This window comes from Panthera onca, chromosome B2 (assembly GCF_046562875.1).
Source record: "Panthera onca isolate mPanOnc1 chromosome B2, mPanOnc1 haplotype 2, whole genome shotgun sequence".
Classification (NCBI taxonomy): domain Eukaryota; kingdom Metazoa; phylum Chordata; class Mammalia; order Carnivora; family Felidae; genus Panthera; species Panthera onca.
The window spans coordinates 64,144,735-64,216,823 of record NC_138343.1 but is presented as its reverse complement, the minus strand read 5'-3'; the positions used below and the strand labels follow the sequence as shown (position 1 = coordinate 64,216,823).

The 72,089-nt window shown below is 37.3% G+C and overlaps 1 protein-coding gene across 2 annotated transcripts; it reads right to left on the bottom strand.

Moving 5' to 3' along the window:
• Window positions 1-47,732: 47,732 nt before the first annotated feature.
• Window positions 47,733-68,997, bottom strand: OGFRL1 (opioid growth factor receptor like 1). Of its 2 annotated transcripts, none has more exons than XM_060615933.3 (7): window positions 68,623-68,997; window positions 64,451-64,537; window positions 64,219-64,300; window positions 60,801-60,879; window positions 60,638-60,704; window positions 60,386-60,531; window positions 47,733-56,314 (listed from the first exon to the last, which is right to left on the bottom strand). In XM_060615933.3, exons 1-7 carry the CDS (start codon window positions 68,854-68,856, stop codon window positions 55,654-55,656), a joined length of 1,356 nt encoding a protein of 451 aa, XP_060471916.1. In that variant the 5' UTR covers window positions 68,857-68,997; the 3' UTR covers window positions 47,733-55,653. The 2 variants fall into 2 exon arrangements, with proteins under 2 accessions (XP_060471916.1, XP_060471917.1); XM_060615934.3 differs by having other exon boundaries at window positions 64,219-64,297.
• Window positions 68,998-72,089: the final 3,092 nt, after the last annotated feature.

The following is a 72,089-nucleotide window of genomic DNA, read 5'->3' as shown; positions in this document are numbered from 1 at the left end:
AAAAGAAAAGTGCCAATACATGCTTACAAAGAGCTAATAGAAAGTGTGTGATGTTACCTACGCTGGTGATACCAAAAGAAACAATGGTAACTATTATAAAAAATAACATGTGTAAATTTTATTCTTTGATTAACCATACTAGGGTAGGGGGTAGAAAGACAGGGAATGAAGACTTTCTGAAAAAAAGTCTACTGAAAGAAATTACTTGACCCATTTATCTGAAATCAAAACTAAGAATCCTAAGTTTTACAAGATCATCAAATGTTCAGCTACATTTTAGGGTAGGTGTGTATTACTGTTTAACAGATAAAGAAGATGGGTTATAGTCTACCCATAACTTGTTACATACCTTAAAACATACCACTTTAAGAGTCATCAATTTAGAGGGAAGATTTGAATGGCATCAAGACTCTGTTTCAGTCCTGCCCTACACCACATCTTTAAGTTCACTAAGATAAAAATATTGTTGGACTTATGATTAATTTTTTAAAGAAAGCGAGAGGACAGAGTCTTACAGTACATGAATCAAGGCTCCAGTAAAATCTCAGTAAGCCTAGTAAGCCAAAAGGATGGGCAAGGCTGGATATAATGAAAATGAGTTGATATAAATGTAGAAGTCCAGCCTTGGGGATTAGACAGCTACCTGTACAAGGACCTCGTAGGGACCTGTGACTTGTCATCAGCAAATGTGGAAAAAGACTCGAGGCTTGTCCTAACCACTACCTTTGCAACTCACAGAGTGGCATGATGGTAAAACAAAACAAAACAAATCACTATATATACAATGACATTTTATTAATATATGATATGTCCAGAAGAGGAGAACACATTGTCCTATTTTATGTTGGTCAGACTTTCCAAATAGTTTTGTGTCTATTTCTATAGAGATATAAGTAAAGTAGGACATGTCTAAAACAATGTGGCCATTTGGTAAAGGAGATTCAAAGAGGTTTTGTTGAAGAGTAGGATGCATTTCTGACTTCCAACAATAAAGCACCAGAATTAAGATAGGGGTTTAGATTTGAACCTTGATGACCTCAAGGCATAACCTTAACCAAAGTTAAAGACACACAGAAGTAGAATTCAACACACACCACAAGAAAAAACTTTTTAGCCATTTTACAGAATCCAAATATTTGGAGGCAATGGGTTCATTATTGCTGGAGATACTCAAGAAGAAATTTCAGTAGCCACAATGGGTGTGTGTGTTATAGCAATGATCTAAGCAACAGAAATGTTACAATATCTTCAACCCTGAGAGTTTATTAAATGTGTATCAACAATTCCCAGGTGTACCACTTACCAATTTCTTGGCTATCACTTCTCTGGGCCTCAGTTTCCTCCTATTCAAAGGACAGAGAGGTGATAGTACTCACAGAGCTGTTAGAGAGATTAAATGAGGTTGAAGAACAATAGCAGTAACTTGATTCCAAATCTCCTCACGACATTCCCAAAATAACCTTACAATCAACAAGAAGAACAAATAAAACTACACAGGATCTATGACTTAAACATTGTTAGGGAACAGAAAACACTGCAACTTTCAAGTCACTTATGAGAAAAAAAAAATCTGACAAAGCTCCCAATACCTGCAAACCATCTCAGTGAACCTGTATGCATAGAGAGGTGGGGTGAGGGGCCAATAGGGGGAAGTGAGACCTACAATAAATTATCAAACACACATTGGGATTTGGTAATTCGCAGCCCTGGCTACAGGGAAGGGGCTTGAAAATGTTCAAGGCTTAAAGTAGCACCCTCAGAGAGGCAGTGATTCTTGGGGAGGATTATAGAGAGAGAAAAGAGATTGTACTCCTTGGATAAGAGGTGATGGAGGGAAAGAAAAGGAGAAAATTGAAGGTCTTGCTGGGTAAGATTTGTTGATTGTATCAGTGTCAATATTATGATTGTAATAATTGTGCTATAGGTTTCCAAGATGCTACCAGTAAGGAAAACTGCAGAAAGAATTAATGGGATCTCTTTGTATTATCTTTCACAATTTCATGTTACTCTTCAATTATCTCAAAATAAGTTTTATTTTAAAAACTTATTCTATTTTCATAAGGTAAAAAGTGGACAACATGAAACCATATTGTTTAGAAATTTATATTTAGGTGGTAAGACTAAAGAAAAGAAACTAATTGTTATAAGTGTCAGTAGAGTGGTTTCCTCTAAAATGGGAGAAAGAAGTTGTCACTGGAAAAAAGTTTGAGGTGGAGGTGTTTCCTAACTTCATGATTGTTACACTCTGCATATGCTTTAAAATACTCCATTAAGTTCTCCATTTATGTTTTTTAAAAAACTTACAAGAAAAGGTACAGACCACAGACCTCCAGGCCATATTTGTAAACCACACTGTTCTAGGACACAAAGAAAACTTTGATAGTTTCCATAACATGAAATACTAAAACTGATTTGACCACAATACATTAAAACTGGAAAATAAAACTAAACAAAAAATGAAAGACATCTCACTTGGAAATTAAAGATTTTTCATGAAGTAATTCTTGGGTGAAATGGGAATAAAACAAAATTAATGTATTTCTGAAAAAATAGCAATAATAAAAACACTATATACCAGAAATTATGGAATGCACTTAAAGCAATGTAAATAATTTGTAACCCTATATACCAAGATCAATAAAAATGAAAGAATAAAAATAATTAAATTCCCAACTCAAAACACTGAACAAGGAACAAAATAAGTAAATCAAATGAAATTAGAAGATGGGATTATTCGAGTTAAAATCAGAAATTAATGAAATAGAGAATGGAAAAACAGTAGGTCAAATTAATAAAAATCCTGGTTCATTAGAAAAATAAACAAAAATAGACAAACCACTAGCTAATTTAATCAATAAAAGAAGGAGAAATCACAAATATACAAAATGAGTAATTATAAATTGGGGATAATTATGATGCAAAAGAAAAAATTTTAAGTCATTTGCCCTTATGCAAATCAAGTCAAAAGCCTAGAGGAAATGGATAAATTTTTAAGCAAATATAGTGTACCAAAACTGATCCCAGTAAATGTAGAAAATTTAGACCAGTTTTCACAAAACTGGTACAAATTTCTAGCTACCCCACATGATAGCATCAAGCCCAGATGATCATACAGGAGAATTCTATCAAACCTTTAGAGACCAGACAATCCTAATGATACATAAATTGTCTCAGACAATAAGAAGTCAAGAATGACTTTTGACTTCTTTTTATGAAGCCACATAAAGCATGGGTATCTAAACCTGATAAACATAGTACAAAAACCTGTAGATCAATATAATTTATGAGACTGATATAAAAATTTTTAAATAAAGTACTACTGAACTGACTCTAACAACACATTAAAAAATACAACAGAATCAAATAAGGTTTATACTAAATGTAAAAATGCTTAATATTAGATGACAAATTAATTTACCATTGTAATGTCTATGGGTAAAAATGATATGAATTTCTTTATATGTGTTGAAGAATGACTTTAGCAAAATTAAGTATTCATTCCTCATAAAAACTATCAGGAAAATAGTAAGGAATGGCTATTTCCTTACTTAACAGGGAAACATTAGAGGGATTCCCACTGAGGTCAGTAACAAAGCTAGCAAGCCCACTATCTCCACTGGTATCTAGCATTGTCTGAAGGTAATAGTCAATACAATCAGATGGGAGAAAACAACCAGAGGTACAGAAGTAATAAATAAATCTACCTCTGTTTGCAGATTACATGATAGTATACATGGAAAATCCTAGAGAATCAAAGATAAAATGAATTCAAACAATAAAATAATAAGGTAGCATGATATAAACCTAACAGGTAAAAATCAGTAGCATTCATATGCACAAATAGTAACCAGCTAGAAAATATAATGAATGCACAAAACCATTTACAATGGCAACAAGAAATATAAAATAGGAACAAATTTCACAAGAAATGCTCAAAATCTGTATGAAAAAATCTATTAAAATACTTCTGTAAGACACAGAAACAGGCTTAAAAGAATGGAAAGACATCTCTTTTTTGTATGTTTTATTTTATTTTTTGAGAGACAGAGCACGAGCTGGGGAAGGGCAGAAAAAGAAAGAGACACAGAATCAGAAGCAGGCTCCAGGCTCTGAGCTGTCAGCACAGAGCCCAATGCGGGGTTTGAACCCACGAACGCAAGATCATGACCTGAGCAAAAGTCATACACTCAACTGACTGAGCCACCCAGGAGCCTGACATCTCTTATTCTTTATTAGCAAATCTCAACATCATCAAGATGTCAATTCTAAGTTAATTTTCAAATGTAATCTGATCCCAATAAAAATTCCAATGGGCTTTTTTATAGAGCTAGATAAGTTGGCCTTAAAATTCATATGCAAAATAAACACACAGGGTCAGAGAGGTGTGGAGAGATGGAGCAAAGGAGAAGTGAGGTAGAGGGGTAGTGTGAAAGATTCAAAACATGAGAATGGTTGACTAGCCATTGCTGTCCTTGAAGACAGAGAAAGGGGGTTGTTAGCCAAGGAATGGAGGCAGAGCTTAGAAGCTGAGAACAACCACCAGCCTACAGCCAGCAAGGAGATGAAAACATCATTTGCACAACCACATGCAACTAAATTCTGTTAACAAAATGAAAGATCTTGAAAGCTAATTCATCCTCAGAGCCTCCAAAAAAGAAGCAGACTTAAGGACACCATGATTTCAACTTTATGAAATCAGAGCAGAGAGCCAGCCAAGAGAACCCAACATATCACCTATAGAAACATACAAAGATTGAAATGAACAAAACAACAAAGTCTTCCAGGGAACATGAATAAATGTGGTGTGTTCTGGATAAAAAAAGAATTGTTAAGTTACATGGAAGTTCATCTATTTTTAAAACGTGAGAATAGTCAAGAAAATTTTTAAAGAGTATATTGAGAGAGACTTGCTTTGCCAAGATATTGAAAAATTTTCAAAGCTACAATAATTAAAATGGATAGTACTGTCTCTGGAATAGACAAATACATCACTGAAACAGAAAAGAAAGCCTACATACAAAATTATGTCTATGATAAAGATCACTATAAATGAATAAAGAATAAATTATTCTTTAATTAGTACTAGAACAACTGGTTAACAGAAAAAGAGTTAGATCTTCACCTCATACTGTACAGTAAAATAAATTGTAGCTGGATTAAAAAGTTAAACATTTTTTAGGTCAAATAGGTGAATATTTAAATAATCTGAAGATGAGAGAAAATCTTCTAAGCATTACAGGAATTTTCAAAATCCACAATACAAAGGACTGATATAAATAAAGATAATTAAAACCTTATGCATCAAAATACGCCAAACCAAATATGGAAACACATAATAGTTGGGAGGAAATATCTGCAAAATTTATGACAGTGAGAGGATTAATAGACATAATATGTGAGACACTCTTAAATAATTAAACAAAGACTTTAATAGAAAAAATGGGAAAATATATCAAATGAAAATTCACAAAAGACATTAAACTGACTGATAAAATGCTTAAAAGTTTCAACAGCAAGAATAATCACAAAGTTTTCTAAAATGAAAGTTCTTTAGCATTGAGGGGCAATCTCTTCTGATTGAAAAGTTAAGCCTTCATGAAATGGTCCATTGGCTTTTCATAGACACATAGAATTTAGTGTCTAATTTGGTGTGATACATTTTTTGAGCTGCATTCTCATTATTTTCTTTTACTTTTATTTTTTGAGTGCTTTTTTTTTAAAGCCTTAGACTGTGTCAATAGAGTGTAAAATTCTGTTGATCAACTAAAATATGTGGTGTGAGTTTGAGATTACAAAATATCTTCCACAATTAACGAGAGAATCATTCTCTTTTTGAAGGAACTTTATGGGGAATATAATTTTTTAAATGCTAATTTATGCCAGAAACAAAAGAAAATGTACTATGATGATAAACATAAATTCTATAGGATCCAAATTTTTTTTTTCTTAGGGAAAGCTTGCGTGCATGCATTGGGGGAGGGGCAGAGGGAGAAAGAGAATCTTAAGTGGCTCCATGCCCAGCACTGAGCCTGACACAGGGTTCAATCTCACCACCATGAAATCATGACCTGATTTGAAATCAAGAGTTAAACACTTAACTGATTGGGCCACCCAGGCGCCCCTTTTCTCTGCCTTTTTTAAAAATAGGATCTGAATTTTTAAGGCATAATAGATCTTCATGGAACGCTGGGGCCAACAGATATAATTTCTTGAATCACAGATTCGAAGCAGGTGAAAATTGATCATAGTTTTACTTACTCTAATTTAAAGTAGCATGCTTTACCACGATAAAACAGGGCTGGTTTAATCTTCTCTGGTTTCTTTTAGGGGGCATGTCAGTATAGAAATAATCCCAAGGCAGAAACAGTGGGCTACAATTGTCTTGAGTTAGTTTTGGAACCATAAATACATACAATAGAGGATTCTACTAATTCAAAGAGTGATGAGATAAAAGATTGTTTTCAACTGTAAAGTCCAGAAGAAGAAGCTACCAGAACACGATGATGGCATGGTTTTCTTTCCCCCTTGGTGGGATGGATTTTTGATGAGAGATGAAAAGTAAGAAGAATGAGAAGATACTACGAACCAGGCAATAAAATTAACTTCTTTTCAAGGCTGTATTAAACTAAAATATTTTTCTTATATACTCAACTCATAAAGAGAAGGAATAAAATGGCTATCATTCTTCCATTTACAAAAGCATTTCCCATAATCCAAGTTAAGTATGATTCATTAATAATAATATAGTGAAAGTGACCTTTGTGTTGATTAAAATTTTAGTTTTATTAAAAAATAAAAATGAAAAATAACACAAGGATGGCTAGGAAATTACTGAATAGGAAGATCTGTAGGGTGGCGGGTGGCAGTGGGGGTTGGGGGACAAGAGAAAGAACTGCAACCAGCTATAAAAATGTGCTACAGTTATTAAATGGTATGGTATTGGCACAAGAAGAAGCCATCAGACCAATCAAAAAGAATAAAACTCCCAGAAAGTGATCCAACTACATATACAAATCTAGTTTATGATAAAAGAGGTATCTCAAATCACTGGAGCAAAGATGCTCTGTTTAACATATAGCATAGGGATGACTGGATAGCCACTTGGAAGAAGGTAAAAGCAGATCCATTATTTTCATCACACCCAAGAATAAACTCCAAAGGGATCAGAGATATAAATATAAAAATAAAAGTATACAAGTACCAAAAGAAAACATAAGTGAATTCTTCTAAAGTGTGTGTATAAGGAAAAGCTTTCTAGCTATGATCTAAAGTCCCAGATACAGTAAAAGAGGACGTTAGTAAATTTGACTATTTACTAGTTAAAACTAATAAAATGTTTTGCATGGCAAAAACATTAACAAAGTCAAAGACATCTGACAAACTGGGAAAAAATATTCACAGCATGTCACAGATAAAGGGTTAAATGCCTAATTGATAAAGAATTTTTTTAATTGAGGAAAAAATCCAGTAGAAATCTATTTTCACCAGTCAGATTGACAAAATTCAAAAGTTTGACAATATACTCTGTTGATGAGGTGGTGGAAAAATAGGCACTGCCGTATATTGCTGATCAACATGAAAAATAGTGTGACCGCTAGGAAGGGGAATTTGATACCATCTAACCAACTCTATGCAACAAAACCAGTCCACAACACAGAATTCCCTCTATGAATATTTCCTGAACATCTACCTCCAACAATATGAAAAACACGAATGCACAAAGTTATTCACAGAGTATTATTTGTCATTGTCAAGCGTAGGAGATTGGTTGAATAAATGATGGTATGTACACACAATGGAGTACTATGCAACTATGAAACACAACACAATGGAGTACTATGCAACTGTGAAATACAATTAGGAGGAGATCTATGTGCTGGTATGGAATGATTTCCAGAAGATATTACTAGTGAAAAAAGAAAAATACATAAAAAAGTATCTAGTGAGCTAATTTTTGTGTAAAAATAAGGGGGAAACTTTCAAATTCACACAATGGCTTATCATTACAAAAAGGAACACAAGAAGCACAAACCTGAAGACAATGTAATTGGTTGTCTACAAGGGGTTGCAGAAACTGTGTAGAAGGAATACAAGAAGCAGTGAAGCATCTCAGATTATACCCTTTTGTATTGTTTGACTTTCAAAATCATATTATTATTCTACATATTCAAAAAATTAAATTAAGTCAAGAATACAAGGAAACTGTTAAAACTGAAAGCAAACTGAAACACACAAGCCTACTTGTATTTCACATGAATACTATAGCCACACTTAAGGAAGGGAGACAGGTAGGGAGGGAGGGAGAGGAACACAGTATTTGACCATATACCCTTATCTTGGGGTACATGGAGAGTGAGACTACGAATAAATCCCAAACTCTTCTTAGTATGTTGTTTATTCTAATGTCATGGGAAAAGCAATTCTGAAACTATTTTAGATGTACTAAATAAAGGATCGAACAAATGAGTAAGTGGCTTGATGTTGTTGGAAACTAGAATTCTCACTATGGAAGAAGGATATACAAATATGGAAGGCTGGAAGACAAGAAAGAACCCATTGGGAGTGTATTAGAACCGGAGGCATTGGTGTAAACTCATGATTTTAGGAAATATTTACATGAAGCTTATGTGCACATATATGTACATCCACATGTGTATATGTATGGGTGTCTGTATACTGGTATGCCGGCATATACATACATGTGCATATGCATCCTGGTTCTCTTCACTGTAAAGGGCCAAAGAGCAAAGGCCAGAGTAGCAACAAGCAAACCTAGCACCCAGACTTCGGTCCCACTAAATGAAACCAAGGCTTCTAGGAGAAATGGCTGATTCTAGGACTGGAACAGGGTAGCTTAATTCCTAAAAAGATAGGCTGCCTCTGGCATCCAGCACTTGTTCTCTTCTTCAAATCCTATGAATCTGTACACATGTTCTATCTACTGTTGACATGACTCTTAGTCAATCTTTCTTGACTGCCGTAAAGTTTATTATGTTCCTCAGGTCTTTAAAGAACTTCCACCAATTCCAAATTGTCACTTATTTTTATCTTGTGTTCCTGCAAACATTCCTTTAAAGGCCATATAAAACTCATTTTTAATTTGCATCATGATAAGCTTCTCTTATTTGCAACTGGTTCCACCTTTCTACTTCCATAAAGTTGTATGACATTATAAGTCTAAAAGGTTTGCCAAAACACAAATGTCAGAAAAATTGGGCACAACTAATTAAACAACACACATGGCAGAAGCCATGCGTTCAGTATAGCGTGTTAAAAATAAAAACAAACAGACAACAAACCTCATTGGCTGAGAGGATTTGCAGTGTGGACATGCTATAAAACTCGGCCAAGACTACCTACCCTACAGGCTCACTGGCTGACAATACAACTGTTCTCAGAACACAGGGGAAAATATGGCAGAGACCAACTGCATCATAATAAATCAGACCTTTATCATTTTCCAGGTGTCCACCTAACATTTTTATTACCAGTAGCATTCACTTGGAGACTACAGCTTATGTCAGTATGTCCATGATAGGGTTCCCTCGCCCGGGGGCTAACCTACCTGAGGAAGGGCCACTAGGCAAAGGAGGCCCTCTCACCTAGAACTGCTGATGCAGAGACCGGCCTTCCATCTACCTTGAGATGGTCTGAGCTCTGATCCAGACCTGCTGACCTTTCAGAAGCAGGGGCAGGACAGTCACCAAACAGGCAGGCCATGCCTCTTCCCTTGGAGTAAGAATCCGTGAGGGTGAGAAAGGGAAACAGAAAACTATTCTTCCCAGGGCTTCAGAAAAGGTGGGAGTGCCTAACTGACGAACCCAAGAAGAACCTGTGTGTTATGGCAAATTTCTAGTTCTGTAGTTTGTTAAGTGTGAGTTCACTATTCTTTTGCAGGCCCTGCTTGCTTCTGCTCCTCACTGCTAAGCCATTTCCCCTTTTTTTGTATGTGCTTTTTACAGCTGCTTCTGCTGACTAATTTTGGCACACAGGAGAGGCTCAAATGACTGTGTTATAAGTTTAAGGCTCATCCAATATTAATCTTAGTTATATGCACCGTATTGCCCCCAGTTTGATTGTTTGCTTAATTTGCTTTTCTCTGGATGAAAAGGGAAGGGAAACTCAAACATTACAGAGAGACAATAGATTTTCTTCTTTTCTCTGTCTATCCGTAAACTGGCTAATACAGTACTTTCAAGTGGATTATGGAAAGGATTAAAAGTGAAGGGTTAAAAGACAAATAGAAGTGGTTTCTATTGTCAGCCTCTGAAATTCAATGAACAGACTGAAAGTTCAGTTGAGGTCTATGAAAATATTAGCAGATGCCAAAAGGCCAGCAGCCAGGATTTGTGTCTTTGTGCAAGAACTGAATAGTTACCAACAGCTAGAAAATTTTAATAACCATGGAAGTGATGGAATAGTCGGTCTTATGAAAAAGAGAGTGAGAAAGAGAGAAATTTTCTGCAGTGATTAGATTTATGAACTCCTAAAAGAATGTTCTCTACAGATTCTAAGCCCCTGAGCATGTAGATAACTGAAATATTAAGACTTGGAGATAACATTTCTTTATTTTTTTAATTATGCTGTTAGTAATAGCAGTTGAAATGAATCTGACCTAACTTGAGATCTTGTAGTGAAGCGAACTAGTATACATAATTATTAGTCAAAATTTAAGTTTGCAACAAGCTTCAAAAGTTGTATTTTTAGGTTATTCAGAATATTAATCACACAACATCTTAACAAGATGGAGATTCTTTTCTCAGTGGTAAATTTAGTTAATTACATGAATAAAATCATGATTGGCCCTCCTTAATGATTTTGTGCTTCTGAACATTTAAATTGGAAACATATTTATTTGATTCATCTTTTTAAAAAAGATATTAGTCAACATAGTAAAAAATTTAGGCTACATAAATGTCAAAAGTTGAAAGTGTTCTCTATAAACAAGAATTTGCATTTCTAATATAAAACATAAGTGACAAAAACATGATTAAGACAAATATTTAAATATTTGGGATTTTACTTGCAGATCAAATTACAAAATGTGTAAATGTTTACTTAATGATAATTTCCTTTGTTATAATTAGAATCCATAGTTTTAATTTAGTTTTATCAGAATGAATTTATTGCTTTTATTTCTATAAGGACAACTTTTCTATTAAATCAAGTATCTTAACTGATATTTGACTGTAGTGACAGAAAAGAAACAGGAGAGGGCACTTTAGCTCTCTAACAAAATAAAACCATTCCTAAGCCCTTTTATAAATCAGTAAAACGATGAGAGGATTTGAAATATCTGGCAAAGGTTAAACAAAAATGTGAAGCAAGTTCCTCTGCTTCCCATAGCTTAATAAAATATATCTCAGGTAAATGGCAGTTTCTTTCTTTAATCATTCCATAAATCCACTGGGTAACATGAAAAACAAGTGTTCTCAGATCTGCAAATATGTGAATCCATCATTTCAAGAACACTTCATTTAAAAAAATCTCACGCTTATTTGGAAATTGCCTGATCTATTGAGTGTATTATATTTAAATAAGTAAATTTTCATAATCCAGGATTTTTGAGAAGATTGAGTTCTCTAACTATTAAGAAGTAGCGATATGAACACTGTATATGTCTTATATCTTGGTTTGATGCTTACTAATAATTAGCCTGTGCCATTAGTCATGTTTTTAGTCAGTTTCCTCAAAAATTATCTTTAGCAGCAGCAGCAGCACCTCAAGGAAAGGCTCTTGCTTTCAAGTAGCTTCCACTTTGTTGTGGTTGAAAAGGTAATATTAGTATATGAAATAACAAACAATAGAGAAGATAACACACAATGAAATCTAAATGGTGTTATTCGGTGTGTAAATAATGCCAGACAAGTTATTGTAATTCCCTGGGCCTCAGCTTTTACATTTTATGAGGTTCTGGACTTGATGAACTGACTAAAACATTGACTGACATCCATTCGTACTCTGTATATTATTCTATCAAATTTGATTATCTAGTGCCCAAGCCCTCAATACATTTACTGTGGTTCTTAACCATGAGATTATAAAGGCCCACTTGAAAATCTTACAGAAGATATGGAGCTTATCCTCCTGAAAAATGCTCTAATATATTTCTTACTCAAAATGAGTAAGATTCATTTCAAGAGGTTCAGGGGCCTTCAGAAATCAATCTACAGACTCCCTAGTGGGTTGTTTAGCCTAACAAATTCCTAACTGCAGCAAGAATCTCTGATAGAGGCACACATTATACAGTTCTTACATACATTGGGGGTTATTCCTAGAAATTGCATATGGTGGTGTTGAGTCAAGAGGGGTGATGAGGTTGCAGAGCAAGGTATGCCACGACAAGCAATTTGGAACTTTATCCCATAAGTAACAAGAGGCATACTAGAATGTTTAAACACACAAGTGGAAGGTATGCATTTTATATAGCAAAACCAGAGAATAAAATGTAAAATAAACAGAAGAAGAAAGACAGGAAGCAAGGAGATCGTTAGTTTGTAGCACAACAAACTGGGTGAGGCATAGTGAGAGCCTGTTTAAAAATCTTTACAAAATTAGGGATTTAGGGATGTTCCCTTTTCTAAGATAGGCCTACTTTGATTCTGTATAATAAAAAATGGGACAGAAGTTTTCAAACACCAAAGGACATTTTGAAACTGGACAAAGATTTGTTCTCCAGTTCCATTTATTTTCTACTCAGGACAAGTAGATACTAGCGGCCTTGTAGAATACCCTAGATGGAGTACTGCAAAAGTCCAAGCAGCCTAGGATCCACCAAGGAGGTATGGCATACTCCTCCTAAAAAGGCAGACCTGGAGGACTTTGCTTCCCATTCACATCAGGGGCAGTGGCAGGTGTTCTGTCCCTTTTCATTATATCCCTTAGGGCATAAGTGGCTGGCAGAAATCATGGGCTACTCATAATGTTATGTGAGGCTAGACCAATGAGGAACTATCTCTCCATTCCGTAGTAGCCAAAAACAATAAGCAATCAAAATTTCTAGATGGGGACATTTCTCAGACAACCATATTTTAATGAAAAAGTGTGTGTGTGTGTGTGTGTGTGTGTGTAGATTGTCTTCTAAGAAATTTGCACACAGATCCTGATATTGCCATATATTGCCAAATCCCATTTGTTTTCTATAAGAAAAGGAAAATGTAGTTAATTAAATGTTGAGGATTGGATACAGAAATGTTCTCATTCTTATAAAGGGGAATTTGGCCAAAAGCCCCCAAGAGTCAGGGCAGAAACAAAACAGAGTCAGTGGCATTGGAGAAAATAGATTAGATTCAAACATCAGTGTATTGATTGTATTCAGAATTCAGTATTTAGTTAGATGTGGGAAGTGAAAGCAATGGTTCCAAAGTCTCTATAGAACAAAACCCACACACCTCATTCAAGGCACTTCACAGTCCAGCCCAACTCACTGTCCAGTCTCCCCACTTAGTCTGCATTCAGTGACATCAGACTGCTAAACAAACCTCACACCTTGTTGTGTCTGTGAGTTTGTGCACATTGTTACCTTGGCCCAGAATGCCCTCTTCATGACTCTCTATCTGATGAAATCCTATCCCACAAATCTCAGCCCCAAAGCCACCTTCTGTGTTAAGCCCTTGTTAAGGTCCTCTGCCCACTTCCTGAAAAAAAAAATCACCCCTTTCTCTGGGCCACCTACACACCATCCATGTGTGCAATGATTTATGGGAGTATCTTTCACATCTTTCTTTTCCACTGCATTGTGAGCTCTTCAAAGAAGGAGCCTGGTCTAATTCCTTTTGTTTCCCAAGCTTCCAGCACGATGTCAGCACATGACACGGAGTTGATCAGTATTTCTTAAAGAAAGGGAGAGAGAAAAAGGAATTCCAGTTAAAAGGCTATTATAGTAATCCAGACAGCCTCTTATAAGCCTAATTATGAAAAATGGCATTGGGAATGGAAATTCATAATTATGAAAAAAAAATAGATTCAAGTAGCCAAGTGATTAAATGTAGAGAATGAGAGAGAAGAAGGATTCGAAGATGATTCTGACCAAGTTTTCTGGCCCAAGAGACGGAAAGAACAAAAAGAGATGATATTGAAAACATAGAGTAAGAAGGGGACAGAAAATGAATTACTGTTTCAGAACATGATATGCAGAGGAACATCCATTTTAAGATGCTCAGCAGGTAGTTGTATATTCCAATTCAGAGCTGATGCTTTAAGAAAAGTTTGGGGCTTAAAGCACAGCTGTGGAGGTTATGGTATGGATGATATTGAAGAGGAGAGGACCAATGCCTGGATTTGGGGATTCCGCCTCTATTTAAGAAAAGAGGAAAAGAATGGAGGCAGTGAAGAAATCTGAAATCTGCGAAAGGCCAAATGAAATGATCCAAGAAAACAGATGGTCACAGGAGCCAAGAAAAGAGCAATTTTAAAAGAGGGTGAGGCCAAAGGTACAGAGAGTGTTGAAGATGAGCCAGAGATGGACGGATGGAGCCTCTGTCACTGTAAAGGAGAGCAGCCTCACCAAACAGCAGAACAGAGCTGGAGCCAGTGAGGAAAGGGAGTAAAGACAGTGTGACCTGTTCTTGAAAATGTTCATAACAGGGATGAAGGATGTTTCCATACATTCTGTAAATTATTTCAGGTTGTGACCTACATTGTCTTTTAATTGAATGTTGGCTTTAATCAAGTTTCATTAAAGTGTCGACTGCCCATAGCTACTAAGATAATTTTTGCTTTTTTAATTTAAGAAGTTAGAAATAGAATCTATGTATAGGCCTGGAGTTGAGGTTGAGAAGCAGTTTGAGGATTCACTGATACTGTCTTTTAAAGTGTATCATTTAATTTTAAATAAGAATCAACTCAGTTTTGGTTTTTCCCTAAAGATGAACCCAGAAGACCTTTAGGACCTTAAATAGTCCCTTCCTCAAGGAAAAAAAGAAAGCAAGAAAGAGAAAAAGAAAAAAGAAAGAAAGTCTTCCATTAAATCCAGCTGAAATTGTGTATTATCAATTGATCTAGGGCTGGGCCCTGAAATAGGGTCAGGGTTTAACTGTGAGCCCTATACACTTGAAGTCATTATTTCTCACTTGGCTTTCTCCTCCTATCTCTCTAGATTGCAGGATGTATTATTTAATGTAGCAAAGGGAGAATCAAAATGTCTGCCTTCCTCGCAGCTGAGTACTTTTTATTATCTCTTTCCCTATTTATTACTGAGGAGATCTGTGGATTTCGGATCATAATCAGTGAGACTTGTGGCTGTCTTTATCCAGTACCATGCCTGTCCACTAGGTTAATGCCATCGATTTTAGAACTGAAAACCTGTGTGTTTTAATTTGGTTTTAGCCAATTATGTTTGAAATCTATTTTCTGAACTGGTTTTGGGAAATGTATTAAGATCTACTGAAAAAGCCAACTTGTCAGAGATCAAAAAATATTAACTAAATAATACAGGCAGGGTCATTTTACTCTGTCAGTGACTTTCTGGAAGTTATACTTGATGAATTTCTGCAAAGGAAGTATTCCCTTCCCTGGGGGAGAAACAGGAAGCCAAGATGAAAGAATCTAAAAGGGACAAAGAAAACAGAGGGAAGAGATTTCTCCTTCTGGGAATAGCAGATGAGGCAATTGCTGATGAAAAGCAATTTTAAGAAAAGCCGTGCTTACAGGAGTATATGTATTTAGATATAACTGAATTGTGCATTTTGTTCACATACATATCAATGTCTCCCTGCTAGAACATATGCTACAAAAGGGCAGGGATTTTTTTTTATTTTGTTCACTTATATGTCCTGAGCACCTAGCACAGGGTCTGGCATGGCATAGTAATTTTTTTTGATTTATCAAAAACCCCCAAGCCCTGGGAGCATTTCACTTTCCTACCACAGAGGAGCTCTCTTTGGCATTCCTCAGCCTGTCCCTGACTCCTTACCCTCCTCTCCCATCCAGCCCACTTCTAGTGCAGCTCACTCCCCTGGAGAACACAGCCCACAGGAGAGTAGCCCCTCTCTGCTCTATAGTTTAGGGAAGAGAATCCTCCATGTGTCTTTTGTAAAAGTGAAAGAAAGAGGCCCATAGGCCACATAGCTGGTGGGGGGGACAGAGATAAAAAAAACAAAAACAAACTGGACACCAAGCTTTGGACTTAATCCAAACAGAGACACTGGATATTAGCATGACTTCTGTCAGACTTTGGTAAGTATTGCGGGCTCTATACCTAAACCACAATTTTTTTTTACTTATTTATTTTTTAATCTACATCCAAGTTAGCATTTCATACTATGATTTCAGGAGTAGATTCCAGTGATTCATCCCCTACGTATTACACCCAGTGCTCATCCCAACAAGTTCCCTCCCTCTAATGCCCCTTACCGATTTAGCCTATCACCCCATCAACAACCCCTCCAGCAACCTTCTGTTTGTTCTCTGTATTTAAGAGTCTCTTTTGTCCCTCTCCCTGTTTTTATATTATTTTTGCTTCCCTTCCCTTATGTTCATCTGTTTTGTATATTAAATTCCTCATATGAGTGAAGTCATATGATGTTTGTCTTTCTCTGACTGGCTAATTTCACTTAGCATAATACCCTCTAGTCCAACCACATAGTTGCAAATGGAAAGATTTCATTCTTTTTGATTTCTGAGTAATACTCCATTGTATATATATACCACATCTTCTTTATCCATTCATCTGTCGATGGACATCTGGGCTCTTTCCATACTTTGGCTATTGTTGATAGTGCTGCTATAAACATGGGGGTGCATGTGCCCCTTTGAAACAGCACACCTTAAACAACAATTTTTAATTATGTGCCCTTTCCTGTTAAACAGGAATCTTGTTGTTTTGAGTGCCCCAGGACAAAAGGTAAAGGTTTTGGTAAAAAGCTGATGTATTTAACCTCTGTGGACAATGTTCACACCTCCCCAGCCCCTTACTGAACAATAAGAGTGGCTACAGTATTGTACGGAGGCAAGAAACTAAGACACAATTTTACTATATTCTATTACCTGTGCCTGTATACACTTTGGCTGGTAGAGTCACACTGGCCAAAGAGTAGCAGCTTTCAAAATGTAATGAAGTGGGAGAAAAAAGAACTTGTGTTTTCTGTACCTACAAAGACCCTCTTATCCCCGTGTAGTGGCCACGAAGACCACTGCTCAGATACCCTTTCCAGAGTCCCTAAACAGGGAACGTTTGCTGGGCAGCCTCCAGGGGCCACATCTCCGAATCTGCCACAGCATTCATGCCTGGAACAATGTTCCTCCCACCCTCAGCTTCTCCCAGGCAGAGCTGTGGCAGGCAGAGTCACTAGCTGCAGGCCATCCTGCCTTATGGGGAACTCTTCTAATGTGCAGCCTTTGCTCAAGGACTTTCAGTTGGCCTTCGGGAGACTTTTTAGAATAGCACTGTGGTCTGAGACTCTTCCTATCGAATCCTTCTGCTTTTCACAGGTGTCAGATCAGCTTCCAGGCTGAGAGGGTCACCTACCAGCTACTGCTCCCTCCTTTTTTATCCCTTGCTGGCATTTCCTCCCAGTGTATCTTTTGCACATCTAATCCTGCCTTGACACTAGCTTTTTGGAGGACTTGAACTAATACACCTCCAAGACCCAATAGATCCTGCTAATTCACAAAATTCTTGAGTATTAATATTACAGAAAGATACTAGGGGGGAAGATGTGATCTCTTAAAAGCCTTATGAGGGGGAGGGGGCGGTTCCTTGGTGGCTTAGTCGGTTAAACATTGGACTCTCGGTTTCAACTCAGGTCATGATCTTGCAATTTGTGATTTCAAGCCCTACATCAGGCTCTGTGCTGAGTGTGTAGCTTGCTTGGGATTCGGTCCCTCTCTCTCTCTTCCCCTCCCCTGCTCGCTCTCTATCTAAAAAAATAATAAATAAATAAACATTTAAAAAAATCCTTATTGGGGATAATGTACACCTGAATGTAGGTGGCAAATGCCATCTCTGATCATGTCAGTGTAGGAGGCTCTTGACCTCTGCTTCATAGGTGACTTTAGGAGTTCTTAAACCCTTTAAATTTGTGTGTATGATGTTGAGGGGGTGCGCAATTCTCCCTGAAGAAGATCTGCAGCTTTCCTCACATTGCTCTACAAAATTCTCACCAGTGGCAACTGTCAGTTAAGACAATCGTTCAACAGTCGTATTAACATGAAATCTGTATTACAGTGTAACTTATTTAATGCAACAACAATAATCATGCCTCTATTTTCTAGCCTTAAACTAAATGTCATCTTTAAGGCCCTGCAAACTAAGACTCTAGTACAAAGGTAATCAGTACTGTGCTCTTCTAATACCGAACTTGAAAAGAAGCCATGCTCTAATTTAGGTAGTTATTGGCATAAAAGAAATAAGTAATTGAAAAATCGATAGGTTGGTTTGTCCTATTAGAGGAGGGAAAATCAGTAGCAGATGCTTCAACTCTTAGCCCAGACAATGCTTGCAGTTAATCCGCTGGAAGATAGTGAAAAAAGGACCTCTAGCAGCTGTTCTCAAGGAGAAGGTTTATGTCAGCACCATTCACATCAACTATACGCAGAACATTTGTGTCAGCAGCATAAATGCTGACATGTCAGCAGCTCTGTTTTATACCCCACCCCCAAAATGTGTATAGTTTAATTAGACCAAAGACAGGGAATGGTTTGTTGATAGCTCAACCTGGAAGTAATGACTTCCTCAGAGAGATATTCCTGTCCCACCCTGGGGAATCGTCTAATATGTGTCACTGAAAAACCAGCCCCTCATGGCTGTTCTCTGCAGGAAACTATTCTCATAAAGTAATCACTTTACCCCTGAATCCAGTGGAATGCTTACTATAAATCAGGATAAATAATTTGTCTGGACACTCCCAGAACTCCATGCTCTGCTACTACCAACCTCAGCCAGGCACTCTGAACTTATCCCAGTGCAGGCCTATCTTATCTCTAGGCTCATTTTAAATATGACAAAGACAGCTTCTGCAGGGAGAACTAGCAGGTGAACAGAACAGCCCTACCATCCACTGGTAGGCTGGGATAAGCAAGTCCTTAAAGGGGAGAACAAGTTCCCCTGAAGGAAGGGTAGACCTATGAGCAGCAAAAGGCTTCAGAAGGGGGGGATACAGATCACTCGCCCTCTGCCCTTAAATGTTCTTTGGATGTATTTGGCCCTTGCCTTGGCAGAAAAGTTCTCACTCAGTACTCTTGATTTCTCAATTCCTGGTAGTATTGAATGATAATTTTAGGAAGCAACTAAAGTTCATTCTTGGAAAACCAAGATCAGAGATTTTGTGGGGGCAGGGAAGGGCAATGGATGTATAGGTTGCAATCTTTTTAGTCACCGAGGGGAAGAGGAGAATTAAATCCAGTAAGTTTTAGAAAATATTGAACCCTTTGAACCCCTCTCCATGAAGAGCCAGGTAGTGGGAATAAACATCAGAGAAGAATTAAAAACCATGCTCAGACTTTTGAAGAGAAACCAGAGATTTTCCTATGATGATGACAATCTGATAGTAACTTCTGACAAAACAGATTTATTACCTCCAGCTGAATTCCTTCCTGACCTCTGGCTGAGTTCATTACTTATATTTCTTCCTCTACTGGAACCTTTTCTTTTTTTAAAAAAAGTAGTCATCTACATTGTGAATTAAACATCTGTTTTGAAATACACACACCCACTTTTAAAGCATTATTCTTCATTGTAGAGATTTAATGGGGTAGTCAGCAAGTCTAATATAGTCATCATGATTTAGACCAAGTGTGGGCTCTTGTCTGGGTATCGTATATTTACTAAAAAATCTTTACACCAGGATCCTGACAGAGACCCAGAAAGGGTTTTGAATTCTCAGCTTGGGGCTGCCAGTGTCCTCAACCAGTAGCCCTTAATGCTCCCCAGAATGCCCATCGGCATAACACCATTGGTTCTAAATTGTTTTTTTTAAAAAGGAAAAGCATAAAAATCTTTGCTTTCAGTTTGACCAATGTCTGTTGCACATTTTAAAATATACTCTCATAGACATAATTCTGGAAAAGCCAGAGTTATGGACATGAAGATCAGAGTAAAATGTATTAGGTGTCATATGTTACTTTGTTAACACAGAGTAATAATTTTACTTGCACTGAATCTTTTTGAAGGATCACAAATTGGTTTACTGCTGTCACTACAGAACCGCTCTTCAATCTTTCTGAGAAATTATAAAGGATACACAAAACATGTACACAAAAGATGAAAGAAGGGAAATGTTTTCCTTATCTAATAAAAAGGAAAAGGGAGTGTCACAGGAAATTATAGACTGCTAAACTTATATGAATACCAGAGCAAAGATCAAATGAGTCATTATATATTGCATAAGATATATAGCAAGGAACATAACTTTTTGAAGAGCATCATCCTAACAAAAATTGTGTGGGGTGTTTTGGGGTGTTTTTTTTTTTTTTGGCTTTTTTGAAGAAATGATATGAACAAAGCAGTTTTAATACCTGTAAGGTTTCTAAGTCCACTGTGTTGAAAGAAATATAGTGCCATAGACTATGAGTAAGAAGACATGGATCTAGGGGTGCCTGGGTGGCTCAGTCGGTTAAGTGTCCGACTTTAGCTCAAGTCATGATCTCACGGTCTGTGGGTTCAAGCCCCATGTTGGGCTCTGTGCTGATAGCTCAGAGCCTGGAGCCTGTTTCAGATTTTGTGTCTCCCTCTCTCTCTGCCCCTCCCCCGCTTGTGCTCTCTCCATCCCTCCCTCTTTCTCTCTGTCAAAAATAAATAAACATTAAAAAAATTTAAAAAAAAGACATGGATCTAGCCTTGTCTCTTCCATGGAGTCTCCATGGAACTCCGAGTAAATCACTCATCCTTTATTTCTTGGATTCTCCTCCAGTAAAATCAGGTAGCAATTCCTACTGGTCAATGTCTCCTGGACTAGAACTGTTAAGAAGCTTAGAAGTGGGGTCCAAAATCCCAGGCATATTCATGTCTTAAATACATGATACCTAGGGTGACTGCTTGCTTCAGAGAATACCCACCTGCTGGAATTAGCCCCTTTAATGCAGAAAGTTTGGGATAGAAATTAATCATACCAGGACTACATCCTATTCTTTTTGTCTACAGCTAAATAATGAAGGCACAGACGTTTGATTCAAACTGAGCTGATCAAATTTTCTAAGAACACAAATGGAGAGCTAGAAAGGCAAAAAAAAAAAAAAATGGGAATGGTCAATCTAGAGGGTCATAAGGCATTTTGTAAATTGTGAAATAATAGAATAGATTATAGGACAGTAAGCTTGGCCTCATGCGTTGGAGTAGAATTACTCTTGATGGCTTGCACAGCATTTCTTTTGTGGAATTGTATGAGACTGGGCCAGGATGGTGCTGACGCACTGATCTGAGAACCCTACATATCACATTGGTCCCTTAAAGTGGTCAAAAAGCATTACTAGTAGGAAGAATAAAGTTTGTTTTGCGAGGCTTTTGTTTCATATGTACATTTATATAACTTATATAGATTCATAATATACATAACTAATATTTGTATAATAGCTAGAGATGTTTCTATAAATACTATGTTTATATTATACATTTATATTTATATATACTGATATATAATAAATTTCTTCTTATTGTAAATCAGTAAAAACATATTGCCCTTTGTGGGGCGCCTGGGTGTCTCAGTTCATTAAGCATCTGACTCTTGATTTCAGCGTAGGTTATGATCTCACAGTTCGTGGGTTCCAGCCTGCATCTGGCTGACAGCATGGACCCTGCTTGGGATTCTCTCTCTCTCTCTCTCTCTCTCTCTCTCTGTCTCTCTCTCTCTGTCTCTCTCTCTGCCTCTCCCTTGCATGCACATGTGCTTTCTCTTTCTCTCTCTCTCTCTCTCTCTCTCTCTCTCTATGTGTATATATATATATATATACACACACATATATATATACATACATATATATACATATATATATACATATATATATATATATATATATATATATAGGCAGAGCCAGAATCTCTTAAGTTCCAAATGGAACAAGTTGTAAATGGAGACAAGACACACAAACTTCAGCTCACAATTGCATCTCTTAAACAAGGCCAAACAAATGATCACCTCAGGGCCCATTCAGACATCTGAGTCTGATCATTAATGCAAAAATCCAAAAGTATGACCTTCACATTTCATTACCTCTACCCCATATTCCATTTTGCACTGGCTTTTAAAATTCTGTCATGTTATTGATCAATAATTGAATTATAACATTATAATCTAATAAATTAAACTAGATCTTTTAAATCCATATGGAAAATAAACTTCAAGATAAGTAAAAAATCAAAATTTCAAACAATTTTACATTTGCATGACTCCTAGAAATATCAAGTATATTTTTAAATCTTCCTTAATCCATTCAGTCAATCGTGTTGCGCGTCAACATGTTAGCCCTGTCAGTGCCTGGCCAAGCCTGAAAGAATCAAACTCTATGACTCAGGGCTAAAAGGATAGTTTTTAATGCTTGAAAAGCTGTCAACTACCTCGTGATTTCTTCTAGTTTACGGGTGCTCATTATAGTAGTATTCGTCGCTCTTAAAAATCCATCCATGACTTACTGTCAAATATACTTCCTTCAATTAAAAGGTATCCTCCCTGATAATGTTTCCAAAAGTATACTCCCTTTTTCTTTAAAAAGTGTGGAGTTATTAACAACTATGAGAAAATAGACTTGATCATCACATTCTTTGACAAATAGCATCACTCTGCCTACTCTTTTCTTTGAGACCCCCCACAACCTTTTTATGTTCATGCTGTCTGTGTGTGTTTATGACATCCATCACCATGAGCCATACCTGCTAGGGTAAAGATACAGCACCATAGGGAGAGACATTGCTGGCCAAATCCCTTGTAGATTATGTCAGAGTGAATGATGATGCTGGAAGCATGTAGAAGAACAGCAGAAACTGTGAGAGCCTGGGATACTTTATCTAGATCAGAATTTGTGCAAAGCTGCAGTGCTGAGTATTTCTGGAACATTTTTCATATTCAACCGAAGCCAAAATTTTATCTTTAAAGCCAAATCATTCCACATCCCAAGTTACTGAACTAACGGTATTTTTCAGTATTTGTTATCCAGTCTGATGGGCACACAATAATTCAATACTTCTAGGAGAGCATCACAGTATTATACGGAAATGATATAAAAAATGGGAAGATACAATATTGGCTTATGACTGCCAATAGCTTTTTTTCAGAGAGGGGAACTGTTGTGTTCTCTGTTACCTTTATTCCAATTTTTTTTTAGCATAGCTTCAAGGCCCTTAATAATTTCTTATCTTCCATTATTGCTTGGTTAATGTGGCTCTTTAAAACATACTGAACATCACATCCATTCGCAACCATTTTCAGTTTGCAATCACCTTAATATGCCATGATCCAGGTATATATGAACAAGTAGGCATGCATGGAGGAGAGCCATTTGGCTATGGTGGAACATTTATAACCACTTCAAAGTTAGGCTTTTGCATTATTCTCCAGATGATATTACACATACAGCCACATAAATACACTGACAGGATATTCATCAAATGTTTATCGTACGATTTTTAATATGTCCCATCTAGGCCTCAACTGCTTGGATGGCTTTTTAAAATAAATCCTGTGATTTCTTTTGAACAGCACTTTTTATGTGTGTTAATGGTTTTAATTGATTAAAGGTAAACATTTAAAATTACCACAATTTGCATAAATTTGTTTTGGCATTTCTTCAGTTTGAATAATCTGATACTCTCAGTAGTTAGACATGGCCACAAGCTCTGCGTGGTTCTTTCACACATCACTGCCTTGGAACTTGCCGTGTCCTTTCTCCCCTTTGCTATTCTTAAAGAAGCAGTTCCAAGCAGAAATAGTGATTCCCTCCTCTCTGCTCTCTTGGTACACATGTTCATTAGGTCCATCACATTCTACATTATATGTTTTTACAGGTGCATGTCTGTCCTCTGTGCACAGTGAAGATTCAAAGGCAGAGATATTATTACCTTTCTTAAACGCAAATCACCACAGCAACAGATGTTCTTCCTTCCCCTCCTAACAAGGCCAGCTGGTCCAGAGGGCCCACTAAACACTGGCTGGTTGGCATCTCTCAGAATGTCTGCATACCTCAGTTGTCCCTTTGGAGTTGTATGCTAATCAAGAGTCACTTGCATTTATTGCCACAACTGTATGCCACTTTTATTTATTTTGATTAATTAATTATTTTAATTTCTTTTTATTTATTATAAGTATGCAATTTCATTAGATATTAAACAAAAAAATGAGTACAGCAAAAATGAAAGTTTTCTTTTTGTGAAATGTGTCTTGAAAGTTTTTGGAAAAATGGAGAACAATTACACACACACACAATTATCAAATAAATTATGGCAAATACCATATACACAACTGGGGGGGATCTTAAACATTTAGGAAGATTATACATTCAGCTTGATTGCACATATCTTCAAGTCTTTGCTCCATTTTAAAAAAATCACAGTTGAAAACCTGCCTGAAGATCTGTTTTTTTTTTTTTTTCAAGAAGAGCAAGATAGAGCTCCAAACAATATTCCCAGAGTTAAATTAAAAAAAAAAAAAAAAAAAAAAAAAAAAAGTTTTGGCTTTACATCAAAAGATTGGCAAACTAATTTGTTAAAATAAAATGTTTAAGAAATATCCTTTTAAAGCTTTCCCTTCTTTAATCTACTTTTAAACAGGAACTAACTGGGGTGCCTGGGTGGCTCAGTTGTTTGAGTGTCTGGCTTTAGCTCAGGTCATGATCTCACAGTTCGTGAGTTCTAGCTTTGCGTCAGGCTCAGTACTGATAGCTCAGAGCCTGAGCCTAGTTTGGATTCTGTGTCTCCCCCTCTCTCTGCCCCTCCCCTGCTCACGCTCTGTCTTTCTGTCAAATATAAACAAACATGTAAAATAAATAAATAAACAGGAACTAACAAATCCATGATAAAAGACCTTTTCCTGAACTCTGCCCTACCCCTCACCTTTGCAATGAATATTGGGTAAAAAACTGGAGCCAGACAAACTGAAGAAGAAGGTATTTCCTCTCTGATGGTAAAACTGAAATGTGAACTGAGGTGCTACCTGTGGCCATGAGTCACCGCATAGAGGAAGCTGGAACAAATCAAGGATGACAGAAGGAGACAGAAAGCCTTTGATTTGGGTGTCTGAGTACTTCTTAGGACAGGCAGGCATCCACTTTCCATTTTAGGAAAAGCAACACTAAAACATCTTTTCTTTTTGCTTAAGTTCATGCAAGTTGGGTTTCAGTCACATGTGGACAAAAAGAGTCTGATAATACAAAAAATAAAAGACACCACTACTTTATATGTGGTCATTGTTGTGGAAGTTGTTAGTTGACTCAACAAATATTATTATGGACATCTCCTCTGTGCTAGACTGTGAGGATAGGAATAAACCAGACCGGAGGCCAGGCTCTCATAGAACTCACAGGCTAGTGCCCTAATGGCTGGAATGAATTGCAGATATATTTTATGCTTATGCCACACTAACATTTACATCATAGTATAGTTGGATTCATTATGCATTAATGGTTAATAGACCCAACATGGACATTAAAGAAAAGATATTTTTAAGGGAGTAGCCATAACCCTGTTGAACACCAGTGAGTATAACTATGCCCAATCATATCCCCATGCCATTGTCAAATTTAGAATATGGTGTTGGAAGAACTCTGACTTCCTATAAGTAGGGCAATTTCTTATGTTAGCATGATTTAAATATACAAAGAGCCCTCATTTGGCTTAGTTACTGTTATATGAGAGTGCTGGCAAAATTTTAGAGCGGGAACAGGCCTACTTGCAAGGAAAATAAAGCACAGAGGAATTAAGCAATTCACTCATGGTCAGCCAAACTGTGAGTACAGCAGATCTCAGCCAGGTGTCGAGAGACTTGGTAGGTCACAATCAGTTGGAAGTGTGTCACAGTACTTTGTTACTACTAATAAAATAGTGACATGTGGATAGTGGGAGAGAAGGGTGTCAGTCTGTTCCCTGGCAGTGATCCAGGAATTGCACACACCCAGGAACCCTCCTGGGGAGATCAATATTTTGCAGATCAATAATATGAGTGTTTTCTGTCACTGGGGACAAAAAAAAAAAAAAAAAAAAAAGCTGAAAATCATGTGAGCTGGTAGAAAATTCAGGACTAGAATCCTGAGTTTTTTCAGAGGGTTCTGTTTTTAAATCAACTTACATCAAGAAAGGAGAAAATTTAACATGTGGTTATTAATGGCCTGAGGGAAATAAATAAGCCTCCATCAAACAAAGCTCAGTCTGTGATATCTGTAGACCCCTTTCTTCCTCTGTTCCTCAAAGAGTAATTGCACTGATCTGGAGGGAATTTTATTTTTATCCTTTCTAACTTCTGCTGTTGTAGAGGAGGTTAATGTCTTGCCTAAGCCTGAGCTTCGTAAAGTGGTATTAGTACCCGCCAACTAATGTCTTATTCAAATACCTAAGATGAAACAAAACATCATTGACTTGGGCCTGCTCCTGTAAACCTCAATTTTCAAAAGCTTTCAGTGTCAATTACCTCTCACAACAAAGCAGTTCACAAGCCTCTTGATAATGCTCAGAATGTCATCTCATCGATCGCAGATCTGTTTACACTACACAGTAAAATCCAATTCCTTGTAGTTACCACTGAGAGTGAGGCTGCCTTAATCATGGAATTCCTAAAGAAAATGAGCATCTTAGAAGTAAACCTGAACTTATTAAAACCAGCTTCCAATCAAAATTTCCAGTAGCAATGGGGCTTCCTAATTAATTTCCTTCAATACAAGCTACTCAGCAGTTTCGGGGATATATTTTCCAGACTATGGTGAGATCTCTCCCCATTAGAGAAAAAAAAATGGAATAGAATGCAATTCATACAATATTAATAACTTGCTCTACTTTACAGCTTAGTAATAAAGTTATTTATGTTGCCAGAGGCGTTTCATGACATTAGCAGTGGAAAGATAGCTGTCGACAGGCCAGTCAACCCTGTGCCATTTACAAATGGCAGAACAGCAGCCCCTCCCTGCAAAGCTGCATAGCAGGGCTGTGGCCAAAGGAAATAACCCTGGGACGAAATCTTTGTACTATACACAGAAGAAGAGAGAGAGTGTCTAAATCAATTGCTGTCCCATCTTTTGGAACAAATGAATAGTAAAAAATTATAATTTAGATGAACATAGCCTGGACAAAGATCATTTGGTTGCCACACCACAAATCTCTTTCATGGATCAAACAGATTCTTCCAAGATTTAAATTGCACATTACACCTAGTTCCTCTTACATTAACACCAGTTATGCCCTCAACCATGCTACCGCCAGATAGATAGATGCACATTTCAATCTTTGAATATGCACTCTTTTATATTCTATTATTTTATTTTATATTATTTATTTTTTATTACATTTCCTATATTCAATTCTAAGCACCCAAAAAGCAATCATCACATCTTATCCAGTGCCTCTCTATCTCCCATAGCACCCGACACAGTAGTAAATTAAAGATCTATGCTGAAGAAGTATTTGTAAATAAAGAATATGATGCCAGAGTGTTGTCTGATAAATGGTTATAATATAGTCATTTTCCATGATTAGATCTAGGATGTACGAACAGAAGAAAGTGATGGCATAAAAAATTCAAAATAGATAATTGGAAAGTCATTTATATTTTACTTTGAAATGCATTAAGGCTGGCCACAATTTTATAGAATAGCCCACTCATAGACTGGCCAACGAATGGTGAGTGGTGTGCCATGGTAAGAGGAAAGATGGACTGGGCATGGGAAACATTTGCCCTACTTTGTCTACCCAACACGCATCCCCTTATTTTCTTATAGCATCCTAATATCCTCCTAGGTAATTATCTCCTTTATTATGTGCAATCCTGTTGGGAAACTGAATCCAGGCATCACTGGAGGCTCCTTCAAGTAATTTCCTTGTGAAAATTGCCTGGTGTAGCTAAGGGATGGTATATCACTTACACTCAGCCAGTCAGACCCTCTTTTCAAGGGCCTTGAATTTCAAGCCATGTTATACAAAGGCAGAAAAGAAAGAGAACGTTCCAGGGATGGCACATACATGGCTGTCCTTCAGAACCTGTTTATGAGACCTTCTGTACATACTTAGGTCCCATCCCAAACAGGGTTCTTGTGATCTATCCATAGTTTCTAAGGAATTCACTTTTATTAAGCACTTAATAGGATTATTTTCCAACACACTCTAAAAACGATGTTAGGCCAATGCTCCCCTGAGAAATGTAGAAAGAGCAAACCAGGACACGGGCACAGTGTACACAAGGGTAGAGTCTGAGTTAGAATACCATGAGTTAGAATAGAGAGGCCAGAGAAGAGACAAAGTGAGTGGAGGCTGTTATTATTCATTAGTCAAAGGTAAGAGAGAGTAAAGCTGGTTGGCTCACAGAGTAAGAAAAAGGACAGGAATCATAGGAAGAAGCAGATATTCCATGAAGGTACATGACTCTGAAACATCTGGGCTGGCCTCACTTCCAGTCCCCAACATATTTTCCAGGAGAGTCCACTGTATATTTCTGAGGAATTTCATCACTTTAATAAGACCCTCTGGATGAGTTTCAAAAACGAAGTACAGAGGTGAACATGTGAGCTCTAGGGTCTGATTTCCTACGTGAAAGCCCAGTTCCAGCCCTTATTATTTAAATTTTCCTTCTCTGTAAATTAAGGCATAAAACGACTACCTCATGGGTTTTGATGAAGTTTCAGTAAGATAATCCAAGCATAATGCTCAGCCCTACTGCCCTTCAGATATATCAGACACAAATCTTAGATACCTCTTCAAACTCTCCCTACCTCCCACCTCCCAGACAGCCCACATTGCTGAGAGTGCAAGGTCCCTCTGCTGAACACCCCAGGCGTCTCTGCCAAACTTCCTGAGCAGTCACTGAAGGTGCCTCACGATGCAAACTGTAAGTGGGAAGGAATCAGACACCCCCAGGAGTACACTGATCAATGGGAAAGGGATGAGAGGGAGTCAGGCAGATAACCCCCTCCTTTCCACATTCTTGGGCTGCTCTAAAGCACAGTTTCTCCATAAGACCTGTCTGGAGAAGTCCCTAGAAGACCTGCTGTGTCTCGTCACAGCTCCCACGAAGCAGAAGCTAAGGTGGTAATGCGTCACACCCCATGATTCATCTTTCTTTGCAGTTTCCCTTCTTCCTCTCTGGTTTCTCTGGCTTTGCCTTTCCTGAAACAACTTCGGGTTTTAAAATTCTGACTTGCTTCAGTCTTTACTTTCTAGAAAAGCCAGTCTAAGATAACTATTATTCATGTTAGTGTTATTCCTCGAACTAGCTTGACTGAGTGTCCATTACTTGAAACCACAGGATCCAGAATAAAACAGTGAGGCAGAGTACATATTATGTTCCACTGGACACTAAGAGATAGGTGAACTGCTCTACACCTCAAAGCTGAGACCTAAAGACTTTTTTTTTGAAATTTGAAGTTAATTCTGAAGAATAATACTAAACTAAATAATTCTTAAAGCAGTTCACAAATAATGTACAAAGAGATTTTTCTGTAAAAGTATAAATTTTTCATATATATATATATATATATATATATATATATACACACACACACACACACATACATCTGAGTGAAAATCTTAGGGAAATAATTATTTAATTAGAGAAATAAAACATTTATTCCTTCTTTTTTCTCTCCTTGAGGAAATTTTCTTAGGCTGCTTACCTGTTTCTTCCCCACACATTGATGTTCAAAGTCTTATTCTTTTGAAAGAAAACATTTGAAGGATGACGGTTTATATGGAAGATGAAGTTATGAAACATACTTCATAATACTTTAATATTATAATAGTTGATGGGAAAGATAATTCATAAAAATTATATGCTGCAGGGGTGCCTGGGTAGCTTAGTTGGTTAGGCGTTCAACTCTTGATTTCAGCTCAGGTCACCATCTCAGAGTTTGTGAGTTCAAGTCCCACCACGCTGACAGTGCAGAGCCTGCTTGGGATTCTCTCTTTCTGCCCCTCCCCACTCGCATTCTTTCTCTCTCTCAAAATAAATGAATAAATGTTAAAAAAATAAAATAAAATTATATGTCTCATATCTGTTTTAAAATATGAGAATTCATCTTAAGTCTGAAAAAAAAATGTTGACAATGATAGTCGTTGGCTGGTAACTAAAAGGTAATCTTAGAGTGGTGACTAGGGTATGAACTCTGAATTCAGGCAGAATGGGCTCAAATCCCTGCTCACTACTTTCTAATTGAATGTTCAGAGCCAAATTACCCCATAGCCCTGAGGTTTGATTTTCCTGTCTGTTGTAATAGATATAGGAACAATATAAGATAGATATAGGTGAGATACAGAAAGATATAGGATAGATATAAGGATCATATAGGATAGATGGAATAATAGAACCATCTCAAAGGGCCATTGCAAGAAATAAATAAGATCTTTCTCATTCTGGTAGATATTACATTACTCACCTAACTGCTCATTCTTGACTTCGCTGTTTCATAACTTTCCCTCGTCTCCTCCATCCTGTGCATCACAAATCCTATCAGCTCTCCCTCAAATGTATCCTGCATCCTTTCTCTTGTCACCTACCTCCACTAATAAAATCAAAGCCACCATCATCTCCTACCTGAAGTATACAAATAATCTCCTAATTGTTCCATTCTTCTCCCCATATAATCCATTATCTACACCACAACCAAGTGATCTTTTATAGCACAATTTGCATCATGTCACTCCCCACTTAAACTCTCCAAAGGCTTTCCATTGCACTTAGAGTAAGAACGATGCTAATTACCATCACCTACAAGTTCTCGTGACCTTCCTCTTGCCTACGTTTCTATCGCCTCTGCTAATCCTCATCCCCAATTCACATCATTGAACTCTAGCACATACACAGTTCTTTCTGTTCTTCAAATACATCAAGTCCAATCCTGCCCCAGGATCTTGGTGCCTGTTCTTCCCTCTGGTGGAGTGTTCTTTCTCCAGGTCTCTACATGGCTCATTCCTTTTTACCATTTGGGTTCTTTTTAAATGCTTCCTTCTCAGACTTAACCACCCTTTCCTTAGTAGACCTCACACTATCACTCTTTATTCCTCTTTGCTCTATCATTCCCTCAGATGACTTAATTGCTATACATGTGGTCCAGGAACCAAATTCCCTGGCTAAGACTTTACACGAGAATGAGGCTAGTGGGAAATCTGCATTAGTTCTCTAAGTAACTGAAATAACTCTTCAACTCAAGCCTGAGTGATCTGAAGAAGCCCAGGAAAGTCCCTGAAGGAAAAAGAGAAAGCTAGTCATCTGGCAGGAAACAATAAGCCTCCCCCACCAGACACCATCCATGCCATCCTCAGCCGGCCACCTGCTGTAATTCCAACATGGTTCAGATCCTGCCAAAGTAATTAACTGACATCAAAGAAGTGGACTCAAAACTAAAACAAAGGGATTTTAAAAGTTAAACTGCAAGTTAAAAAGTGCATAGCTGCTGACACTAAGTAAACTGCTTTGAAACTGGTGTTGAATTGGCATTGGGTTCGTAATGGGACTTGATTATTTCCACATGGTATTTAACAGGCACATAAAATCCCACTAATACGAAAGAAATGTATTTTAAATGTTGGTTGACAGGGAGAATACTTTAAATTACTAAAAAATGCAAAAAGGAATTTTATGGCAACTGAAGTATATACTATTGATTAAAAACTTCAAATAAGACAGAATAGCTTAAATGACTACTTGGTATTAATATATATCCAGCTAGTTGATTAGGATGGAGCCTTTTCTTTTTTGTATAGAAACTATTTTAGACTTTTTTTTTTTAATTTTTTTTTAACGTTTATTCATTTTTGAGACAGAGAGAGACAGAGCATGAACAGGGGAGGAGCAGAGAGAGAGGGAGACACAGAATCTGAAACAGGCTCCAGGCTCTGAGCTGTCAGCACAGAGCCCGACGTGGGGTTCGAACTCACGGACCGTGAGATCATGACCTGAGCCGAAGTCGGACGCCCAACCGACCGAGCCACCCAGGCACCCCTATTTTAGACTTTTAAATAAGCTTGAATTACGTTTGAAACCTTGTAGCAAAACATTTACCAGAGATTTCCAAGACTCCTTGATCTAGATGTCATTTGGTGTCTAACATCTGAAGCCTCCTGCCTTTGCACTGTGGCTGGCCCATCCTGCTCTGTCCCTGTTTGGAGTCGCTGACATAAGCACGAACAACTAACAAGTACTCCGCATAGTGGGATTATTAACATTTTATATTCTGGAATCAGACTCTTGGGGTTCAGATCCTGGCTCAGCCCCTTAATGAATGTATGACATTGAGCAAATTACTTAATCTTCTGCGACTTTGTTTTGTCCTATGTGAAATACTACCTACTTCAAAGGTTGAGAACCAAAAATGAACAAAACAACAAGAAAAAAAAGAAAACCCCACCAACAGGGTCATCTAACTAAAAAAACCCAACAAAACAAAACAAAAAACAAAACAAAACAAAAACTTCATCTAAATTTTGCAATGATACCCAATATTCTGCACACCCCAAGCCTCCTTCCAGACCACTGCCTCAAGCAATTTGTACAACTTCTCCCCTCTGTCTAATCAGCTCTGCTTGAACAGTGCCAGGCATAAAGCAAACAATAAATGTTGAGCAACATTAGTTGCTCATCTAGATTCCTTAAAAGCAAACTCATTTCCACAAACCACACAGGGGCCCCAAGACACACCAGGACTAGCATCCAGTCCAAGCCCTCAGGTACAGATGAGCAACAGCAGTCAGGCTATAAAGACATACTGTCTTGATAATTGTGTGCCTCTTGGCTTGGACCACATAGTTACAGCCACTAGAAATAAAGATAACTTCACTTATTGATTCCACTGTATGAACACACTGCACTTGTCATGTATAGTATGATCCCATTTAATCTTTGCTTTCATCTTGGCATTACTGTGGGAGAAACAAAAATGTCAGACAATGCCTGATGTTGATTGTCTTTAAGAAATGATCATTTCGTTTCCCAAGTTCCTAAACTAATGATACTTTTTGGTTCTTTGTGTCAGGATTTGATAGATACAAAATGATTCATTATTCAATTCTGTTCCTACTCAATATTTTTATGAGGGAACTACAGTCTTATAAAAAAAAAAAAGCCAGTATGTAAAGTGTGCCAATATTTAAACCCATTTTGGGGGGTTTCACTTTTTATCGAAGTATGAGAACCATACCTAAAAGTGTGCACATAATAACTATACTGCTTGCTGTATTTTCACAAATTGAACACTTCAATATAAACAGTTCCCAGATTTAAAAAAAAGAGAACAGGGGCGCCTGGATGGCGCAGTCGGTTAAGCGTCCGACTTCAGCCAGGTCACGATCTCGCGGTCCGTGAGTTCGAGCCCCGCGTCAGGCTCTGGGCTGATGGCTCGGAGCCTGGAGCCTGTTTCCGATTCTGTGTCTCCCTCTCTCTCTCTGCCCCTCCCCCGTTCATGCTTTGTCTCTCTCTGTCCCAAAAATAAATAAAAAAACGATGAAAAAAAAAAAATTAAAAAAAAAAAAGAGAACATTATCAACATTCCAGAAGCTTCCTTTGTACTTCCTTCCTATCACCAGCACTTCCATAATTGTAACCGCCATCTGTCTTATAATCTACTGGTGTTGTTTTGCCTATATTTGCCCTCTGTATGTATAGAATCGTAGAGTAGGAACTCTACTATATTTAACTTCTACCATTCAACATTCCGTTTGTGAGAATCATGTCTATTGCTGTGTATAGTTGTAAATGACCTATATAGAATTCCATTCTTTTCTTATGTTTATTTATTTATTTTGAGAGACAGAGCATGCATATGAGCGGGGGTGGAGGGGAGAGAGAGAATCCCAAGCAGGCTTTGCACTGTCAGCACAGAGTTCAATGTGAGGATCAATCCCATGAACCCCAAGGTAATGACCTGAGTCAAAATCAAGAGTCAGATTCTCAACTGACTGAGCCAGACAGGCACCCCTATAGAATTCCATTCTTAAATAGACTACAATTTGCTTATAAATTACAATGTCAATTTGATGGGCAGTTTGAGGCTGTAATTAATAGTATTTGTCTTTTGACACACATGTATATGTGCTTCTATTAGGCATCCACTAGGAGTTTAATTGCTAGGTCATAGGGAATATATATATATATATATATATATATATATATATATATATATATTCTGCTGAATGGTTTTCCCAAATTGTTATACCAATTTACAAGCTTGTATAAATGAAGGAACATTCTGGTTCTTCCATATCCTAACTAACACTTGGCATTTTCCTTTTTTTTTTTTTTTTCAATTTTAGCCATTCTCATAGGGGTATATCAGTTCATCTTTGACTTAATCCTTATCTTTGATCCTGTCTTTTTTTTTTTTCTGTGGCTGCAGGGTACAGCACACTCCCTGGTGATGATGCAGAATAAGCATGTGCCAACTATATGAGGCTGCCTGGAGGACAATCTCAGCACAGTGACATGACCTAAAAAATAACAAATCTCCCCTCTCCCCCAAAAGCCTGGAGAAGCAATAAGATCTTCACTTAGTCTCTTGAGGAGAAAGTGGTGGAAAAATTACAATACACGGTACACAGTAGGAGTTCCTAAGGATCCTCTAAGACAACTCTCTCTAATATCCCACTGACATGTCAACTGCCCCACTTCTTCCTCAGGACTCCACTTTCTGTTCTCCTCTCTGCTACGGTTCCTCTCTGCCTTATAAGCCCCTTTCCTTTCTTTTATCCTTTGTGTTGACTACTGGGCTCTCCCCACCCAGTTCCTCATCCTGGACAGTACTTCTCAAGTCCACATCAGATGGTCTAACCAGAGAACTGGTTCTTCCTCCTTAGAGGTGGGAGGAGTGGCAATTCATAAGCATTATAACTTAATATTTCCCCTTAATACTTGCGTGCTGGGTGATTTGGAGTATTAGAGTGTGTCCTGGATTCTTAGTTGTCACCTGTCTCCTGTTGCAAGTGAGCCATGAGGCCCTGATAATTCCTTTCCATGGCTATCTTGGCCAGGCAGAGAGCCAAACCACCACCTGTACTCAGAGTCTTTTCACTCATTTGCAAAATCCTGAATCCTCAAAAGAGATTGTGCTGCAAGTCCTGGAAGAGACCAGGAGAAGAAACAGCCATGTTTGAGAAACAGCCATGCTGAGGGAAGAGATTAGATTCCTTCTCATGTAGCAGGAAGAGGACAAGTGATCTGAGGCTGTGCACAGGGCAGCAACTTGTGCTGCGCTCCGTGGCAATGCCAGAAGGAAAGTGCCACAGCTACTCCACATATGAAGCCTTTGTGCCAACTGGGAGATGTGCCCCCTGTGGGCAGATGTAGGCCAAAAGGAATACAGCTTACGAACAAATGATGCCTTTGTCCAGAGTAAAAGGGATCAGCCCCATACCAGGGCATAGAGCCTGGTGAGCAGGGTTCAGCCTGGTTCAAACTCCCTTTTTCCCCTCAATTTAGCCCTTTGTTCAGGGCACAGAGTGCATCACTGTGCACAGTGTCCCCACAAAAATGTAGCAAGACCTCAAAAAGATGGCTCCTTGGTGTGCCTAGGCCGGAGAGACCCGCCCCCCCCCCCACCCCGCCCCGTGTGGCCAGCCCTGTCCTCACACTTGAACAGAGAGCCATGAAACTTCAAGGAAGCACAGATTGTAGCTTTGATATTTCAGCTGGAGCCATGATAGCCCAGCAAGTAGAGGCCCTTTTCCTGATCCCACACTGTGTTAACCTCCCAAATGCTATGATCCTAAGAGAATCAGGGACCCCGATACTGATTTGAGATTGGGTTTCCTGGAAGTCTGTTAACGTTGGAATTGGTCTGTCTAATTTCATGTAAAGGCAATAAGAACTGGGATGTTTCTCATACACTTGAGTTTATTTTCTATACCTGCCATACCTGAATTACAGTTTCTTTAAAAAATAAACCTACTTTTGATTAGTAAAACTATAAAATCTAATTTGCGGGATGACAGTGAAATTACTCTTGTTTAAATAAGTAGATGAGAACATTAAAATACAATCTTTAATATAAATGTAATCCCGTACAATTTTATATGACATCGTACCTAACTAACAAGAGGCTAGAATGCTTATCATATAAAGCATGGGGAATTCAAGATTATAACGAGTAAAGATCTGACATTTCCAAGTATTCATGTGGGTTTTTAAGCAGATTACTTGTCAATATTTTCTCTTTGTTCTATTGCTTTTTAGATTACCTTTTTTTTAACCTGAGAAGCAGAAATATCTGAAATGTAATAGATGTCATATTAACACATACTCTGAACTATTTGCAAATGTCTGCAATTGAAATGTTTATTTTTGAACACACAGTAATGATTTTTCATGACACTAAAGAGTGGTTCTTGAATAACACATAGGCTAATTTTTAGACAACCAAATTAATAATGATTAAAATTAAACATTAACTTTATAAGTCATTGTGAATTATTACTATCATAGAGACATTAAAAAACACGTAAGAAAAAATAAGCTAATGTTTTTCTCATTTAATCTAATATAAGTATGATTTTCTATAAGCTTTTGCTGATAAATACAATTCTGGATGACAAAATAAATATTTATTTAAAATATACTTTTTTCTTGTAAATTTTTCATAGAAATTACTAGGAGAATTATTTCACTTTATTATAGTGAATGAAATCAAAATAGATAGTAAGAGTGGCAAAAATCTGATACCTCATTTATGCTGTAGAGTTTTAGGTGTCTTTCCTTTGAAGAGTTCAAAGTACTTGAAAAGGGATTATCTTAACATATTCCATTTTCTAAAATGATAAAGAAGGCAAATATGACTATCTCAGTGCATAAACAAGGAAACTGGAGCACAAAATTTTAATGGATTCTTCAGGACCACAGTCAGCCATTAAATTATTCATATACATGTATACTTTAATGCCTCTATGGTTTTCTTTTATCATAAGATTTTTTCCCTTATTCACTCTTCTTCAAAATGCTATTAGTACTCTAAGACCTAACTGAAATATTACCCCTTCCATTGAACTCTCCCTGATCCTCAGGCAGAAATAACTGGCCATTATGGCTGTTATCACCAGTTTCCACTGGCTTTAATTACTACACCCTATACCATTGGATTTTGAAGAGTTTTCTTAAATTACGCTTAAAGACAAGCCAAAAAGGAATCGAAAATGCACCAGAATTGTTAGCCATGATTATGTGTGGGAGCTGTAGTGTGTATAGTTTAACTTTATATTTTCCAAATTTTCTCTAAATGTCATGTAATTTGTAATTGGAAAAAGCAGAACAAAACAATGGGGGGGAAAGACATATGAAGTTTTATGAACTGTCACTTGAATTTACAGCTAGGCAAAAGCAGTGCTCCAAGACTAGGTATAGATACAGAAGAGACATCTAAATAGAGGAAAGAGAACTTTTATTAGAGGAAGGATCAAAAATCCTCCTTCACATATTATATCTAAGTATGACTCTGCTCCCCAGGAAGCTTGGCAGATGTCAGAGAAGACCCTGGAATACCTGTGTTGGTTTCAAGAAAGTATAAGACCATAGGCCAAATAGACAGATGGCTCTTGGGACAACTAATCTTTCTTCCTTAACAAAATGGATAGAGAGGAGGGAATAACTTAAAGCCTTCTTGAGAGAGGAAGTAAGACATAGTGAGGAATCAATCTGAAATGGCTAGTGCCCAACTAAAGTTTCCTGCTTTCAAATGGGAAATTGACCCTAAGGAAGATCAACAACACCTGCTCATGTGTTCTGGTTAGGAGGGAAAGCCAAACTGTTGGACAAAGGGGCCCAAGAACACAGCAGCTTAAAGAAAATAAAGTGTATTTCTCTCTCATAAATAGTCCTGGGGTGAGTGGTCTGGTCTGGTGGGCAGCTCCATTGAGTCATTTGGGTACCTCTTTGTCTCCATAGTTTCTTGACCACAGGCAGGAGTTAAAAAATTGCAGGCCTGTGAGCCTAATCAACCCTTCATCTATTTTTATAAATAAGATTTTATTGGAAATAGCCATGACCATTTGTTTATGTGTCATCTTTGGATGCTTTTGTACCATAAGGCAAAGACTATATAGTAACAAAACGAAAATTTTACTGAAATTTACTGAAATTTTTAACAAAAAGTTACTCTATGGCCCTTAACAGAAAAACTTTGTCCACTCTAGGTATTGACCTTGCTGCATGGTGGGAGCTGGACCATGGACACATTTAAGTTCTAACTTGTGAAAGAAGAGCACATACCTGAATCAACACATGTCATTCCTCTCACATTCTATTGCAAGGACTCAGTCACAGCTCTTCATGGAGTGGTAAGAAGGCTGAGGAAAAAGTCTCTGGCTGAAAAACCATGTGCCCAGCTACAATTTTATCCCAACAAAACAAAGAGAATGAATTTTGGAGGATAGCCAACAGCCTCTACCACATGGACAGTTGTTTTGTCCAACCGCCTCAACTTGGATCATGTAAGAAGCACATATCCACATGTGTGTCATATCAAAGGCAAATGATCACATTTTCATACACACAGAAACGTGTTTTTGCTACAACCAAGCCAATATACATTCTAGTATTTCTTATCAGAACGTTGATGTGTAATTTGGTGCAAGGTATAAGAGCTATAGTGACTGTCAAGCCAAACCAAAGAAAACTTATACTTTCCTCGGAACAGGCAATGACATAAGTAAGGTTATGTCTCAAACAGCATCATGGTGTTAAAGGGTGGCCTGCTAAGTGTGCCATGACAAACGCCGGTGCAAGCCAATGCCTTCAGCAAGTGCCACCCAAATACCATATGATTTCAGTCATATGTGGAATTTAAGAAACAAAACAAATGAACAACAAAAAAGAGACAAACAAAAAAACCAGTTTGTTCTCTGTGTTGAGGAATACACAGAGAATAAACTGGTAGTTGCTTGAGGGGAGGTGAATAGGAGGATGGGTGAAACAAAGGAGATTAAGAGTACACTTAATTTGATGAGCACTGAGAAATGTATAGAATTGTATACAATTCACTCTATTGTACACTTGAAACTAACACTGTAGGTTAATTACACTTCAAGAAAAATAATAATAATAAAGAAAAAAAAGGGCCATCCAAAATTCTGTTCTGTGAAAGTGTTCCCCTAACACAAACAAGTTTGAGACCCATTGATAAAGTGTTGACCAGATACAATATATGCTATAAGACTCCAATCAAGCTCCATTTAAAAAGAAAAAGTACATATAAAAAGACTTAATGAATAGTCACAATTTCCATAGGTGACTTTACAGGCCATTTGCTCTTCTACCATAGAAGATTAGAAATAGAAAAGGCATCTAAGCTAATATTTCTGCGAGAATGATTCCCTGCAGCAAATTTTACTATCTTCTTGGATTCAATTTTAAATGTCTAGAACAATGTGCTCTCTTCATCCTTCTCCTGGAGGCAATTCAAAGTCCTATGGGAAATTTTCCCAACACTAGTGATGTAAAAAGTAATAGAGTGAGGAATAAGGAGACAGAAGTTCTGGTTCTCACTCTTCTGCTTTTCAACCACATGAACTTGCATGATTCATTCTTCATGTTCATTCAATTTGTGTATTTTTCCTACTAGATGCAAGACCACTGCTATGGGAGAAACAGAGATGTCAGAGACTGACCCCCAGCTTTCTATGAGTTTATAATCAAATACAGGAGCAAGTGCAAGAAGAAGGGAAAAATCCTTAAGACGGTGGAATCCTATCAGTTGTGAGTGATGGTAAAGAGAGATCATGCAAAGTGGTTTGCAAGACTGGTGAAAGCTAGAAAGGCAAAGTTGAAGGGAGAAGCATCCCAAGTAGAAGGAAGGCACAAGCTAAGGGTAGAGGTAAGAAAGAAAGTATTCAAGGAATGACTGGTGGTCAATGTTAGCTAGAACATGTGTCGTTCACAGGAGAATAGTGGGATACTAATTCGGAAAGATAGTAAGGATCCAGACTGGAAAACCTACTAAGTCTGATGTTATTTAGTAAGCAAAATGAAGGGTTGTCCGAAGGTAGGTGATTTAACCAAGGAAAGGCTTTAGAAGAATTATTCACATGGTGATTTGTAGAATGGATTGGGGGTAGGGAGACTAGTTAGAACCTAGTTAGAAAGCTAGGACAAGACAAATGTGGAAGAGATTTCCAATAAGGATCGAATTCAAGGAATTATTTTCCCTGTTTTGAACACGATGCGGTTGCTAATATTAGAGATGCCACAATCAAAATATGATGAAGCAGGAGATATCACACTTAAGCTGACAGAACAAAGAATACTTGAAACTGAAATGACAGAAAAATAACTGAGCAGAAATGCATTCGAATTTCAGCTGCTAATTTGATGTTTATGAAGACTTTGAACTATTTTGTAAGCTAAGAAAGGCAATAAACCTGAAACTCTGGGAAGGGTGTAGGAACTGGTTCCTCTTACGAAGAGTATAAAAGCATAAAGAGAGAATCACTATCCTCCTAGATTCTTCACACTTACTCCAAGTTAGATGGACCTTTTGGCTCTACTTTTCCTGATTTTGACTGGAAATCTAGAATAATTCTCTCAGCACCCTTCCCCCAGATTCACCCATAACTCTGCAATCAACACCAACTCCTTCTCAGGAAACTGCAGATCTGACTTCTATCACTAAGGATTAGTTTTACTTCTTCTAGAACTTCATATATATACAGTCTTAGAGCATAGACATTCATGCATATTTTTTGGAGTCTGCCTTTTTTGCTCAGAATGTTTTTTAGATTCATCAATGCTGTTGCATGTAAGTAGTTTTTTATTCCTGGATAAGTTGCATGAATATTTCACAAATTTTTATCCATTCATCTGTAAATAGGCATTTGGGTTGTTTCCAGGTTGGGACTATTATGAACAAAGTTTTTATGAATATTAGTGTACCAGTGTTTTTGTGGACACAGGTTTTCATTTCTCTTGAGTGTAATGCCTAAGCCTGAGTCATATGAAAATATATGTTTAATTTTATAAGAAACTGACAAACTGTTTTCCAACATAATTACAGAATTTTACATTCCCAATACCAGTGTATGAAAGTTCTAGTTGCTCCACATTCTTTCCAACACTTGACATTGTCGATCTTTTTAAATGTTAACATTCTAGAAGGTTTGTAACAGTATCTTATCGTGGCTTTACTTTATACTTCCCTAATGATTAATAATATTTCCATGTCCTTATTTTCATGTCCTCACTGGCCATTGCACATGTATATTTCTGGGAAGATTCTGTTAAATATTTTTCCCACTTTTTAATTGTCGTTTGTCCTTTGAGTTGTAAGAATTCCTTATGTATTCTGGATGTAAATCCTTTTTCAGATATATGTATTGCAGACATTTTCTTCTGATCTGTGGCTTGCCTTTTCAGTTTCTCAGCGGTATCTTTGGAAGAGCAGAACTTTTTAACCTTAATAAACCCAACTTATAAATTTTTATGGATACAGTTATGTTCTATCCACAAAATCTTTGCCTACCCTAAAATTTTGAAAAATAGCTATGTTTTCTTCTAGACGTTTTATATATTTAGATTTTACTTGACTTCTATGATACACGTTGGGCGTATTTTTGTGTAGTGTAAGTAGGAGTCAAGGCTCATTTTTTTTCCTGTTTAAATATCCAGGTGTCCCAGCACTATCCAGTATAACCTTTTCCTCATCTAGTTACTTTGTCACCTTTGTCACAAATCAGTGGACTCTATGTATGTTGATCTATTTCAGAACTGTTTATTTCATTTCATCTATTTGTTGTTTATCCTTACACCAAGGCCACACTATCTTGATTATGTAGCTCTTAGGTAAGGCTTGAAATTAAAAAAAAAAAGTCTTTTTAATTTATTTTTCTTTTCATTTTTTTTTTTATTTTAGAGAGAGAAAATGTGTGAGTGGGATAGAGGGGAAGAGAGAGAGAGAGAGAAAGAGAGAGAGAATCCCAAGCAGGCTCAACCCTCAGGAGTACCAGTGAGATCATGACTTGAACTGAAATCAAGAGTCAGAGGCTCAACCAACTGAACCACCTATGTGCCACTATTTTCCTTTTTGAGAATTATTATGGCAACTCTAGGTCTCTTACATTTCCATATAACTATTAGTGTCCGTTTGCCAATTTCTACAAAGAAGTCCTGGGACTTCTCTTGAGCTTGCATTGAATCTATAGATCAATTTAGGCAGAACAGACATTTTCACAATATGAGTTTTCTAGTACAAGAATATAGTATCTTTCCTTTTTCTTGTCTTTAACAATCTTTTATAATTTTCAGTGTACAGATCTGCACATGTTTTGTTAAATTTATTCCTATTTTAGACAGCCTGTCTTAAAAGTTGAGTACTACAGAATGCAATCTCACCCATTACTTATTTGTGTTATTAATTTAATTCCCAGAATAACAATTTCTTCAAATTAATGGTAGTAAAGGAGGAGTGGTAATGGGGGAAGGGTAATTCCCAGTTGGAAACATTTCCATATGTAAGATAATTCCCTGCCATATTAGAAAAAAAAAATCTCTTCATAAACCTCACTGAGCCCCAACTTGAAGGAATGTCAATAAATACATACACAGGTCTCCCTGGGGTCCATAAGGAAGCTACTTACTAAGATAATTAGGTGTTTAAAGTTGAAAGCAGCTGTTTTGTAGATTACCCAGCCTATAAATCTATGTATAGTTATCCCTCAAAAACTACCTGATTTATCACAGTAATGGGCACTTTGAATTGTTTTTCCCAGGGCTGGGTATTTTCTTTAGCAGAATTCCCATACTTTAGTTTGAATCAGCATTTGTGCAATTACAGAGTAGTTGTATGAGATCTGAAGATTCATAGTGGAGGGAAATGCTCAGCAGAGTTTTATCTAGATGGACAAAATTCTCTTGAAAACGCTTTTGGGAAATCTAAGTACCTCACTGATCTTTTTGCTTTCCACACAAAAATAGTGATGATAAAGAGGAAACTAACTTTCAGAACCCCATTAAATATTATATTATTTCTCTTGCCAAGTTCCCTGATGGGTATTTTATAGATTTTCCTTAATTTAAAAAGTAGATTATTCAAGATTCCAAAATAATTATATCATAAATATCATAATAACAGCGTAGGCCGTGTTTCTTCCATTTGTGATATCAATTTTTTCTCATAACCATCAAAGTAGACAAATCAGGATTAGGTGTTATTATGTAATCGGAAAACAAACTAAAGAAAAATCAAAGAGCAATCTAAAATTATATAAAGATCTGGCTCTGGCTCTGTGTCTTTTCATTCATTCCTTTCTTCCTTACCTCCTTCCTCCTCTCTTTTAAATTTTGGGCTTTAAAAGAAACAGAAACCACAAGTATTTGAGAAATAGCAACAACAATAATAGTATATTAACTACTCTGTGTTAGGAATGAACATTTCAATTCTATAACTTTCAGACATCTCCAATAGAGTGTTACTGTTCCCACTTTACAGAGAAAGAAACTGGACCTCATAAAGGGTTAGGAGCCTTTCCCAAGGCCACATGGCCGAGCTGAGGAGATGGGGTTCAAATTGCAAAACCAAAACTCTGTCACACAGATGTCTCCAAGCTGAAATAGTTATTTAACTAATTGGAACCAAAGAATGAAAACAAGGTAGACTTTAGCATATAGTTTAACAGAAGATCTTTCAGCCGGCATCTATTCGGGAAACTACATAGAAATCTGCAAACTTGCCTCATGGAGAGAGCACAGGACTGGGGAGCTGGAAGGCCTAGGTTAGATCTAAACTGAACAGGAGATTGTCACAGATTCCAAGGGAACCCTTTAAACCTGTTTATTAGTAGAAGTAAATGTTGGACTTCCTACTTTCTAGTCTGTTCCAACTCTAGATTCTACTTAAAGAAGAAAGTACTCTTTGTTTATTATTATAGGGATAATTTTCTTTTCTCTTTTGCTTTCTGCATAAATAACCTTCTCTTTAATCAATTCATATTAGAGTCTTTAAAAATGTCCATAGACGTATAAGGAAGCCAGAAGGCACCAGGGATTCCTGGTGTCACACTCTCCCAGGTGACTTATGTGGGTGGCAGCTTCTGGGTAAACCTTTTCTGGCAGCCACTTCCACCCTGGCATGGAGCAGTGGAATTGAGATGGCCAGAGGAGGATCCACTTGGCTTCTCTTTGTAGGAATTTCAAGACTGAAAGTTATCAGTTCCATCATGAGCACCATCAGGTTGAAGTCCAGATAGCCATCTGAGACCAGCTGAACTTTAGCAGTTACCAATCCAGAAACAAGCTGGCCCAGCCACTTTATGGTCTCCAGAGACCATCCAGACGACACTCCGGGAATCTCTTCCACCTGTTCTCTGCTGCCATACATTTAATACACCTCCTCAATGCCTCCAGATGCCATATTGGGCAAGGAATGAGAGGAGCGTATAAAATCTAAATGACTAATAATTTACCGAAAGAAACAGGGCCATTCTGGTCCTTATTCAAATTTTGAATACTCCAGATGTTTAACTAGAAGGAGAAATATAAACAGGAAATTATAGGAATAGTACCACTGGCAAGTTAAAGATGTCCCTACCAATCATCAGGGTGTGACTTGTGAAGAAGATCAGATAAGCTATTACAAAATAGCTTTTCTTTACATATCTGAGTTTCAGGTGAGTGATTTTGTGACTTAATTATACTTTTATAATTTGAGTTCATTACAATAAGCTAAAAAAAAAAGAACAAATGAAGAGTCACCCTTTTCACAAAGTCAAGTTTAGTTCAAGTTTTTCTGAGTATATAACACACTCAAGCCTTTCTTAGGATTGCTTATAAAGAATGCTCATGAAGTTTAAAAGAATTTGGATGACCATTTACTTCCATTCATGAAAACTTCCATAAGGTTTCTATTTAATGAAACCTTAAGATAATGGAGTTTTTCATTTCAATTTGGTGGTCAACATGTAGGAAAAAGAAAAGCTCACATAAGAGAAGGGATATAATCAGAAAATCAAACATTGAGGGAAAAAGCCATTTCTTAAAGTGCGGCCTTTACTGTCAAACTGAATTTTGGTCTAAAGTGTAAAACCAGAGGGAAAAAAAGTCAGCTATGCTGTGAACTGCCAAGGGAATTGTTTTTAATTCTACCAGTGCTCCAGGTGCTTTTCATATAGAGAGACTTCATCTCATGCTCATGCTTGTTTATTTCTATTCGTATAACTCTAAGCCAGGATGGAAACAGGGACTTTGTTGATCCAATAAATGTGATTTTTAAACTACTTCATCTTACCTAAAATTTCAAACCATTAGGAAAAGTAGAACTATGTACTTTTTTCCTTTCATTTAACCTCAAATTTGAAACTTCAGTTAAATCAGCTTACAACCAATTAATGGCATTTGTTACTAAGTGACCCAAGAAACCAGGAAGAAACTATGATCTAGGTTTGTCAAAGCGTTAAATTCTTATGAAATGTTTCAATGTGAATCTTTGTACTTGTCGTAAAAGTAATCCATTTTGGGTGTCTGGGTGGCTCAGTTGGTTGAGCGTCTGATTCTTGATTTTGGCTCAGGTCATTATCTCACGGTCACGAGATGAAGACTGGCATCAGGCTCCGTGCTAAGGGTAGGGACTGCTTAAGATTCTCTCTCTCTTTCTGCCTCTCTACCCTGCTTGAGCTCTCTCTAAAATAAAAAATATTAATTCATTTTGAAGGCTACTTGTCTTGAGGAAACTTTATATTTCAGAAATGGATCCAAAAATAGCTGTCCCTACCCTTACACGTCTTGTTTCAAGATATAACTGCTAAACATTTTTTTAATTCAATAACGGCTTATTGAGTGTTTATTATGTGCTGGGCCCTATAATAGGCACCCAAGATACAAAGGTACACTGTGGCATCTTGGAAAGGTTGCGTTCCTTCTGAAGGCAGAGGGAAGATTAGGGAGTCTTTTGCAACAGATAAAGGCTTATGGGGACAATGGAGATGTAAATGAGGGAGTGGATTGGAGACAACTTTGAGAAATAGAATTAACAGAATTTGTTGTCAAACTGGATGTGCTGACAGATGAAAATTCAGAGGTAGTTCCCTGGTCTCCAGTTTGGAGATAAAGATGTCATTCAGTGAGATTAGAAATGTCCGGGTGGCAGCAGTACAGCCAGCTCCATGTTCTCCCCAGAGATGAAATCTAAATGAGCTACTGTGTCCAGAGAGGCACATGGTCAGAGATAAATGTACTCAAAGTCCATTTTCAGAGCCCCAGTGGGTTTCTTTCCCACATGGAAATGTTTGAACCTGCTTCAGAACCTGCTAAACTTGATCAATGGCCAGTGGCAAATACTCTCAGCAGTGAGTAAAACTCTTCCATGGAGAGGACTCCAGTCCTGGATTAATATTGTATCATAGGTCAGCCCACTGTCTGGGCTGATGCTTCTGAATCCATTCTAATTAGCAAAGCGTGCTCAAGAGTTAAAAGGGGCCACTCATGGCCTCAAACACACTGAACAGAGAGCCGGGGGGCTTAGGTTTTATCTCAAGCTCTTGCATCTGTAGCATTTGAGGGAGGAAAGTCATGTCACTTCTTCTATATCTATGTAAGATTAGGATCCACGCTCACTACTAACTATAAAAGTCCGTAATTCCCCTTCCCATAACTGTACATTGAAACAGACAAAATGAGGGGAAATTCATCAAAATGAATGCTAGGGAAAATGAAACTGTTCAACTTCTATTTACATCATGAGGATTTATTTCATATCACATTTATAGCATGTGTGTGGCATTCTGAAAGGATAAATGGTTGAATAAGACAATGGCCTAAGACCTACGGTGGCCCCATTTAAATTTCACAGTATGAAGATGCCTATAACTTAGAATTTTGAAAGATGAGTACTTATTTAGCACAAGATTATTCATCCTCCTAGTTCTGATTTTAAGTAAACAATAACAATTAGGCCACAAGTTCGGAGAATTAACTACATACACCTCTTTAATGTTAACTATTAAGAGGCCTTCCACTAAGATATGAAGTGAATATCTACTTGGAGGGTTTGGAATTAAAATTTCATGCTGTTAATAAAAATCAGTACTGATAGTGTCCTAACATAAACTAGATCATCTTCTGATCCTGATCAAAAGGCTTCAGCTCTGCCTCATACTCCAGCTCTTTCTTGGCAAAAAAGGTAAATTAATTCAAAAACAAATATTAAGGACGTAATAAAGGGCTCTTTTGCACATTCATTATATTCACAGTGAGGGGAATTTTCTATCCTGTCAATATCAGTATATGTAACATAAAATCATCAATTCCATAGCTGGGAGCTATGGTAAAAAGAGTACCCTAAAATTGTAAGTAAATCTTCAGCTTTATCTATAAACCTGGTAAATACATTAGATTTCCATTGAGATAAATGCTACACAATGTATGTCATGATCAAACATCTCATTTTCTTCTAGAATAATAGCAGCCACCATAAAGGAGTATCTCGAATATGTCCCTGGTGGTTAACCTACACTTTAATCCTTTCAAGAAACTCACAAAATAGATATTATCAATGAGAGACTAAATACCCTGAGAATTTACATGACTGGTCCAAAGCCACACAGCCAATGGTAATTGATGACTTTGCCATGTGGATCCAAGTCTCTCTGGCCTGAAAACCAGCTCTACTCCATTAAACAAAATGCCTCTTTGCCCTTACTTTTTAGTCCTTCAGGCTTTTTCTTGAACTTCTCTTTCTGACAACAGTCAAATCATCCTTTCGAAGATCTCAGACAAACTCAGCATTCTAAGGTAACCTGTCAGATCTCATTTGGTTCGCCTCATCTACCACTTCTTTGTTTATTCTTGTTCCTCTAAAATCTTCCTTTTCCAAAGCTGAGAGTTGATAAAACAGGCTATTTTAATCACAACGAAAATATGTTATACACCATTCGAAAAGAAAATATTTATATATTCATTGGTAGTGTTAAATATACGCTATGGTTATAAAAGTAGTAGCATGCTAACTATTATAGCAAAATTAATTAATAAACCTAGTCTTTCTGTATAGTTAAATCCATGCTGGCTCTCTAATCTCTGTCTTTAGTAACCTATTTTAAAATGCTCTTCCAATTAATCCAACATTTTCTCGGGGATAATCCCAAGGGCAGGATAATCCTTATATGTTCCCTGTGTCAGTTCAGCCTCTTAGTCACAATCAACGAAGCATACAATCACCTACAGGAAACCAAACTGCCCATCGTTACTTTTATCCAGGCTGGGATTTCCTTCCCTCCCTGGAACACCAGCTTGCCTGCTTTACATCACTTGAGGCTTAAAATAAGGAACACGCCACAAATCTTTTTTTCCAAATTCTCTCCCATATTAAATTCTATGTTCATAAAGACATGCAGACCCAATCTTGAATTTCTCACTATACTGAGAATCTCCAGCCTCCTAGGATTTTGCCTTGCCTACAGACATTAAACCTCTAGGGGAAAGACTTCTCTATCACCAGAATGCATCCATTCCTCCCTCATGACAATAACTGCTTGTGCACATTCCTCCCTACTAAACAATTCATCCCAAAGGGTGCAGTTAAAATCATGCTCACTCACCACTGTGGCTGCTGTTTTCTTCCTCTAAGTTTCTCAATTATGCACAATGTCATTTCATTCTGACTCTTACCACAGTCTATTCTTAGTTCTTTTGTCCTCTCTTTTGCTGCCTATCTAGCTCATCCAAGAGCTTGAGCCTATCCAAGCTCATCTTCTTCCTCATCCACACTGTCCAGTTATCTGGACAACTCTTTACTTTCACCTCACAACTGCATTTTTTGTAATCGAAAATTTGACTTGATACAACGATATAAGTGTTGTATGGTGCCAGCTGGCAGCTACACTTGTGGTGAGCATAGCATGATGTGTAGAGAAACTGAATCACTATGTTGTACCTGAAACTAACGTAACTTTGTGTGTCAACTATATTCTTATTAAAAAGACTAGCCAATTAAGTCAAAAAATGTCATCTCCATGAGTTATTTTCATTTATCAGTGTTAAATATACTTTTAGAACTTTGCACTAGAGAAAAGCAAAAAAGATAAAATAAACATCCAAGTATTTACACATACAAGTGACCTGCCCTCCAAAATCTTGCAACAAAAGTAACTTCATAGGTAAGTAAGATTTCACCCTTCAAAATAAAATATTTATTTTACAAAATAAAAGGAAAAAATGGTGATCTCATTGATAATCATAAAAATATATGTCTAATCATAGAAAAACAGCAAGTCATTTTCCCAGCTACTTAAAAATATTTTAATCATGCAAAACCAATATAATGTACTCTAACATAATGCTAAAATGTTAACCAAGATGAAGTGGCTTTTATTCATTTTACAGGATGTATATTTGGCAATAGTTTTTTAAAAATAATTACTCTAAAGGAACTCTAAATATAGTATTTCAGAAACAATATTTTAAAATACAGCAGTAAGCAACGGAAACTATTGTTCTTTATACATTTTTGGCATAACACTGCCATACAATTACAGAATTATAAAACAAGTGTTTCATAGTACCATACAGATCCAGAAACTGGTTACGACTCCTACCACATACACATGGTATTGGAACTAACAGACATGCACAGCATTCTGTAATTCATACTGCAGTAGAACACAGGGCACAGAGAAGACCCAGCAGCTGCTGGAGAGTCAGAGCTTATGTGCGAAGTAAAACACACATCTTTTGAAGAATCATACCCATTTTCTTGAAAGACTGAAAAAACAAAGGACACAATAGTTTCCAAAGTGAGATAGTGCCTGGACCCAGTTGGCCATCTATCTTCTTAGGTAATACTAACAAAAGGCCAATATCTTAAGAAATAAGGAAATGGTCTTTTAATAAAGTAAGTCTTTTAATAAAATAATAAAATAAGAAACAAGTAAATGGTCTTTTGATAAAAAGGAAAAAATGCTTATTAAGGGAGAAGCTAACACTTTGCTCTCAGTTATTTCTCTTGATTATAATGCCTCGATTGTATTAATGACAATTAATACACGGTCAACTCTCATATGGGTGATAGTTACTTCATGTGTAGACAATCACATTACTGAGTCTTAACTCAGCCACTCCCCCAATTTAATTTGTTAGTAAAATCACCAACTATTGATACACACTGGCAAAAAAAAATTAAACTTGGTATCTGATCATTTGCCTACTTCTATCAGTCTACTGAAAGGTTTCAGTTTACTGTAGAGTAGAAAGAAGTCATGGTTGAAATGGGAGTATTAATGGGATTCTGTTTGCCCGCCAATCCCTTGATCACCTATGCACAAAAAAACGGAGCTAATTCCAAAATCACATCCCTACCATAAAGCTTTCATGGATCTTTCCTCGTCTGCTTCCAATAATTGTGTCATTTGTACAAACCTAGAATTGGTTATTCTTTATTTCTGTTGTAGGTTTCTTGTTATTGTCTCTAATCTTTTGTTTCATTTGTATTTTCCTTTTCTCCGCATGAAACTAAATTTTCTATTAGCACCAAAAACAATAATGCTCATCTGACCAGAGACTACAGGACTTAAACATTTCTTAGAACCAAGATTATTATATAACTAATCTCTCTGATTGACATAAACTGTTCTACAAACTCTGCCATAAATTAAAAACAAGAATATGATAAATTTCATAGCTTAAATATATTTTCATAAGGTTTTGGATTTTTTGTTTAAAAAGAGTCTTTTAGCCTAACAAATTATCAACGTCTTTTCACTTTCACTTCATTTTTAGTGTACACTGAGTCATCTTATAAAAACTTTTAAATATATATCTATGAAAGAACAACTTAAAAGAACTTTGATTGAAGAACTAGGAGGAAGGGTGGGCGGAAATGGTATTTCAATGTTTCCCAAAATAGTTCTAAAGATTCAATTTACATAGCAAGTGTCCAATTGCTCACAATTTCCTAACTACAAAATGGTAGCAAATTATAACAGATATTTTGTGAAAATTGATAACATATTAAAATTATGTATAGAATCTAAGGTAACCCACCCTCTTCAGAAGCCGGGGATAAGAAAGCTCAACACTCTTCTGAACCAGAGGAGGCTCTGAGGATCTGTCATGACTTTGGAGAGACTGGAACCCAGTGTGGGCTCCACTTTACCAAGATGCTCACCTGATTCTTACTCCCCATTCTGCACTCTACTTCCAGGCACAGTATGAGCCATAAAACAAAGCACTTAATTGTATCTCTAACATGAAAACTTTAATTCAAGAAAGAAACATTAAGAAGGTATTTCCCACAAATAACTAAAACAATAATTCTCAACAGATCAAGAAAAAAGATGACAAGTAACATTCTAATCTAGGAAAAAAAGCAAAAACAGTGCTTTTTAAATGTTTTTAATAAGAAAAGTAATTTCAGATTCCTCCAACCATCTACTGGAATTAAACTTCTAAATAATTCTCTAATAGAATTCCATTTTCTACATCCATCTGCAGCTAAGAACAAGAAGTAAAATACAGACAAATATTACTTGTAGTAACTGAGAAATGTTTAAAATGAAATTCATAGCATGTAGCAAAATCAAACAAAAGCATAAGTAAATGTAACAATGTAGTTAACATTACTGTAAATACATTTTGTCAAACATAACACACTGTTGAACACTGTGGCAAATACACCTCCTTATGAACTAATACTATTGTCACAAAGGGAAATTTCTCCAAAATGAAAAAGCACCAAAGAAAGTTCATTAAAATAACTGATAGTCATGGTTTGGAAAGTTCCTCATGGTAAGATTTTACAATGGAGTAAAAATTTAAACTTCTGAATGAAAACCATCTACATTAGTTAAGGCACATCTGGACACCTCCAGGCATTCATATTTATAACTATATTATTATTAACTTCAATAATAAGGGATTTCTAAAACCACAGTCTGTCCCTGAACACAATCTGCTGGGTGGGCTGGATAACTAGAACAGGGATGGAGGCAGGGTAGTACTCACTGTCACCCTAGAAATTACCCACACAAATCTGTTCATGTAATAAACACTACAGAATTCAAAGCTGAAAGAAGTCAGTATATGTAACTCCTAATTTCTAGATCCTACATTGACTCCATCATCGTTCTCTATAACCTCACCTACATTTGAAACGATCCTAGCATGTCTAACTCCAGCCTACCTTCTATTTAACACATATGGCCCAAAAAAACAAAGAGGAGTTTTCTAAGCGGGAGACAAATTAGAAATCTTCAAAACCATTCCTATAACAAAGGATCCCCACTCAGCACAAATAGGCATGAAAGACCCATAGATGAAGCTATAATCAAGTAAGATCAAGAATGTCCTTCTTTTTTCAGGTTAGAAAATAAAGCTTTTAGAGGAGCCTCAATTATAGAAAGACAAAAAAAAAAAAAAAAAAGGCCCATTTACTCAAGAGTATAAATCCAATCATAACTCTATTACAAACTTGGGAAATTTAACTTTATACAATGAACCAAATATTCCCTATCAGCTCAACCAGTTTTTGACCACTTGATATGGGAGTTTACCTACAAAAATGACTTTTTAAAGAGTAACAGATGTAACATTGCACTGTTTTTCCTTTTTTACCAGATCATATCTTCACTCAGATTAAAGCGTAAAAACTAAAAGCAATGTAGGTAATTTTATATAAAATATGAAACAAAATGACTATGATAGATATGAAATGACATTTGCATGTTTACATTGTTAATACTTAGCAAAAAAAATCTTAGAACTTCTCTAGTAACTCCTGAGTTGCATATTTTATTTTATCCTCGAAGCTGAAAAATGTAGTCTCAAAATCAAAATTCAAAACAAAACTATGCAAAATAATTTTTGAACTGAGAACTAGACCTGATTTAGAAAAAGCAGACACATTTTCTCTTCTATCATGATTCTTTTGAGTTTCTTATGAGATTGAGCATGAAACTGTATAATGGCACAATATTCTTAATGTTATAAACTTTGTCTCTGCTGTACAGAAATATATCTTGTAATTATATATCACTTTACAGTATTTCAAAATACTTTCACATATATTATCTCCTTAGAGATATGAAAGCACAAAATATTAGAAATGTACTAGACTAACCAAGCGATATAACATCTATCTGCCATGAAATGCAAGTAAATATTTTATCAATAGCCAATGTTTATATCCTCACGGTCCAAGGTACAACAATAAAGTCTATAGATTTGCAAAGATTCAATAATGTTTCTAGCTATTTGGCCATGCTTCGCTGCATTTTTAAAACAGCTTCTCAGTAAATTTCTGCAAGCATATGGTAGTTTTTAAAAATACAAAACATTAGAGACAAACCCAGAAGGCTGTTTCATATCTAAGACCCACATAAATACGTATCTATAGATATTATTTAAAAAACTATTAATTTTACAAAGTATTCTTTATAGAAAAAAATTATAGACATAATTTTTATCTGCAAAAGGAATGACATCCTCTTATTTGTTCTCCACTGAGGAATTCTCCCATAAATTATTTGCGAATTAAATGTAGGAATCATACTGTTACATATGAATATGGATTTTAAAAACAACATTCTGGGAAAAGGCCACTGTTTATAAATGTAGGCCAGGCAGTTTCTCCCTTGAGACTAAATATTCTCAAATTAACTGTTGCAATCTAATCAAACCCCTAATTAGGAATAATATTCTAAAAGTTAAATTGTTGAATGAAGTGTTTTTATTTGTAAGGGCTCTGATACACTACAGTTTCTAAGCAATTCAGATTATATCCATTTATTTTAGTCTCTTCCCACTGTTTATTAATATTTTAATATCTAGTCACAAATTTTAAATATTTTGCACTTAGAAAGCAGTCTGAACACTTTTTCATGTATTCAAAATTGCTAAGATATTTTGAATTAATCATGTTCCTACAGTTCAGCTCAATGTAACAACTACTCTCATCTTACCCTGTAAAACTGTTTTTTGAGCTCTATGGGGACATTGCTATAAGCAGCACATTACAGGGTCCATACAAAAAAGAAATTGAAATGCAAAAGCAGAATTGTTTCTGCTTTTGTAGAAAGTAGAAAGCAAAAATTGGGATACTCTGGGAACCAGCAATGAGAAGATGCTTTATAACTGGAATATGATATACAGCTTGGTTAATAATATATTAAAAACTCAAGTTTGAGCAACTATGATGCTTCATGTAAACTTCAAAGCAATAAAATCATACTTCTAAAGGCATACAATTGGTGTATTTTCTAGAAATCCTCTGCTGGAAATCCCCCGATTGTAAAGGTTAACAGAGGATGATATGATGTGACTAACAAATAGGACACAGGAAAAATTCTCTGGGGGTTAAAGTGAAATCTAAAAGCCCAAGAGACACACAATTGCCAATTCTTCTCTAAATGAAAGTGAATTTTTTTTCTATTAATTGCTTTAACTATATTTGTATGTATGCTTCGACATTCTCACCACAGTGATTATTTTCTGATGTGTAATATTAGTAATAATATGACAGAAAGTAAAACTACGTACTCTTAACCAATATTAACGCAATAAGTGCTTGCTAAAACTGAGAATACAGAATTTTAAATCTTCTGAATTTCAAGGTTTGACTACTTAGAGATACATCAAATTGTTTTCTTTTTTAAAGATACACTGGACTAAGCAATATTGTTAATTTCACAGCCCACAGAACACTGAGATAGTCAAGGTTTTAGGGACCACTGCCTTGTTACCAGTGTAAGAAGCATGCTATTTAAAAATGTGTATTTTCTTTCCTTATTTTTGAATTCTTTAGCCATTTGCATTCAGAAACAAGCACCAAATTTATATGGAACAGCCATAAAAGCAAAATCCTTTTCTTGGACTTTTGCATCAAAATTTGTTTTTAAGCATTTCACGTAGAAAAACATTTTTATTATTTTAAAAAAGCAAATTCTTGATATCATACAGTTAAAAGTGCCCCTCTGTTTGATTTAAATTTCAGTACAGGGGATCACTGGAATGTACCCTAGAAATGCACATGCTGGCCTACAAAGATGGCAAATGAAGGCAAGTGCAGAGACAGGAAAAGAGGAAAGGACAGTGGGAAGCCCAAGAAATGGGCTGGGTGATTATGGCTTCCTAAAAATATCCATTTCACATACCAGAATTTAAAAAGAAACATCTTGAGGTGTTGTAATGAAGATTCCAAATTACTTTCTGAATACATTTGAATCGACTAAATTTGTTTTCCCAGCTTTATGAATCCATAAATTGGGCAATTATGTGGCAAAATAATGAAATTTATCCTCTTGATTTTCTTCATGTAGACCGTAATCTCCCAAAAGAATTTATTTGATATATCAAATACTACATGATTATTTCCATATACACTGAAAATAATTTAAAAGCAATTATTATGTACAGAACTTGGAAACTCACATCCTAAAAGTGTTAAAGAATACATTCATTTATTGGGTCTTGCTTAAAACTTCTTACTAAATATTAAATTCATTATCATTCAAAATAAAAAACCAACAACAAACTGTTTACAACAGAAATTACAAACAGCTAAAATTTGAAATGACCTCTGTTCTTCAGGATATATTGTACAGTTTTTCCTCCCTTACCTATACAGGTTTGCGGGTTTTCTGATAATTCACTGTAATGGTACATCATCAGGGGAGCCTGTATTTCCAGGATTTTCACAGTCTTTGTTGTGATTTTCACCTTCCTCATCTTTTTCAGGAGGAATTGCAATTTCCTTCCTCTCTGTAGGATGGCTGACTGCTTTTTCCAGTTGAGAATTTGAATTTTCAGCATTACCGTCCTCTGTGTTTGACTTGGTGGCTTCACTGCCGGGCTCTGTGCTGGGCCTGTCTGCCTCTTCTCCAGCCCCTCCAGGTGCCGCTTTTTTTTCTTCAGCTGTTTTGCTATTCAAATGAATAGCTGAGGAGGAATTTTTAGAGTCCTTGGATTTTTTGTGCATAGAAGTTTGACTGATATGACCAGAAGTGGGAGGGGCAGGCATTTTCTGGGCTTTGCTTCCCTCTGACTGTTCTTTCCTCGGCGGTCCCCAGATAAAATTCTCTGAAGGCGTGTAATGTTTCTGGGCAAACCGTAGGAGCTTTCTCCTCTCTCTCCTGTCTCTAATTGTATAAACAAAATACTCCAGAGCACTCTGTTTAATATTGGGAATAGTGTTTTCTACAAGAGCTTCGTGAAGAATAAATTTTACAAGAGGAGATTTAAAACTTTCATATCCAAGCTCACCAAGGCTTTTGAGAATACGAGTGATTCGTAAATAGTTGTGCTGGGACCTGGAAGAGAGGATTGAACAAAAAATGTAGCGGGGAAATCAGGTGAGGGAAAGTAAGGGAATAAAAAGTATTAGAAAAATCATTTTTAATGGAACTGTAAGCCATGGAAACATGCATTACAATTTTAGTGAAAGTCATATTAGACACCATAAGAAGGATAAATTAGAAGTTATTAAACTCTTATACTTCAATGTAATGCCAATCTATGTGAAATTCAAATGTGAAATATAAATTCCTCTTGTTTCTTCAGTTCTTCATATATGAGAGATATTTAGGTCTAAAATTTATTCCCACTCATGTTGAATTGTTGTTTAATGTTAAATACACTGAGGATGTGATCTACTAGAGCATTTATTTGCAACGACGCCTGCTGTACTGTACCCACCACAGGTAACTAGTTCCAAACATGAATGTAACATCAGCTATCAGCTGAAGGTATGATTTAGAGTGTCAGCAAAATCCACCACACTGGCCAAGTCATAAGGTAAGCAACAAAATCCACTCTACTTTACTGGAACAATTCTGACAAAGGCTGCAAAACTGACTTATTTAGCAGAACACAGTTAACAGCATGGGCTCTGAAGTCAGACCTGGAGTTTATACCATGGCTCTGCCACATACAGCTATAAGAAATTATGGTATCTTCTTCTGACTCAATATGCTCACCTGTAAAGTAGGGGAAATGGCTAATATTTCAATGGACTTTTAGAAGAATAAAATGAGTTGAGACATGTTCAGGGCATGTAGAACTTAAAAAATATTAGATACTATTTAAAATCACTATTATTGCTATTATTTAAATCTGGTACTAAGGACCACCATATATGTACCTATCCCCACTTAATTACCTAATTGTCTTTCATCCATGCCTTCTCTCTCCTTCTTTTTCCCGAAGAATTTTAAATTTTACTTCTAATGGCATAGACTCCAAAGATGCCTTTTTCCCCAAATCGCACAAACTTCTTCTCTGTCCTCAAACTAAGGCCATTATCAGATGAATGCTTTTCAAGCTTATCTATCACAATTCATAATATACCTACCCTACATCACTGGGCCAATAGTTGCCTCATTTACAAATACCTGGCCACATCCTAAAAGAATCTTCAGCTACACATATTAATCATGTGTCATCAGCAGCTCAGGTATTTATTTACCCAATACTGACACGCAACCATAACAACCACTTATTTCTAACTTCCTAAAATCTGTTTTATACATCAGACATTGAACTTTATACAAGCAACGCATATACCTGCTTTGGTTTCCAGAAGTACTTACAGCATTTCACTTATAAATAACTAGCTAATTATTTGGGAAGGGTGCAGAAGGATGTTAAATTACTTGAGGGACAAAAGGGGGTGGTTCTATAGCCTTACATTTTAATAATAAAGTTTGTCTGGACAAAACAAAATTCTTAATGATTCAGGATAGATAAACACTGAAAAAGACAAGTCTGGCAGTTTTTATCATCCCCATTCTTCTGGATGTTTCCTACAAAAGTATTATCTTAATATTCAACTCTTTGAGGCCAAAAGGTAAAACACAGCAGGGATATATTTCAGCCTCATGAATCTAGATTTTTTAATAGTGGAGAAGTTAAGAGTCTTCTGAGACAACACAAATTTGAATGAGGTTAAGACAATCTGCCATTAACAGCAGAGATGACTTAGTGTTAGGTTAGTATGGGGTTTATACTCTCCAAAAACTTAAGCAACATCTGCTTCATAAATCTATGAAAAAGAGATATATGGAAAAGCGAGGGAACATTTTTCCTAAAAAATCCCAAAGATGAGTTATAGGATCCAACAAAATTTTCTATGTTTGCAACCAGCCCAATTGCAAACATCCAGTCGAAGACGAATGACCAAGATAATTCTGTACACATTTATCCGTATCTATACACTCTTCAATTTAAAATATTTACATTACATAAAATATGTACACAACAACCCCATATTTACACTGAGTTCAAGAGAATGAAAATCAGGACTATGGAACAAAATTGTACAAGAAAGAAATTGAGTGTGTCAGTATGATTTGAAATAAATTTCACAAATGAAGACAAAAAGGAAGAGAGGACACCAGCTGAAACCCACCCAATATTTTAAGCAGCCTCTGGGGTTGCAAAGCAGATAAAAGGGAGAAGGTGGGCTTCCCAACAGAAGTAAGGGCAGTTAAATAGCCCTGAAAAAGTCAGGAAGACTAGGTAGGTGAAGAGAGAATACACAAAAGGCAAGAACCAGGAGACAGGAGATAAAAGTTAGAAGCAATTCCAGGGTCTAAAATATGGCTCAGTAATCGAAGGTGATTACAAATAAAACTGGAAATACAGCTTAGTGGTTGGTCTATATGTTTGTATTCTCATGTTCAAAAATATTTCACTTCTTTTAGTCATGGTCACTTGTTCACTGAACATTATTTCATTTCACTTTCATTCAGTTTTTTTTGGTCCGCTGGGCTACTATAAATATATTGAGTTTCCTGCCTACTCTAAAAAACTCAAGATGTCATACAGATTAAAACACAAATAAAAGCTCTGTGCAACACCCAGGGAAAGAAAAACGAGAGACAGTGGGTGGCAGAAAGAAAAGGATCTGAATGAGGCAAAGGGAATATGACAGTTAATTCAGGCTCCTTTCCCCTGACCCAAGCCAGGAGATCATTTTAATTAAAACCTTCAGAAGGGTTCTGTTTCCAACTGTCAGTTAGAGGATCTGAAAATAAAACCCCAAGGAGGATTTAAGCTGGCAAATGTTATTTTGTTCAGTGTTTATTCATTCAACAGTTACTAAACAAGATTTCTATTCCAACCAAAATTAACAAGTTGGGGATGGAGATTCTCTAAAATAAAAGTTTACCATCCTACATGTCAATAGGCTATTTGCATACAGCTTTCATGGACAGTGGGACATTAAGTGCTTAGAAATTCTGTGCAAAGACAGCGACCCGCATTGCTTAGGCAGAGGCATAATATACTTCTGCTGTAAGTGCCCTATATATATCAAATTTAACTTGAGTTATGAGTTAATGGGTCTTCTAGTCAGGATCATAAAGCTTTACGCCCATATCTTCAGTGTTTTAGTACAAGCTACCATTTTAATAGTGTTGATTATAACTAATAAAGTAAAAAGAAGGCTTAAACATTAATACTTATACTCATTTTAGCAAAGCAAGATGGAAGTTCTAGAAAAACACCAAAAAATTCAGTTAATTGATGCTCAAAACTGTTTTCAGCAAAGAAAAATTTCTTAGGTTAGCTTTTTTTTTTTTCTCGTAGTACTTGCCCAGTTCGGCTAATTATAATGTGCTTAAAAAAAAATGCTTTAAAGCTGCTGGTTTTATGGTCCAGCGTTCATAAGCCACCCTATAATTAAAATTAAAAAAATTCAGTTTGCATACAAAGAAAATACTAAGAAAAATAAACTCTGGGTATAAGTATTAATGAAAGTTATAAATATCCAGGCAAAAAAAAAAACAACCCAGCAAATCAATTCCAAATAAACTATGTTAAAATTCTCTTCACAGATTTTAGGATTTATTAAGCAAAAATGGGCTTTTGTTTTTACTTAAATAATGACGATTCTAATTTTCCCCCTTTTTTAGAAATGTACAAGCCCATTTCCTTCTTATAAAATGATTTTTTTATGTCATAGGCTTCATTTATAGATTTAGTCTAAGAAGGTACCATGCTTGAGGAACAGACTGTGCCACAAGAAGCTCACAGCCTAGCCGAGGGGAGCTGGAAAAATGCATACACAAAATAAGTACAAATGCCAAGATACATGCTATAAAGAGGGAGAGAGGCCACACTTGGCTTTGGGCAGTAGAGAGGTTTCAGGAAGAAACAGCTGTGAAGCAGAATGGCCTTATTTCTACCTGGAATTTCACTCTTTCTTATAGCTATTTTGTTGTGCTTTAGATGGGACAAGGAATAAAATGCATTTCAGACTAGCTTTTGAATTCAGATTCCTGGGTCCATCTACTAGTTAGCTGTTCCTATGTTCCATGGAGAATTCTAACCAAGAAAAGATAACATGCTGGCCCCTGGTGTGCCGCTGGGGCTTTACTTACTCATTCAGATGCTGAAATCTTTCCTGCCAGTTAACAGCACGAGCAACATTTCCAGTTTTATCAACCAGTTTTATTCCAAAAAATTCTAACATCATCTTATAAGCCAGGAGGAATCTTTTAATTGCTTCTTTCGTTTTTTTGAATTCCTAAGGGGGAGAAAAAAGTCAGCTGAAATGATTCAATAGTTACCAGGACAATAAAATAGCAATATTATTTGGTCATCGCATATAAAATGAAATGAGCTTGCATTACCTCAATTTCATATGTAGTTAATTCTTTAGCATAAAAATTCAAGCCTTGTTCTCTCAGGGGGAAAAGCCTATTTTTTAGAAAAATAATATTATTACATTAATGCTATCTGAAAAACATACATGATTGAATAGGACATGGTTCAAGACACATAAATGTAACTGACCATTGAATGTAAGTGTGGTTGTGCTCCAGCTTTTCATAATCTCCTTTCCACTTATTTAGAACTTCTTCAATGTAAACACCTAGACAGTAAACATTTAGAAAATGAGCCAGACATTTAAGATGTTGATGACATTTTAATATTTAATCAATCTTTATATTAAAACCTCTGAAATGTAATTATAGCATGTGAAAATATTGTTTTTAAAAAATGTTTATTTATTTATTTTCAGAAAGACAGTGCAAATGGGGGAGGGACAGAGAGAGGGAGAGAGAGAATCCCAAGCAGGCTTTGCTCTGTCAGCACAGAGCTCAATGTGGGGCATCCCAGAAACTGTGAGATCATGACCTGAGCTAAAATCCAGAGTCAGATGCTTAACCAACTGAGCCACCAAGGACCCCCACAAAAATAATGCTTTCAAAAGAAAAATACCTTATGCCATATGCTCAGTTATGTAATAAGCCTAATTTTTAAAAAATCAGTGGCACCACAAATCACAGAAAGTCTATCAGTGTTACTCTAAAGCAGAGGCTGACAAAGTACGGTCTGCCATCTGTTTTATAAAGTTTTATTGGAACACAGCCATGCACATTCACATTTATATATTTTACACTACAATAGTAGAGTTGAGTAGTTGCAATAAAGACTAATGGCCCATGCACCTGAAAATATTTACTACCTGGCCTTGTACAGAAAATATGTACTACCTGGCCACCTTTTTTTTGTGGCAAAAAAAAGTTTGCCAACCCCTGCCCTAGATGGTCATATAGTTCTTTAAATACAAGACGGGATCAAAATGGAATGTAGGCAAAAAAAAAAAAAAAAAAGGAATGTAGGCCAGGAAAAAAAAAAAAGGAATAAAAGAAAGGTGAGAGAAAAGAGAAGGGAAGAAGGAAAAATGAAAGAAAAAGGACCCAAGTTACATACAGTATATATCATCCAGCTTACTCTTCACAGAACTCTCCTAAACCAGTACTATTATCCCCATTTTACTAATGAGGACATTATGTGATTTGTTCAAAGTCACACACTAACAAAAGAGTAAATGTAGGAATAGAACACAGGTCTTTCTGTTTCCAAAAAGTAAGTCCTCTTCACCACATTTTATTCTTTCCTCATAAGAACTTATTACAGTTGACCCTGAACAACATGGGCTTGAACTGTATTGTAAGAATACAGTATATAATGCATATCACATAACAAAATATGCATTAATCAAGTGTTTATGCTATTGGTAAGGCTTAAAGTCAACAGTAGGCTATCAGCAGTTGAGTTTTGGGGAGCCAAAAGTTACACACGGATATTTGACTGCACAGGGGTTGGCACCCATAACCCCTATACTGCTCAAGGGTCAACTGTATAACAAAATCCTCCTGCTTCTCAAATTCTATGTCCTCACAATTGACTATGTGGCCAGTTAGTCAATTTTAAGGAAAAAAAAAAAAACAACACAAAATATTTCTCTAAATATAACTCATCTCATTCTTGTTTCTTCCAGAGGTCACCAGTTTGTAGTAACCAGTTTGTACTCTTGGAAGGCTGAGTAAAAAGTTGTTTTTGAATCATACTATTGGCTTTATCAGCAATTTAAAACTATTTACCTCCATAATCTCCCTTCCAACTACCCCTCCACCTACTTACACAAGTAAAATACATCACTGCAGGCTTACGCTTATTGGCAAGTGTATGTGTATGTGTGTGGATACACCCACATGATAGGAAATTGTGTGAGTTGGTGTAATTTATATAATAAACTAGGACACATTTTATGTGACCTTAGATAAAACTCCTGACTCCCACCAACCTTACATGATTTCAAAATAAATTTTGTGATAAAAATTACAAAAAATTAATAACAGTATTTGAATTAATTACTTTAAATTACTACCTCAAAAATAAATTCACCACTAGAAATACAAAAATAATTCAGTTAAGTACTCTCATGTTCAATGTTTTTAATATTTGAAGGCATTACTTTAGGTGAATTTTATTAAATTCAAATCAGAGTCAAATTAACAATCATTGCATTTCTTCTGAAGGTTTTCTTGCCCCAGGTCCTAAAAAACCCTAATAATTTAATTAATATTATTTCAATTAGTAAATAAAACAGTGTGTTTTTATCATTAGTAAATACAACAGAACACTTTTATCCAGAGGTTTCCTACCAAGTCTGAGCAAACTTTTGGGACACTTTAATTAACATTAAATTAATTAAAGATCAGTGGATTTGGCCATTGGAGCACTATTCTTAAGTCCTAACTCCTAACTGGTGCATCTCTCAGTGCACAGTACAGGGAATTCCTCCTCCCAACATGCCATCCACCCTTCAGACAGCCTTCCTTCAGTTTGTTCACCAAAGAATACACAGTCCGGCTACTTGGAAAGCTTTGCAATGTATGACCCTCATTCCCTGACTCACTTGGCTGCGGATTTGGCTCAGATTCCACTAAGAGCAAAGAGCAGAAGCCAGGGCCATCTGGTCACTTCACAGATAAGGGCAAGGAGAAAAGCCAACTTTGCTGGTTTGACCTGGATAAAATTAGGATGTCCATCATGAACCACAGCATGGTACTTTGGTGAAATATGCATATTACCATAGTGGATGCATCCTCTCCCTATAGGGGGAGAATCTTAGAAAAGATCTTATAAGGGTAATTGTAGAATTGTGAAGGAGGAGGCAGTTTATTTGGCAAGGCTGTATGGAGATGTAGTGTCTCTATAGTTCCCTTCCCAGGATATTGGAACAGTGAACTGAGACTGCCAGGACCCCCTGACCCCTGAATCTAAAAATCAACAGGAAAGATCATTCTAATACAAATATTACTTTTCAATTATGTTCTAAATAATTTGGGGCTATGGCATAGTAAAAAAAATACTGAACTGTGGATCCTAGACCCAACCCTATAATCGAGTGACCAGACAAGTCAGTCATTCAAGCTTTAAGACCCAGTGACCTCATCTTTAAAATAAGGAAGATTAAAAAAATAAAATAAAATAAAATAAATAAAATAAAATAAAATAATAAAATAAAATAAAATAAAATAAAATAAAATAAAATAAAATAAGGAAGATTAATCTGATCTCCTCTAAGGTTTCTTCATAATCTAGTATTTTATGATCCTATAAATTTCATCTCTTTCCCTCTCACAAAAGTGGCCCCCACTACCTTTAAGACAATAGCCCCTGTGAACAAATGGTGGGAAAGTATTGCTAATCCACAGTTATTCCTCTAGAATTTGCCAAGTGGAAGTTCACAAGTCTAGGGTCTAGGGCTTTGGGGACACCTTAGACTACATAGCAAAGTAAAGCCAACCAATGAACAAATGCATTAAGAATGTACTGACCACAGAATAAACAAAGAATAACTAGGTGTATGTTATTATGTAACATTTGCTTTTTACCAAGGTAGCAGATTACTCACCATCTGGCTTAAAAGGAATTTTATTCTTATAAAAACGAAGATTGCTCAAGTCATTTTGATATCGGATATCTTTGAAGTTCTGCTAAAGGAAAAAAATACATCAATCTCCAGCATATGGACATATAAAAAAGGCACAAGGACCCTTCTTGCATGTTTGCTCACTAGCACCACAAAATAACAAAAACAGAAGGGAAATATTTTACATTGTAGAAAAAACATTCTATACTCTTACTGGGTACTGATGTCGGTATTTGTACAAATCCCTCGCAGCATAAAAGCTTCTCTTTGGTTTGGCAGTTGCTTCAGTGGAATCACCACCCTAAAATGAAAAGTAAAATTCCATTTACATGTTGAAGCACAATAATTTCACTGAGAAATTTCTATAACACCTAAAATAATGAACATCCATAAGGAACGCCTGAAAAATGTCGAGCTGTTCAGAATGACAATATTATATATTTGCTTTTAATGATGCCTACTAGCAACATTTGTTGGCATTCTATTTGCCTGATTTGAACCCAATAACATTTGTCCTAAAATGTTTTACTAAATAAAAAATGATACTATTCACCAAAAGCCTATGGAGGCCAAATGTTCTAGATTAATACTCATTAGAAATGGAACTCAAAATGAATTTAAGACATTTACCTTACCAGAGGTTACACAAGTGATTCTATGACCAAAATTATTTTTGAATACATAATATTAAAAAATTGTTAAGAAAATAAATTCTACAAAGAAAATTATCATTGATTTGCAACATTTAGCTGAACTTAAAGGCAAATAATACTCATGAAAGGGAAAGGGGATTTTTAAAACAACCTAAATAGCTTTCTAAACTCCATCCTTTATTGCACCATAACAAGTATACAAAGGCATGAATAATCTGTTAATCCAGTGATAACACTATGTGACATAAATCAGCAAATTTATAATATATATACACAAAGTAGTAAAAGCTCTCAAATGGAATGAACTTCAGATTGTAGTAACTTATGTGTGGTAGTTCATCCATACTATTTAAATTCTAAAAATTCTCACCACCATAATGATTTTAAAAGTATAAGATACAGGTCAATATAATGGATTTAAATTCTCTAACTATATGTATTGTTATAATGCATTAAGAAAGTGTTTTGTGTCCCATGTCATCCAGGACAATAAGACAGATAACAATAATGAAACAGAAGACAATGTTTAGGTCTGAATATTCATTAAGAGCTTCACCTCCCAAATCCCTTTCTCATCATCCCCCACCCCCATCTGTATTGACAGATTAGCATCCTCCAAGCAATTTTCACACATTTTTCAAGTGGTGTGATTCTATTACTACAAGTATAGAGATACTTACTTTAACACCAAATCCTCTGATGTTTAACATTAGCTACTCTGTCATGTTACATAAGCAAGGAAAAGCTTAAATTCTGGTCCTTGCCACACGTTTCAAAATAGCTCTGCCTAGCAAGTTTCTGAATCTATTTAGCCTGAGCTACAACCATATGAATCATCATCTTACATTTGTACAGAAAGCACTTTTCCCATTTACAAAGCACTTACATGTATATTATTTCATTTGATTTTTACGACACACCTGGATGGCAGATATTAGTGTTTCCCTCTTAGAAACAAGGTAACCCAGCCTTAGAGAAGTTCAACAAGGCCCTCGAGCTCAGTGACAGCACAGGATGTGGAATTCCAGGCTCTGGGCTGCAAGTCCAACTAATTAGGCATGAATCCATTTCAGCTCCACTAAAAGTGAAGGAGCATTATAGAAACCTGGGTATAATGTCAACAGCCCAAGACCTGGGCTGTCTTAACTCTGTTACTTATTTGTGAGGCCTTAAGCAAACCACTTAACTGAATCTTAGTTTTATTATCTGTGAAACAAAGATAATGACTCATGCCCTACCTATTTCTCCAGATTATTATGAGAATGACTGCATCCTCCAACCTCTAAATGTACCAACCTGCAAGCATCTATCTTTGTTCCTCCAGCTTCTGCTCCTTTTGGAATCTCTACCCTTTCCCCTCTCACCTGCCCAGTCAAGGATTTTGTTCCTTAATATATTGTTCCTATTCCCTGCATCATCAAAATTTCTCACTCTTCTGGATCATTCCCCTCAGCAGACATATGTGTACAATTTCTAAGCTTAAACATATGCAATCTTCCTTGACCCAAATCTCCCTTCAAATACAGAGCCATAGCTCTGCTTCCTGTTTTGATAAAATATCACCAAACAATTGTGCATAACCCCTATCTCCTCCTCTTCTCCCATGACACACCCCAATCAGGTTTTCATCCTCAGCATTCCATCAAAATGGCTCTTTCAATGTCACTAACTAATCTCCATTTTACCAAACCATTTCTCAGTGCTCAACTCAGGCAACCTCCCAGCAGCACTGGGCCCGTGAAATATCTCCCTCCTTCCTGCAACACTGTCAGATGTCACACCTCTCCTGGTTTCTTCCTATCTCATTGGTTGTCCCTTGTCAGCCTTCTCTTTAGGTCCTCCTCTTCTGCATAGGTTCCAAATTGAGGAGTGCCCAGGGTTTAGTCCTTATTCCTCATCACTCCTTAGTGACCACATATCTCCCCTGACTTTCCACACCACCAACAGACTGATGACTGCAGTTCTGGACTAAGGCTCCGTTCATCGATATAGTTAAGAACTCCACTTAGACGTCCAAGAGGATATAAAATTCAGGGGAATTCTTAATTTAACCTCTGATGATGCTTTTTCCCTAGACTTACTCATCTTACTTATTGGCGCCATCATTTGTTAAATATTCACTTGAACTAGGAATACAGCAGGTATTCCTAGGAGGTAAGAAGTAATCAGACTGGGATATATTCTAAAGGTAGCTCCAGTAGTACTTGCAAATGACTATGGGGAGAGGGAACAAAAGCAAAAATAAAAAGGAGATTTTTAAAAGAAGTTAAATGGTGACACTAACAAAAATAAATCACTAAAGGGGAAAAGGGAGGGCTGCTGTGGTCTACCATTTTCTGGGGTCACAATTAACTGAAACATCAATTATGAAACTGTTTTATACAGAGGGACCTGGTTAGCTGGATTGAATCTGGGCTGGAATTTTTTGATAGCCCAGACTTCCTTGAGAAGGTTACTTAATTGGGAGACAAGAGAAAGAGAAAAACTGGAACCTAGCCTCTAATACTTTTTGAGGGTTGAATTTGCAATTCAAAATGACCCATCAGCAATCCAGAGCACAAGGGGCAAGGGGATCTGCACAATATTGACAGGTTAAAGGTTCTACATTGGTCACAGACATACTTGGGTTTGCATCATTCTCTCCCTGAGTATTCTTGGGCAAGCTTCTACTCTCTAAGCCTCAGGTTTGTCTAAAATGGGGATTAAAAACAGCAACTCCCACCCAACCCCCGAAATCGCAGGTGACTGAAACAACGCGTTTAGCATAGAGCCTGCACTAAGACTTTGTCTCCTCCTCACCTAAACAGAGATGATCATCCAGATGAAGGAGGCAGCCTTGGCTGTAATATTTAGGTGGTGACTCCTCTACTCCAGTCAAGCAACCAGTGGTCATATTTGACTTTGGGCTCCATTTTTTTTTTTTTTTTTTTTCACTCTCATTTCCCCCTAGCTATAAAGAGGAGGGCCTAATACAGAACCACAAACCTTAACATACCTCCAGGATGCGCACTTCTCCAGAGGGCTGGCTACACAGTTCCTCCTTTCTAAAGTTTTCTGAATTATTTTCAGTCCGTCAGAGGTTAATAGGGAATATTTACCTATTTACTAACCTCTCCTCCAAACTGTATTAGCCAAATGATTTAAGGACAGTTGGATCAACAAGTCTCTGGGTGATACAAGAGTTCTGCAGAGTGCCCTGAACTCCTCAGTTGAAAGGCCTTACTTAGGGCGTTTTAACTTCGGATGGGGGTCTCCTACCATACTCTGAATGGCTGTAAACCCCACGGTAGGGGAGGGTGCTCGCTGCTCCTCACTTGCAGTCCCACCTTATTCTGGGTAATTTTTCCCAATGACACGCACTAGACCGGTTTTCACAATCCTCTATTTTTAGACAGGTTCCTCCCACCCCACCTTCGCAGCACCCAGCTGCGCCGCAGAGGCAAAGAAAACACCCATTCAAGTTGGGTTCTGCCCTCAGGGACTTTCTCGTAGTGCCCGCGGTCAGGCCCCAGGCCGGCAGCGAAAGGCTCCGGCACCGCAGGCCCCCAGGTCCTCGGGGCTGCGGGACGGCGGCCGGCGCGGAGGGGTCTGGCCGCAAAGGACCGGCAGCCGCCGGCGCCCCTGCCCTCCGTGTGCAGGGGTCGCTCGGCGTTTGCTCCGGCCCCCGGCGACGTCCTTCCTCCCGGGGCAGGGGCGCCCCGGCCCGGCCCGAGGCCACCGCGGGGCCGCGTACCTGCTCGGCGCCCGCCGCCTCGGCGTCTCCGTCCGGCGCGGGGCTGGCGCGGGGCCGCCCGCCCGCTCGCTCCGGGGGCTGCGCAGGCTGCTCGGGCTCCTGCCCCGGGCCCTCGCCGCCGCCGCCCGGCCCGGGCTCCTCGGGCTCGGGCTCCGAGTCCGTCTGCCAGGTGGAGTCGCAGTCCTCCACGGTGGTGGGCTCGCGGAAGCTGACCCCGCCGAGCAGGTTGCCCATTGAAGAGGCGGCGGCGGGCGCGGGGCTGGCGGGCTGCGGAGCGCGGGACGGGGCGCGGGGCGCGGGCTGCGGCAGGCGCGCTAGGGCCCGGGCATGGCCGCGGCCAGGGCGCTGGGCGGCAGCCTCGGCCCGCCCGCCACCGCACTGCCTCAGCGCGGCGAGCGGCAGACAGGCACACTCGCGGGGAGGAGCCGGCGGCCCCGGGACCGCCGCCGCCGACGCTTGAACCCGCCCATCTGGTTCCTTCCTCTCCCCACCCGCGGGAACCGGCGCCGGCCCGGATCCCTGGGGAGCGTAGTGCCTCCACTCTCCCCACCCCCACCTGGCCTGAGCGCTGACAGCCTCAGCCCCGGGGACACACCTCACTTTCCCCTTCCCCCCACCTCCCCGGAAGGCCTGCCTTCGCGGGGCCTTTGACGTCTCCAGGGAAGGATCGGGATCTCCTGCTGTTCACCCGCTCCTCTCCACCCCTACCCGGGCAGGGCAACCAGCTTGGGGCTCCTCCCAGCTGAGCGGGAAGAGTGGTCCCGCCCAGCTCTGGGAGCCACGGCTGGGGTGGACGTGTTATCGAAGACAGTTATCACAGTCTGGAGGCCAGTCCTGTCCACACCTCCTCCCCCTCTCCCGGCTGGTCCGGGAAAAAGATAAATTAGCCACAGCAGAAGAAGACAAAAGCTAATGGTGATGGGGCACCACACATCAACAGAAAATCCCAGCTACCACGACTGTAGGTATTTAGGGCAGCCACCTAGAGACCCCATGGACTAGATAAAGTCAAAGCTATCTGTCACCTCATCTAATGAGCAAACATCTCTTGAAACAAAAGGAGCAATAATAGCTAAACTTCTTCATTGATCTGTGGATTGTTATTACTATTACCCACTCCAAATCTATACTCTGAGTAGAATAAAAACTCAGAATCGTAGGCCTCTTGGTCTGTTCTGTAAATGAAAGGAGGAGGGAAAACATGTTCTAGAAATACTTAAAGATAAAATAGCATGATGAATTCAATATCCCACAGCAAAGTGACTAGTGTAAACTTTGTGTTATGGCCTGCTAACTGGAAAGACAACCTCTTGAAAGCAGTCATGTCTGTGTATATATACCACAACCTGGCAGGTACTTGGTAAACATTTATTGAATAGGAACTGAGAAAATAGGTTAGATATATAAGATTATGTCTTATAAATTGGTGCACTTAAAGTAGGTAGTTTCTTTTTAAATATTTCATGATAAAATGGGAAACTGAATCAAAGCCAATGGTCTATTTCTAGGGGAAACAATCAGGTGAACAGAGTACCCATTCTATAGATAAATCAGGTTTGCCTCCCTTCAAGCATGCTTCAGGAGATCCCAGCTGTGGCTCTATCCCTAATCAGTTTCTGACCTTGGACAGGTCACAAACTGTGACCTACTTTAAACCTAACTTTAAACCTAAACCTCAACTATAAAATAGGACCAGATTTGGGACACCCGGGTGGCTCAGTTAAGCATCTGACTTCAGCTCAGGTCATGATTTCGCAGTCCATGAGTTCAAGCCCCACATCAGGCTCTGTGCTGACAGCTCAGAGCCTGGAGCCTGCTTGGGATTCTGTGTCTCTATCTCTCTCTGCCCCTCCCCCACTCATGCTCTGTATCTCTCTCTCTCTCTCAAAAGTAGGACCAGATTTTATTTCTGGGGTCCCTTAAAGCTCTCATTTTCTGTAGTCCATGACTGGGAAAAGCTCTAAAACCAATAAATAATAGACACCTAAAAAAAACAAAAAAACTTACACAAAGACTTTTTTTGATCATAATGGCTCAGTGAAGAAAAAATGGAGCAGCAGTAGAACACATGAATCCAACTGCTCATATCTGGGGATTTGGATTCATCTTCCATTGGCAGAGAACCAGACCACATTGCAGAAGTAAATGCTGTCCATCCAGCCATAAGCATTCCAGACAGAGGGAGTCTAGGGGTAATTGCTGTGCCCAGGTGCCTAATCAGTTGGTCTAGTTTTATGTAGATTAAAGTTGGCCTCATATTCTTTGCTTTCCTTCCATTGAGAGATGGAGTCTAATTCCCTGCCCCTTAAATGGGGGCTGACCTCAGTGGATTGCTTTGGAAATTAGAATATGGAGGATTTTCAAAAATAGACTATCCTGAATTTTCAAGGTTAAGCCACAATGAGACTTGCATCTTCTACTCAGTTTTCTTGGAACATATTCTCTGGTAGGCCTGAGCTGCCATATACGAAGTTTATTATGAGACTGCCATGCTGGAAAGGCCACTGTGTATGTCTTCAAGCCACTAGTCCCAGCTGAACCCTGCCTTCCAGCATCCCCTGCTGAAGCCTGCTAGCTTTTATTGGATCTTCCTGACGAGACCCTCCACCAACTGAATACCTCTCAGTGACCTCCATTGATGCTGTGTGGAACAAAGCAAACTTTGTTCCTCAGCAGACCCCTGCTCCAATTCCTAACCTTCAAAATAGTGAAATATAATAAAGTGACTGATGTGTTAAGTCACTAAATTTTGCAGTAATTTGTTATACAGCAGTAGATGATGGCATAGTGTCTGCACAAACCTATACGTGTTTGTGTGTATAACTACTACAATTATATCCTTACCTTTTCCACCACCTTTTGGCAAATATATCAATTTTTTTAGGGCTATAGATTTTGTGCCGAGCCATGCATTATATTTTCTAAAGAACATAAGTTTACATGAGGTATTCCAAAACCTTAAGTAATAATTTTTAAAATTTAGAGCAATAATTGATCATGTTGTGTCCAATCTATGTATTTAAGAAAATTCTGGACATCTGTCTCAACAGCCAGAAAGCACAGTGGTTGTATACATAGTAATTACATGTCTTGGTTGTATACATAGTAATTACCCTACCTGAAAACCTAAACTTTTTCATCACCCCAACTTTTGAGAGTATTTAACACTCCTGCATTGACACTAAAGAAGTATGTCTATGCTTCATGTAAAACATTCAACACTTAGCCAGTGCCAGGTAGATACTAATCTATCAGTACATGTTACCTCTCATCACTATTTAATATATCTACAGAGTATTGAATTTAACCAGAGTATAAATATATATGGGACAAAGAGAAACTACTATGACAATGTCTTATTATAAAGTGTAACTTCTAACTCCCTGTATCTAGAACCTACCCAAGCTGTACAGATACTATAGCCATGCTCCAATGTAACTATTTTTCAACCTTGTCATGGTTCCAGC

Excerpts from the sequence above, each read along its gene's own strand:
- OGFRL1 (XM_060615933.3), bottom strand. The coding sequence starts at position 68,856 with ATGGGCAACCTGCTCGGCGGGGTCAGCTTCCGCGAGCCCACCACCGTG. Across the intron at positions 60,705-60,800 it reads AACCACACTTACATTCAATG|GCTTTTCCCCCTGAGAGAAC; the intron begins GTCAGTTACATT and ends TCTAAAAAATAG. Across the intron at positions 60,532-60,637 it reads TAACTACATATGAAATTGAG|GAATTCAAAAAAACGAAAGA; the intron begins GTAATGCAAGCT and ends TCTCCCCCTTAG.